At 34.6% G+C, this 72,089-nt stretch overlaps 3 protein-coding genes and 6 pseudogenes across 3 annotated transcripts; 5 read left to right on the top strand and 4 right to left on the bottom strand.

Annotated features, from left to right (window-relative positions):
• The first annotated feature begins 26,742 nt into the window (after positions 1 to 26,742).
• LOC124821686 (serine hydroxymethyltransferase, mitochondrial-like) lies at positions 26,743 to 35,468 on the top strand. The gene is made up of 15 exons (XM_047293610.2): positions 26,743 to 26,961; positions 27,047 to 27,091; positions 27,184 to 27,270; positions 27,385 to 27,506; positions 27,607 to 27,683; positions 29,256 to 29,380; positions 30,076 to 30,168; positions 32,131 to 32,223; positions 32,314 to 32,511; positions 33,354 to 33,458; positions 33,609 to 33,674; positions 33,823 to 33,900; positions 34,596 to 34,707; positions 34,787 to 34,897; positions 35,006 to 35,468. Exons 1-15 carry the CDS (start codon positions 26,887 to 26,889, stop codon positions 35,152 to 35,154), a joined length of 1,536 nt encoding a protein of 511 aa, XP_047149566.1. The 5' UTR covers positions 26,743 to 26,886; the 3' UTR covers positions 35,155 to 35,468.
• Positions 35,469 to 39,684: 4,216 nt separating this feature from the next.
• On the bottom strand, positions 39,685 to 40,836 carry LOC148195086 (uncharacterized; annotated as a pseudogene).
• A 233-nt stretch (positions 40,837 to 41,069) lies between these two features.
• On the bottom strand, positions 41,070 to 42,097 carry LOC148195085 (uncharacterized). Its single transcript, XM_088095083.1, has 3 exons — positions 42,090 to 42,097; positions 41,857 to 42,025; positions 41,070 to 41,774 (listed from the first exon to the last, which is right to left on the bottom strand). The coding sequence occupies exons 1-3, from the start codon at positions 42,095 to 42,097 to the stop codon at positions 41,070 to 41,072; spliced, it is 882 nt and encodes a 293-aa protein (XP_087951209.1).
• Positions 42,094 to 46,480, bottom strand: LOC148195084 (protein ANTAGONIST OF LIKE HETEROCHROMATIN PROTEIN 1-like; annotated as a pseudogene).
• A 6,695-nt stretch (positions 46,481 to 53,175) lies between these two features.
• On the top strand, positions 53,176 to 54,264 carry LOC148195083 (uncharacterized; annotated as a pseudogene).
• Positions 54,265 to 55,603: 1,339 nt separating this feature from the next.
• LOC148195082 (uncharacterized) lies at positions 55,604 to 57,268 on the top strand. The gene has a single exon (XM_088094369.1). It carries the CDS (start codon positions 55,604 to 55,606, stop codon positions 57,266 to 57,268), a length of 1,665 nt encoding a protein of 554 aa, XP_087950495.1.
• A 2,767-nt stretch (positions 57,269 to 60,035) lies between these two features.
• Positions 60,036 to 61,505, top strand: LOC148195081 (uncharacterized; annotated as a pseudogene).
• A 293-nt stretch (positions 61,506 to 61,798) lies between these two features.
• Positions 61,799 to 63,596, top strand: LOC148195080 (uncharacterized; annotated as a pseudogene).
• Positions 63,597 to 69,023: 5,427 nt separating this feature from the next.
• LOC124840056 (secreted RxLR effector protein 161 pseudogene) lies at positions 69,024 to 69,638 on the bottom strand (annotated as a pseudogene).
• Positions 69,639 to 72,089: the final 2,451 nt, after the last annotated feature.

Raw genomic sequence — 72,089 nt, 5'->3', positions numbered from 1 at the left:
GGAAAAAGTTTTAATCAAAATGATGAAGCTAAATTGATTTCAGTGAAAGTTCATCCAATGTTCCCTTTTTATTTTTGTTTAAGTTTTTACGGAGAAGTTTATCAAAAACATGTTTAAGTATAATATTGTGCAAGAGAGACATCATTGGTGCTATTTATTTCTCAAAATCAGTATAATGGGTACTGGATAAATGCTAATTAAGTTTGAAAAGTTTGATTAAGTGTAGCAAATATCATATATGTTTTGCTGCCTTCTGCAATTAATGGTCTCCAATGGAGTTTGTGTTGTTTTTATCCTTTACAAATTTGATACAACAGATGTTCACTAACATGTTAACATGGAAAAAAAAATTCTATAAGAAAATTAAGGGAGTGCTTGTTTTAACTGTTTTTGTTATGCTTTGTTGGATTATGTGAATTGCTGAATCTGGTGTGAATATTTATGCAGATTTGGGATTGATGAGAATTGGAAAACTTGTGCAACAAGTTACAATTGAGAGCAATAAGGAAGCAATTGAACAACAAGACCGAGAAAAGGAAGTTCTTATTGTCGTTTATCTTTTTGTGCAATCTATTTTAGCTATAAGGGAATATTGATCGAAGCTTTGTTCATATGTATTGTAGGATTGGACAAAAGATAGAAGCTTGAAGTTGTGAAGAAGCAATGGTGGAGGCACGTGAATACTTCAGCAGAAGTCGATTTGGACTATGGTTGTAACTGAACTAGTACCAGACTGTAGCATATGATTGATTGGGCTATTTTGTTTGTTTTTTTTGTGTAATTTTGATTTATAATAGGCTTGTATTAGCCTGCTGTAGTTTTAGCTTTGTTTTGGCAGCAAGTATCATATGTAAAAGACTACAAACATATTATGCAATATCATTTGATATCTCCTTTTCAACTATCATTCTCCAGTAGAAATATCAGTGGTTTGTTTGATTTGATGTCATGAAAAATTTCATAATCTAAACTAGTGGAATGAAACTAGAGCATCTGCCTTTGCCCTATTTTTGCCTTGATCATTACCAAAGGCCTTTGCCCTTTGGTAATTACCGACGGCCTTGGCCCTTCGGTAATTACCAGCAGCACTTCACCAGCTCCACAGACACGGGTTTCACAAGCCGAACAAGAACACACACTTCTTAAGAGTTTCTAAGTTCTAAAGCATAAGGGAAGAGTTGTTGTTGATGGAAAATGAGAGTCTATTTATAGACTCAAACAAATACTCTTCTGTTCTTCATTTCCAGCCATTTAACGCTTTTAATCGAGTAATATTATTATTAATCGATTAAAACGAGTACAACGACTAGTTTTAACGGCTAAAAAACTCCAACGGTCACCTCTAATCGATTAAAAGGTATTTTAATCGATTGAAAGGTATTTTAATCTATTAAATCGGAGAAAAATTGAGTTTTCAGCTTTTACTATGTTTAATCGATTAATACTAGTTTTAATTGATTAAAACAGTGCGATTTTGACTCTGGACATCAATTATATAATATGAAAGTACATGGAATCAAAACCACTAAAAATCTAAGTCCTAGACACTGAACTACAATTATTACAAAAGTTTTCCATTGCAATACAAGTCTTCATAACATCTTCTTGAATCTTGATTTCTCTTGACTTGATTTGAACATCATCGAAACTTCATCTTCATCATTTTCATAACAGGATTTTGTACAAAAAGTTGTAAAGCAGGAGCCAACTGTGGTAACCTTGGTGACCATGGTCAATACTTTTAACTTTTTGACAAATATCCAATGGTTTTCACTACCTTTTGGGCAACCGATCATGGAGGAAAGAAACAATGTATGGAAAAAAAGAATCTCAATCATTTAATTCAATTTGCAGTATGGTGAACAAGATCATTACAATTATAGCATAACATCACATTTTTAAATATTAAATTAAGTGAACCTTAACAACATCATGAAGTCTAGGATATTAATATTATAGTAATCCGACAAATGGTTTCAGTGGTGGTCATAAACTAATATTATAGTCATCCGTAGAAGTCATAATTTAACCTGCATTACGAAATACTTATCAAATAATTTCATAATAAAACTATTTCTTCTGTAGTTCTTTGGATGATGATGGTTCGTGAGATGGAGGAACGAATTTGCGGAGGATGACATCCACATTGTTTTCTTCCCAGAGAGGTAGTCGAATAACAGGTTTTAGGGTTTCCTTTACCAGGTCGTTTGTGGGAGGACAAATTTCAGTTGGAAAAACCTTGACTACGTTGCGATGCACGATATTTAGATAATGGATTCTTCCAACTGCCCTGAAGGAATGTACCTAAACGAACATACGTAATTAATATGAAATTCAAAATCAAAGGTAAATAAAACTTAATTTAATTTAAGTAGTCAATGGATGGTTTACAAGATTGAGTAAAAAACGGAGCCAACTCCAATATTTTGTCCAAATTGAGGATCTTCAAGAACTTTCTTGTGTAAGGAAGCCTTCATTGTTGTTGTTGGGTCCTAGTCACATGTAATCATCCATTAGTTTACATAAACAACAAATGTTGTAGTTTAGAACAAATGATACCTTGATAATCAATTGCATGTCTCCCAAACCATTGGGATTACACTCTTTGACAATGCAAGCAACAAATGGCAGGATCTGTAATGATTTTGCATCATTAAGGGGATTCACGTTCTCGAATTTTCCATCAGTGACGAGATCTGCAATTGTCAATGACATGTGAAGAAGAAATCATATTGTCTCACTTAACATTTACATTTTAATGATTGTAACAAATATCCTACCATGGTATTGAATGAACATTTTTGCCCATTTCCATGCATTTGAGTTGAAATCTCGTTCATGTGTTGCCTGAGCAACCTCACGAGCAAATTCTTGAGTCGATTTTAGTTCTTCTGGTTTTGTCCTATTGAGGAAAGCCGCTTGAACATTACCTGTCGAACCAGGTATAAGTGATGATGAAGCATCGCAGTTTTCAAAAATGATTCAAGGACGTCATCATCAAAAGCAAGATCTTCCCATGCATCCATAATTATCCTTTAAGAATTTGTAAGAATTTGAATTTCAGGTTAAGGTCACTACAACAATTTATGTGAAGATAAAACTACTTTAGAACAATTCAAAAAATTTGAAATGACTTACAAATATAGTGAAGAACTTGATTACAAAACGATGGGTGTGTGCGTTATATAAAGACTTCTAGACCAAGTAATTGGATTTTAATTTTAACGTAAACTAATATAATTTAATATTATTACTTTATCTATTTTATCTTTGAATTAATGAGCAAAGCTTGGTTGATTAACATTCGAGTTATTTTTTCCTACAATCTCATGAAAGAGAAGATCTTTTATCTTGCTTGAGTAAAGTTGCATTAAGTGTGGGGAATGAAAAGTGAGTTGCATTAAATGTAGGGAATGAAAGAGAAAAAAAAATTTGTTAGCAAATTTAATGCATGCTTCCTTATCCAATGCATTGTTTGATGCACATGCCCACCAAGGAAACCCTAACTTTTTCTGCCAAAAGTATGCACGTGATCGTTCTTTTTCTCCCCCACTTCCCCTAGTTTTGGTCCCCCTCATAACTACCCACTCTTGAAGTTCTTCGAGTAACCTTCCAACATTATTGTCCCTCAGAAAACCCTAACAAATCTGGATTGGCTGATCGTGCAACGAAGAAACAAAGGGCATCTTCTTCTACTGCTGGACGTCGTCGTCGCCGCAGTCCAACACCATCCCCACTACCATCCCCACCACCAACAAGCAATGAACTTTTCTTGTTAGAGGAGTAATATGGGAAGTTTGCTAACCATTTTTTCAATAGTGAAATCTTGGAAAGCAAATATCTCCAGGACGATTACTTTGAAGGAAGAAATTTTCAATTCTACGACATATTGGTCGACAGTGGGCTCACGGAATTTGTGTCTTTAAGAAGACATTTCTACCCATAATTAGTTAGAGTCTTCTATAGGAACATGACCATTTCAAATACCGGTGTTATTTGAAGCGAAGTCAAAAGGGTGAAAATCATAATAAGCACTTCTCTTTTTCATCTGCTTACTTCCCTCCCATCTGTTGGTGTTCGTTATGAAGGAGCTAACCATTACGATTTTGTAAGTGCTAGGCAACTCGTGTGTAAACCTGATACTGACATACAAAGCAGAATACTGGCAGGGCATATGAAGGTTCAACCTAGGATACTTCATTACGTTCTTACTTGAGTATTAATTCCTCGTGCAACCAATATTGGTCAAGCATCGAAAGAGGATATTATGTTGTTGTGGGCCATTTTAAATTCCATGGAGATTAACTAGGGACATCTAATCAGATATAGGATGAAAAGGGCATTAAGGCACAATGCCAAGCTTCCATATCCTCATTTGATTACCATGTTCATCGAGCACTTTCAGGTCCCTACTGAGAGTGATCCTTTTACACAAATTAAGTTGAAACAAAGGATGAGATTTGAGGTTATAGCTTCATTTGGTTATGTGCAAAATGACGAGGGAGTATGGGTTCCCAAAGACAACGCCCCCAATCAACAGCGTGAATGCGGACAAGACGAGGATAATCAACAAACCACTTCTTCTGCAACACTAAATGATGTCACCAACCGCATCGAACAACTACAAACCTTCGTGGGTACAAGATTTGACGCCTTCGAAACGCGATTTCGACACATGGAAATGGGGAAAAGATTTGATGCCCTAGAGTCAAGAGTTAGGAACATTCAGGAACAACTACATTACTTGCACAACCGCTTTGACGAATAACCTCGTAGTTAGAATTGGTTGTTTACTGCTTTTTAGTTTCATTAACAATATTTAACGATTACTGCGTTGCTTCTTAAATATTGTATTGTTTTTAATACTCAAGTGCTTTAAGGATATTTAAAATTCTTCTACATTAATGTTTACATCAAGCTTTTTCAAATTATTTATGATAAATAGTTAAATCAACCTACCATATTAGATAACCTCCTGTGTAATGGTATTCTTAACTTCAAACATCACATACATTTGTCATTCATTAAAGAAATATCAAAAAGAAATATAATGACTTCAAAATTGTTTCTTTCCTCCATGATGGAGTGCCCATACATGACCTCCCACCCTCTGCCGACCCTTCAACATCAAAATCTAGTCAAAACCATTGGATATTTGTCAAAAAGTTAAAAATATTGACCGTGGCAACCCAGGTTACCACAACTAGCTCCTGTAGTACAAGTTTTTGTACAAAACTCAATTTTCACTCGCGTAATCGTTTGCGAGATAACTGTAAACGATTACCAATTTGTTTTTGCCTCCACAAGTTTTAGGACTTAACCTAAGGTTGTCATCTGACAAAACTTTTTCTTTCCTCCATGATGGAGTGCCCATACATGACCTCCCACCCTGTAATGACACTTGAACATCGAAATCTACTAATAACCATAGGATATTGTCAAAAGGTAAAAAAAATTTGACCATAGTCGCCCAAGTTACCATAGTTGGCTACTACTTTACAACTTTCTATACAAAACCTAGATTTTTCTCCGTAATCGTTTACGAGCCTCTTGTAAACAATTACCAATGTATTTTTGCCTCCACAAGTTTCAGGACTTAACGTATGTTGGTCATCTCACCAACATTGTTTCTTTCCTCCATGATGGAGTGCCCAAACATTACATCTCACCCTTTGTATACCCTTGAACATCAAAATCTACTAAAAACTATTGGATATTTGTCAAAAAGTTAAAAGTATTGACCATGGTCACCTAGGTTGAAACAATTGGCTCCTACAGTACAACTTTCTGTACAAAACCCATTTTTTTCTCGCGTAATCGTTTATGAACCTCCTGTAAACGATTACCAATGTCTTTTTGCCTCCACAAGTTTCAGGACTTAACCTAAGTTGGTCATGTCACAAAACTTGTTTCTTTCCTCCATGATGGAGTGCCCAAACATGACTTTCCACCCTATACTGACACTTGAACATGAAAATCTACTAACAACCATTGGATATTTGTCAAAATGTTAAAAAGATTGACCATGGTCACCTAGGTTATCACAGCTGGCTCCTACTTTACAACTTTCTGCACAAAACCCAATTTTTTGTCACGTAATCGTTTACGAGCCTCTTGAAATGGATTACAATTGTGTTTTTGCCTGCACAAGTTTTAGGACTTCACCTAAGTTGGTTTCTAAATCCATTTTTTGCTCACGTAATCGATTATTGTACTATTGTAAACGATTACCGAAGTAAATATTACCTAAATTTTCCTTCAACACAACATAATTTATACCAAACAAATACAAAAACATCGTCAAATTATCAATGTAATAACTTAACACAATCATGTACTAAAAAAGTGACGTTGCACGTTACTTTGTCATCAAAACACACACAATGTCAATCAAATCACATTGCACAATAACTACTCATGATAGCTAACATCTTATTGCAATAACAATATGTACATAAATATCAATGTTTGTTACAAAGCCAAAAGTCCATATTTGTCTACATACAAACAAAATATGTACAAATGAAATCAATCCTATAACAATCCATATTCCGCTAGCACTTCTATTCTTCTAATGTTCTCGTTGTCGAGGATCCAGTCCCACACATATTTCTTTCTAATTCCAAGCAACTCCTCCTGAAACTAAAATTTTGCACTTTAGAAATTAACACAATCATCAACTATTTCTAACAATCGTAATTTCACTTACATTCGTATATTGAGGCATGCTTTTCCCCTTGTACTTCTCCTCACCATCCAAAATTTTCATTGCTTTCAACATTATAATACCACAATCATGTCTGAAAGAACGCAACCACAAGATATATCAGTTATGACAACATACATTATGGACAACATACAATGGTTATAACAACTTACAAATTTTGGTTTGGATGGGATATTTGCTTGTTCAACAGCCAGAGGTCCAATACTCCCTTTGGGTCTATTGTACAACATGCAAAAAATTCCTTCAACATTTTCAACCTACCAATCACCAAGTATAAAAACAACTTAATCAAATCCCACATTAAACGACAATAACAAGTTTATTTGGAATCATAAATTTTGAAAACATACAACAGCTTTTTCAATCCTTTTCCGGTCTTTGATACCCCTACCCAATGAGTCAATGACAAATATTTGTAATGTGCTAAGTTTCACTAAATAGCACCACCAATGATCATCATGTTCAAAGGGCATAAACAACTACAAACAAAGAAAACCAAATGTCAATATGTGTACAAAAAAAAAGGCAAACATTGTCCTTACAATTTAAACCTAACTCACAAAGTCAGTTGTGGCAATGTCTCCAAGTTCAAAAAAATCAGAACGCAAGTAGGAGTTGTAATTATGTAGTATAAACACGTGTCTATTATGGGGATGTCTCCTATAATCACCAAGAATGTGGTGTTGGGTACAGTTTAAAATTCATTAAATCACAATGCCTTACACATAATTTGTACCATCAAATATATGTTATCAAAATAAATATTACTTACCCCGTATAATGGACTAAATAGAATTCTCTTAACAACACCGTAGGACCTTTTCTCAAAGTGCATAAAAATAGTAGTAGCAAATAACACCACCTACATAATGAATGTTCATAAATTATCATTAACACAATGAAAATTGTACAATCAATAACATAACTATGAACATGTAACATAAACCCATGTCACATAATAGTTACCATGTTATCAATGTATTCCAATGGCGCTAAAGTGTAACATGAAGTTGTGTTCACGGTCTGGCCAATTATTTTACATACAACCCTGAAAAAACAACACTATTCAATCAAAAACTATCACCTTTCACCACTGTCAAATAAATTTCTCATCAATTAGCTATGTGGTTTGTCTCTTACGCTGGCTGCGTAGTACAACTTGTCCACATCCACAGTACTAGTTGGATCACCAACATAACTTCTCAAAGGGGGGATCGCCAGTGGTACCTCCCCTTCATCATCATCATCACCATTACCATTAATTTCAATACAAACACTTGGATGGTGAGATGCTGAAACTTTGTCATCTTCATGCACAGGTTCGCCATCCCCTGCTTGTTCATTAAATGCACCTGCAGGGTCTTCAACAGCTCCCTCAACAGCTTCTTCATCAAATCAACCATCAATTTCTTCATCACCTCCACCTACAGGTGTTTCATGAGCTCCACCACCACGTTCTTCATCATTACCACATGCAGCTTCTTCATTAAAGATGGGAGTTTGACAAATTTTAATTAACTCCCTCATAATAACTCCAATCTTGGCATTCAATCTTATGATTTTTTTATTGTTTTCCTCATTCTCTCCTCAGCACCTACTTCCCAAGTGTTGTCATTGGAGCTTTCAATGCCTTCTTCCTCAACCCTGGATGGTTTAGGCAACGATCCTTCAACCATCCCTTCGTCATCCATGTGGAAAGCAACACGTATGGCGAGCTATTGACGATCTTCCTTACTTACATACCAATGAATATTTACCTATACTAATCACACACAACAAAACTAGTCAAATAACACCATCAATAATTAAAAAAACATATAACAAAGGCACGCAGACTTACATCTCCGGTTTGAAACAAATATTAAATATTTTTGGTCTTTGAGTTAAACAGGAACCATCACAATATGCGTGGGAACCTCCTGTGAGAAGAATGACCATGCAAAGAAAGTCGATCAAACGCCCAAACCTACAATATCATAAAAAATATTGAGCCATATTTTACAATGTAGTCCATTCCATTAACATAAACAATTACAAATCATGTTACCTGCAACACGGGCACATTGCCACTGAGACTCAGTGACTGTGCGATAGCTCCTGACATTATTTTCTTCATACATTTATTTAAATTATGTTCAATATGTTTATGTACACCTGATAACAGTTGAAAAACTGTTATTTTCATGCTTAAAATTGACACAAAAAGCAACCTTTACACTTAGAAACTAGCTTGAAATCATGCTTTTCTTCATATTTTCATAAATAAGAGAGCTGGACAGGTTTATGCTTGATTTCAGTGTTTTTGTGCAGGTTTTAAGGTGAATTTGGTGAAAGAAGTGAAGAAGGAGAGAGATGGAATCAGAAAAGACATCAAAAAGTGCAAAAGGAGAAGCCGAAGTCACCGCTGAGCGGTAGTTTACCGCTGAGCGGCAATCAGGAGCTTACGGGAGGTCCGCTGAGGGGCAAAATGGCCGCTGAGGGGAAGAAACGACTCACGCACTTACCGCTGAGCGGCACTTTTATGGGCTTGGACGTAATTTTCTGTAATTTACGAATAATATATAAGCTTTAGGGTTTCCTAGGGTTAGGTATCTTTGGCTGGAACGAAGCAAACACTCTCTCTTCCACCCCTTTGAAGGAGGATCTTGGATGCTGAGGCTTCCTCTTCACCTTTTTAGGGTTTTATCTTTCATCCTTTCATTATTCATCTAGGTTCACCATGAATATGGTGAACTAAACTCTGTATGTTTGTTGGGGGAATCAATGTAATCTTTTGAAGCTCTCATATATGGAATTTGTTTTTACATCTTTTATTTAAGATCTATGCTTTCTTTCATCATTAGTTAGGGTTTTTCCTCTTTGTTTAACTCATTCGATGCATGATTATTGGTTTTGTCGATACGGGCGCGTACGGGGAAGTCTAGATCCGGGGAATTTCTCCCAATATTATATTGGTTGTCGTTAAGCTCCTACACTTATGAACTAATCATTAGGAATGCTAGGAATTGTATGAACTCGTGATTAGGAAGAAGCCTTCTTGAAAGGTACTTTAGAGAGTGACATTAACAATGATGATTTGAATGTTGAATTCCTAAAATATATGAGAGTGGATAAGATGAAATTGACCCCCAACAACATATTCATACATATATTTCATTGAAAGTGTTTATCTTTTGCTTTTTGCCATTGATCAAAACTTCATGCATACATATTTAATTTTCGTCTTTTGCATATAAAATCCAAATATTTCGTCTTTAAGTCTTAGCTAATCAATAAACCACACAACTAAACTAGGCCGTGAGTCCTTTGGGAAGAACGATACTTGGTCTTACCAAGTTTATTACTTGAACGATTCGGTCATACTTGCCGATTGAAAAACAAGTTTGTGACATCATATTTTGGTGTTCATAAATTTGTCCATCAACACCGTTGGCTCAATTGTATAGACACAAATTGTCTAAGTCATCTAACATTGCACAAGGCATGTTAGAAACATAGACAGACTTCCTAGGAAAATAAAATACAACCAAACACACTAATATATACAACCTACACACTACATCAACCTCAATGTTTTCATCCTGCACAATCACATTAAACATGTCCATCAACTCCTTCAAAGTAGTGGTTTTTGGATTAAACAATTCACCAACCTTACCAACTATTGATTGATCAAAAGGGATGTCTAAACCCCTTATTTCTAAACATAAGCTCTTCAAAACATCAAAATCAGTGAATGAGACCAATTGTTGACTCATTCTAAAACTAACATCGTGCCCAACCCAACGGCAGACCATCAAATGCACCTCCAAAGGGCTAAGGATATGCAAACACCACCTAAATGGAGTCATCCTAATGCACTCTACATGAGCTTTTCCTAGTAAGCGATTCATTTCAACAATGCTGGATGAATACATCGAGGTACAATGGCACCACTACACAACATTAACAAAACATGATCAATAACAAACATTCAAAAGATAAAACATCATCTATAAAAAAAATTACTTTGCATCTTACATTTCCTTTTTGGGCTGCCAGTTGACCTGCAGTTATAAGACATAAAATACTTATTAAATAAATAATACAAAACAACCAAAGTTACATAAACAAAACAATAAAATAAACATTAAAACAATGACTTAATCATTTATTTACGGGTTTCACAAGTTAATCAACATCAACAACCACAATACCACTAACAACAACAATACACCACCAACAATTAATGCTACCAACCTTGGGGTAAAATTTCAATCCTGGGTGGCTTGCGGTGGACACGAAAGTTAGGGTTCGCAAAAACGCCAATGCTAGAGAAGATGCTTACGGTTTGCGCAACACACGAAGACCACAAAAGAACACAATACCAATGGTGGACAGGGACATCCAAGACGGCTCCAATGCTACACAACAACGTGTTGGGTTGCTCCACAAACAAGGAGTATAACAGAGGTGGGAGACCGACCAAGACCAACAGTGGAGACGAAGGTGGGCCAAGGCTTTAGGGTTCCACACAGAGATTTTGAAGACGAGAGAGATGAAAGAACTAGAGAGATGAGAGAGCCAAACCGCGAATGAAAGAAGAATAGGGAAAGCGCGAAAACAAATTCCGTATTTTTCCCTTCCCAAAATACCCTCCCCTGATTAATTGAATATTGAAATTATTTTTTCAAATTTAACCAATGAACATCCGTCACGGGGCATTGTCAACAAGTTGGCAAACAAACGTTGTCAAAAGAAACATTTTTCTATACTAAAATTAACTTTATTTTTAATAAACTAAAAGAAATTCAACTACTTAATATTATATATAAATTGTATTATTTAAGGGTTCGGTTTAAAAAAACTGAACTTATACTAATTAACTAATAGCCAAATCTTTCCAAAACTATCAACTTGACATGTATACGTCAGATTTACAAGACTTTTTGCTTTTTTGTTCAAAATTTCGACGTAGTCTTTGCCATAGATATTTTATTTTAGGTTTGAAATATTGTTCTTTGTTTTTTCATATTTAACAGAAATCATTTATCAGTAATTTCAAGAATACTCTATCAAATAAATAAAATTAAATAAATTTATAATACTTTCTATAAACCAATAATTAAAATTAACATATAATTCTAATAAATTTTATTTACTTTTTGTTTTTTCTTTATGTTTTTATTCTTTTCCCTAATTTTCTTTCTTATTCCATAGCAAAAATATATTTAGTTTAATGATAAATTATTCTTACTAAATATAAAATATATTTAACCTTTTACTTTAAATTATATTTGTCTCACAACCTTTCATTTTCTTTTTACAAATTAGATATATAATTTAGTTTAACCATAAAACTAATTTTTTAAATAATTTGAAAGATTATATATATATATATATATATATATATATATATATATATATATGTTTCGGTGAAGATTTTTGTGGGACCGAGACACGTGACTTTACTGCTCCGACTTTGTCGCTCGCTCTCCTGCAATATAGACCCCACGCTCATCCTTTGATGGATCGCTCGCGCTTCTTCGATTTGCACCGTTCGTTCTCCTTCACCAGCAAAGGCACTCCGACGCTCAAGTTAGGCGTCTGTTGAAGGAGTTGTTGCTCACAAATGAATATTATGGTAATTGACTATTATGAACTCAGTAGAGTGTGAGTAGAATGTGAATGGAACGTTTTGGAGTGTGAATTGAGCATACCTGGCTGCTGGCCCTGACCTTGTATTTATAAGTTGTCTCATGGATCTAATATGATACAGGCCCAATAAAATAGAAACAAACTTACCTTAAAATTTGGTCGGTTTCTCATAAACAACATATCAAATATCTTTACCTAGATATTTTAGATTTGGTGTTGAACGAATGGTTAATAATTAGTAACCGTTTGGTAAACACTATATTCGATACATGCCCCCCAAGTCCGAGTTAATCTTTCAACTTTTAGCTATGATTAACTATAGGACTTATGAGCTTGAAAGAGGTCGGACGGTTTGTGCGTAGGATGTTGTCACCTGTATTGAGAAGTCGAAGGGCTGAATACATCTGAGTGAGCCTTCATCTGGGGACTGTCTTTACCGTTCGGTTTATAGTCCATGGGGACTGTATTTACCGCTTGGTTTATAGTCCATGGGGGACTGTATTTTCCGTTTGGCCATGGGGGACTGTTTTTACCGCTCGGTTTATAGTCCGTGGGGTACTGTCTTTCATTTATAGTCCGTGGGGGACTGTCTTTGATTTATAGTCCATGGAGGACTGTCTTTGATTTATAGTCCATGGGGGACTGTCTTTGATTTATAGTTAGAGTTGTCAAGTTGATCCATGACCCCGGGACTAGCCCTAACCCACTCTTGAAAAAGCCTCCTCTTAAGAAGCCCCTCAAATGGGGGCCAAAAAAAAGCCCCCTCTCAAGGGGGTTAGGGTCAGGGTTAAGGTGGGTTTAGCCCACTAAAAAATTTTTGGAAACTAAACTTCAACATTCTCATAGTAACTATTAAAAGTACTAAATTTTATATTCATGTAATTGATTTCTTATTTCAAATTATTAAATAAAATTAATTAATTATAGTATTAGAATATTTAATATTCAAAATAACCACTTTTTTAAATAATTAAAAACATTTGCAAACCACACACTTAAGTTTATATAACTAAATAGTATTACAAATTTATTTTACTAAAATATTATAAAAATGCTTTATTTTGTTGTCAATTTTAATACAATTATGTCTTATATTGCATACACCAATTATTAGAAAATTATATATAATTTGTAATATCAAAATAACCCCAAAGAGAGATAATAACATATTAAATTGATTTAATATTTGCATTGCTTTTACAGTTCTTAAAAAGAATCAATGTTTTGTTCCCTCGACTTCTAAAATATCACTTAACCTGTTTTTAATTATTTAAAATTAAAAATAATTCAAAAATTTATTATCTAAAATTTTTGGATCAAAAATAGTATTAATATTTTATGTGTAAATTAAACTTATGTTTTATTTTATTTTTTTCTCTAATCATCTTTTCTCAAAATCACCATAAGATATATTATAAAAAAGAAAGTTAATTTCTTAAAAATTTATAAAAAAAATGAAAATTTTAAATAAACCTGAAGTACTAAAGAATGACAAATGTTATAATGTTTCAATTCTTTAACTAACACATTAAATAATTTATTTTTAACTTTCAATTAGAACACATAACATAAATGTATGTTTATGACATTTAAAATGTAAACATTTTGAGTGAGTAGTCCGACGAGATTGAATCCTATGGACGAATACACAGCCTGCACAAAGTTTATGAGTTTTTTCTTTTTACTTATTATTTATGTTATGAGCATGATTTGTTGAGTATAAAATGAAAAAGAAAATCATTTATATTTAATTTCTTTTTCAATAGCTTTCTAAGAAAATAAAGAAGCCTCATTTTTTTTAAATTAAGAGCTTCAATTAGAGAAAATCTTCTCTTAAATTTCAATTAGGATAATTTTAGATAGAAAGTTAATTTCTGACTTATAACCTAAAAAAGAAGCAAAATTAAATATTTAAATTTCAAATTTATAAAATGATCCTTTAATTATATACTTAGAGAATTTAACTCAATAAATATTTTCATTTTGCTTTTGCTTCTTGATTCTAGAACTCTCCTCCTATACAAATTTTAATTTATTTTCTATAGTAACTATTTTTGTAACAAATTAGGAGTTAATTAGTATGCAAAATGAATATTTTTTCTAAAAAAGCCCATGGGTTGGCCCTGACCCACAGAGCTTTTGAATATATTTTGGCCCCGTGGGCTTTTTCTACGAGGAGCTTTTTGGCCCTGTGGATTTTTCTGGCCCCAACCCACGTGGTTTAGGGCCAAACCATGTAAAGGGGGCCAAATTGACGGGTCTATTTATAGTCCATGGGGGACTTTCTTTGATTTATAGTCCATGGGGGACTGTCTTTGATTTATAGTCCATGGGAGACTGTCTTTGATTTATAGTCCATGGGGGACTATCTTTGCCATTCGGTTTTGAACATAGGTGTTCGGTTTGGAACGTTCCCTGAGTTTTGTGGACGGTCCTGTAAGGCCGATCCGCCGAGTACCTGTGAGGTCGAATGGTGGAATACTAAGGCCAGATGGCTGAGTATCTGTGAGGTCGAATGACCTAATAATTGAGGCCGAAGGGCCAAATACCTATGAGGCAGAATGATCGAATTCCTGTGAGGCCGAACGACCAAATACCTGTTAGGTCGAATGACCTAATAGTTGAGGTCGAAGGCCCGAATACCTGTGAGGCCGAATGGCTGAATTCTTGTGAGGCCGAACGACCAAATACCTGTGAGGCCGAATGACATAATAGTTGAGGCTGAAGGGCCGAATACTTGTGAGGCCGAATGGCCGAATTCCTGTGAGGCCGAACGGTCGAATTTTAGTGAGGCCGAACAACCTAATACCTGCGAGGCCGAATGGCCTAATAGTTAAGGCCGAAGGGCCGAATACCTGTGAGGCCGAATGGCTGAATTCTTGTGAGGCCGAACGACCAAATACCTGTGAGGCCGAATGGGCTAATAGTTGAGGCCGAAGGGCCGAATACCTGTGAGGCCGAATGGCCAAATTCCTGTGAGGCCGAATGGCCGAATTCCTGTGAGGCCAAACGGTCGAATTTGAGTGAGGCCGAACGACCTAATACTTGCGAGGCCGAATGGCCGAATTCCTATGATATGGTTGAACACTTGATGCCAAATTTTGCTAAGTAGTGAGTACATCATTGCACCCTTAATAAATCTTGAATATTATAATATGGAATTAAGATATTTAAATTAAACCATGTAAATTAAATAATAAAATGAATCTATATCAAAATAATTATCTATAAAGTCGTAGAAGCTTGTTGACGTTGATGGTGAGACTGCGTCCTTGTTTGATTCCTTGCGGTTTCAATAGGATGCCCCACGGTGGGTGCCAAAATGTTTAGGTGAAGATTTTTGTGGACCGAGACACGTGACTTTACTGCTCCTAGATGACTTTGTCGCTCGCTCTCCTGCAATATAGATTGCACGCTCGTCCTTTGATGGATCGCTCGCGCTTCTTCGATTTGCACCGTTCGTTCTCCTTCACCAGCAGAGAGGGGAGGAGGTACTTGCAAAGGCACTCCGACGCTCAATTTAGGCGTCTGTTGAAGGAGTTGTTGCTCACAAATGAATATTATGGTAATTGAGTATTATGAACTTAGTAGAGTGTGAGTAGAATGTGAATGGAACGTTTTGGAGTGTGAATTTAGCATACCTGGCTGCTGGCCCTAACCTTGTATTTATAAGTTGTCTCATGGATCTAATATGATATAGGCCCAATAAAATAGAAACAGACTTATCTTAAAATTCGGTCGGTTTCTCATAAACAACATATCTAATATCTTTAACTAAATATTTTAGATTTGGTGTTGACCGAACAGTTAATATATTTAGTTTAATGATAAATTATTCTTACTAAATATAAAATATATTTAACCTTTTACTTTAAATTATATTTGTCTCACAACCTTTCATTTTCTTTTTACAAATTAGATATATAATTTAGTTTAACCATAAAACTAATTTTTTAAATAATTTGAAAGAATATATATATATATATATATATATATATATATATATAACTTTTTTATTTTTAATTATGATACCATATAATACAAGATATTCAAAATATTTATGGTCAAGTCAATTTTTATTTGTTAATAAAATAAAAATAATAATTATGAGATTAAATAATAAATAATGGATAATGATTAAATAATCAATATTGAACAATTCATATTGCCATGTTAAAAACCTAAATGATTTGGAACCAATGACTATTAAGAAAGTAAAACAGAAAAAATTGAAGACTAGATGAAAATTAGATCACCAGATAAGTAATAATTAAAAGAATATAATTATAGGGATTAAATAAAATATGCAAAATATGTGCAATAAAATGTTATATCTCTTTATATATTTATATACATAATACAATTTTTAATTTATATAGATGATAATAACCTTGAACACATACTTATAGATAATGGGAAAAAAGTATTAAGTGTTCATATTTTATAGTTAAAAAACTTAGAACGTTTATGTGGTTCACGTTTTAGGAATAACGAGGGACTGAACTTAAAAGTATGATAAGTTCAGTTTTCCAAAACTGAAGTAGAAAATAGTATATTTAGTTTTAGTAAAAATGGATTAGTTTCTTTTAAGTATAATATAGTATAATTAACTATAATTTAGTATAGATAGGTTATTTTTTCCCAGTCCTAGTACTACTGATACACAAAAACCTTTTTAATTTGAATCTAGATAACTCCTAGGTACTTAACCTTTTAGGGATATGATTAGAAGATATTCTTGTTTGTTCTTTCATGTTAAGTGTTAATTAGTTTATGGAAGACCTATCAAGTAATATACTTATGGGACGATATTAGTTTACGATAATCTCTCTCGTATTAAATTCATCATACATAAAACCCATCAAAACTTACCTATTTTTCACCGTCATAACAAGCTCCTGAATATTGTATAACCCTCTCCACACATTACACAGAAAACATTTTATATAGAGTGATATTTCGTTTAATGCTTTTGTTAAACTTCAAAAGTTGAGTTGTTAGATAGTCTAGTCTCTAGACGATCTTGTTTTAATAATGTCTTCCTTTTTTATGTTTAACAAATATACATGTTAAACGAAATAATTTTGAAAAGACTTTCAGAACATATATATTAGAGCATAAACATATTTTGTAAATGTATAAGAGCGTTTATAAATTTTTCAAAGATATCAAACTTTCTTTTAAGGTTTTTAGAGCATGTTTGTATATCTAATCTTGTATCAGAGCGGGATGTATAGTAAAGCGGAAATGTATAAAAGAAAATAAATATAAACAACCAAACATCAATTTTTCTTTCAAGTATGAGAGCAAATGAAATTTAAGTAACCAAAGATAACATTAATTTTTCTTTTTCAATATCACAGCAAATCATTTAACATTATCAGAGTAAATGTCATTTAGTATTAGAGCATGAACAAAAACCTATTTGTATTAGAGTAAGACAAAAATGTATCAGAGTATAATTTTTTCAATCATAAATATTCATATGTGTATTAGAGCAGAACTAATTTGTAAGATCAAGGAGATAGTTTATGTTTTAACAAATAGACATTTACTCTCCCTAAATGTAATAACCTATTTCTTCTCCCCCTAAATCTAATAATCTATTAGTGTTTACATCATAACATTCAACCATTCACCATTCAACCATTCAATCAATAACATATCAAAGCAATCAATAATGTATCAAAATTAGAGTAATATGATATGTTATGGCATCAAAGCATTAATGCTTATCAAACACGTATGCTATGAATGATTTATGACTTCCATAAGTTAATATCATTATGTTTAGATGAATGCAAATGAATTGTCAAAGCAAATATAGCAAATATATGATATATATATATATATATATATATATATATATATATATATAAACCATTGAATGAATTAAGAGTAGTTTTCAAAAGAATTAATTATAAAAGAATTGGAGAGAATAAGTTCCTAATGTAAAGTGCATGCAGAGTCCTCTTAAAGTCATCGTTTACCACATATTCTGTAGGGAGGGACAACAAACACACATACACATAGATCTCCACACTGGTAAGATATTGTCCGCTTTGGGCCAAGTCCTCACGAATTTGCTTTTGGTACCACTCCAAAAGGCCTCTTACCAATGGATGTATCTTATGTGTATATAAACTCATGTCAAGTTCTTATTTTATCCGATGTGGGACTTTGTTTGTATCCAACATCCTCCCCTCAAACAAAGGATTATGGTTCTCTACCTCCACCTCCCCTATAGTGGAAGTCTTTTATTATCCTCGAGTACACCACGGTTGCCACTTCTCTTTGCTCTCTTTCACGATCCATGGTCAAACACTGAGCATCTCTTGCTCTCCACCTCTCATGATACATGTGGCTATCTACCGGTCACCTGCCAGGGCTTCACTTGAACATGGAGGGACGTACTCGATTAAGCCCGGTCACCAGACCTTAACCATGGACTTTGATACCATTTGTAAGGAGGTTCAACATACACACATAAATCTCCACACTGGTAAGATATTGTCCGTTTTGGGCCAAGCCCTTACGGATTTGCTTTTGGCATCACTCCAAAAGGCCTCTTACAAATGGAGGTATCTTATTATGTGTATATAAACTCATGTCCAGCTCTTATTTTATCCGATGTGGGATTTTGTTTGTACCCAACATATTCTTCTACCCCTTATATGATAAACGTAAGGGAGTGGGAGGAGAGACATTTATAGCCTGGAGGGTGGTTGGTGGTGGTGGTTGGTCTGGTTTGAGAAAGATTTGGACGATGACATTGTTGAGGGTGTTTACAAAGGTTTGGAAGTTGGCTTGCTATTCTTATTTATTTGCTTGGAACATTGTAACAATCCTAGCTTCTTAACGCGCATTGTTGTTAGCAATCAAGTGATGAACATGGTTTAAGATGACATTAAATTGTGGGTTGTTGGTAAAGGAAATAGGTTTAGGGAGCTGGTGGCTGGAATGGTGGCTAAAGGTTGTGGTTGAGAGATGATTCGGTGAGGGTTTAGATCAGGTTGGAAGATTGTGGTTTTATGTAGAGGGCTAGGAGTGTACATGACTAGGTCAACATCTTTAATGGTTGGGCTAGGTGTACGTGGAGGTGGGGAGGAAGAAGCTTCCTCTACAAAGGGTTCTCTAGGAATGGTAGGAAGTTAAGGAGGTTGAAGATAAGAATCTTGGGAAAGTTCTTCGTCTAGAGCGGTCATCACAGAAGTTGTAAACAAGTGCTTAGCAAAGCGGCACATAACTTCATCATGAGAAACATAGTTGTTGAATACGATTGGTTGAGGCACAAGTATCCCTTAAGGTAACTCCTGAACAAGGTGTCGTCTAATGACATTTTCATCTACCAAGAAGGAAGCATTAATCATCAAAATGATGAGTTCTACATGGTTCAACTATGCATATGCTAAGATAGGTGATGCCTTCACTACATTTATCATACAAGCTCTGCCTAGACGATACATGATGTTGGTTAGATGCGTCTGTACTAGCGAAAATTGCTTGTTTCCAATATAGGTAAGCATATGACTCGTTGAAACTTGTTGCAACGTCAAGATTCCAAGTCTTTCTAGGATTAGCCATGACTGGGCGTGTAGGAGCAGGACAAATATCCTTAATCAACTCAATCCTTTCCATCTTCAGTTATCTCTTGTCAACAGCAGGCAAGCAAGGAGCTATGGCATCAGGTTTCACTAACACTTTTTCAATCCTCTTAAAACGATGCATATGATTCATGACCACTAGAAAAAACTGCTTGAAAAATTATGGAGGTAGGTTCAATCCTAGGTGAGTAGTTGGCACAAGTGAGACAATGAATTACGGTAATAACTTCCAATGTACAATGTCACTTCACATACATAATGTATTACCTATTATTTACACTACATTTTTTACCCTTTAGGATTGTTTAGTGGCAATAAATGCAACTCAAGTATGTGTTAAGGTTCCACAAGCATAAGCCCTTATAACTTTTGCTGAAGAAAATATTGGCCAACAACGTATTTTTAGTTTGCGTTTTTAATATGAAATGTACACATGTTTTAACTGGGTGGGAAGGAACAACATCTGATTCATGAATTTTAGAGGACACCCTTATTAGAGAGGATCCATTGAATATTTTAGAAGGAGAGTTGCATGGAATTTGGTGCAATTCATGTATGCTAACTTAGTAATTATTGAATATAATTTTAAGTACAATTATTGTAGGACAATACTACTTGAGAGATGTTGGATTTATGTTAAAGTCAAATATAATAACATTGTATTGACATTATATATCACCTAAAAATGTACACTGGAAGAGGCCCCGAAAACCTAAGAGAGTTGTTTAGTTTTCATCATGCATCACTTAGGAATGTAATCGAAAGGATGTTTGGTGTTTTAAAGAAATGATTTTCTATCATAGCTAGTGAAACTACACCATGTTAGTCCTTGGAGTCAATGAAAAACATTGTGTTAGCTTGCTATATTCTTCACTACTATCTTCGTGGAATGGATAATGATAAGGCATTGGTAGCTGAAGTTTATTGAGAGTTAATGGAACAAGAGATTCAACCTTCGCCACTAAAGATTGGGATGATGATTAAATATTGGGCTTAGAGATGTTATTCCAAACAATATGTGGAGATACTACGAAAATATTTAGGATGTTGTATTGCTTAGTTTAATGCATACAAATGTTATTATGGATTTTATTAACTCATTATATTATTTGTTGGATGTTTACGTATCATTGTGTTTGTTTTTTGAAACGTTGTGCTTGCAATAGGTAAGACATGAATAGAGGCATGAGTGTTTTACCAAAGTCATCTGTTGGAATCAAAGAGTTTATTAATTGGACAACAAAAATAGACTTTAGGCTACTCACGACCATGGTTGATGAGGCAATCGAGTTGATTGTAGCTGGACGACATAAGCTTATAATAACATTGTGGACTTCCTTTGATAGTTTGGATTGGTTGGAATAAATAAAAACATTGTTAAAAATCGGCAAAAGACCCTAAAGGATAAGGTGCAAGAGGTTCATGACCTATTCGCTGGTTTGAATGGGTTTGTATATATAATGATAACTTTATGGCAAAAAAAAAATTTCCTCGTAAAAGTAATGCATTTTCCTTACTCATGATTCCTTAGTGTTCTAAAGTCTGCAATAGTTTCTCATGCTATATACTCGGTTCTACTATGATGAACTCATTCAAGCTTTTTGCAAAAACCTCAAAGTGATTGAGCAAGGGTACATGTTCAATGGGTTAATAGGACAATGCTCAAAAGATCCCACTTATGAAATTGTTAACTATTAGCAATCTTAACTATCAAGGTCAAAAATTTTCGTTTCTTCATATCTTTGAAGACATAGACTATGTCTACCAAACAACATTGAGCTCCATGGTTAGACCAAAAATTTTCAAGGTCGCAATATTATAAATGCAGGAAGTTTGAATATCAATGATAAACTCCTACATAATGTCTTTGTTCATATATCAGCTCCTCGAGGTCCAAATTTTAAAAAATTATCCCAAGAAGACATGTTTATGTTGTGGGTCTTGGAAAATAATGTTCTGATTAATTGGTTGCACCGCATAATACAATGCATAATCAAATATAGGGACAAAAATATGCATCTTCCATACCCCAACTTGATAACATTTGGGGTGGATTTTACCTGAGGCATGCATCTTCCTAGATTGGTCACATTACTTTGGTCATAAAATGTTGAGCAAATTGAATGTTGTAAATGTGAACAACATATGAACATGGAAGGATTGACCACTAGGAAGAAGGTGATGATGATGAAGACCATACAATTCTTGTCCACGATAAGGTTAACATTACACCGAAAGGCCCTTTGTACCATCAGTCAATCTAGCCTGATGGAATGTGATATGATGCTTAAACATTATCATACATTTTGTGGGGTATTTAAAACATACAAGAACGTATGTGTTAACACTCGGCAAGTGTACCGAATCGTATCAAGTAATAATAAAATGGTAAGACCAAGTATCATTTCCCAAAGGACTCACGGCCTAAACAGTTATGTGATTTGTTGATTAAATTGGACTTGTAAACGAAATCTTATAGGTTTGGATGCAAATACTGAAAAATAAATATGAATGCATGTGTTGATCAATTGGATTGAAAGAAGAAAAAGTGATTGATGTAAAATATGGAATGATGATGTTGTTGGGGTTTCCGATTCATCCTATCCACTCTCATGTATTCAAGAATTCATCTTTCTTCATTAATGTTAATGCCACTTTCTAATTTACCTTAAACCCGATGTCTCGGTGAAGAAAGCCTACTCCTAATCACTAATTTACAATGTCTCGTCTCCCTAGCAATTATTCATGGATTACATTCGCACAGAAGCTTAAAGGCAACCAATCCTCATATCCCTATGTCTGGGTAATATTGCTCTTGGGAGAACTCAGGTCTAGATGTATCTATATGTGTCCATATAAATAACATCAATGATCATGCAATTGAATGAGTTAAACAAAGCATGCATAAAGTATAGAAGAAAAACCCTAACAATTAATGAAGAAAGCATATAAAATATAGAACCAATTCAATACATGAAAGTTTCAAAGGATTACATTGGTTCCCCAACAACAATGGAGGTTTAGTTCTCCATAAACATGGTGAAACTAGATGAAAAACAATGAAAGAATGAAATATAGAACCCTAGAATTGGAAGAAAGGAGCTTCCGCATCCAAAATCCTCCTCCAAGGGGTGAAGAAAGTGTGATTTCGCCTCTTTCTGTCCAAAGATACTAACCCTAGATCGACTAAACCCTTATATAGTTTATTAAGAATTACAGAAAATAGGCCCAAGCCCAATTAAATGGCACTCAGCGGCACTTTTGCCGCTCAGCGGTAAGTGCGGCTCTTCACAATGACGCTCAGCGGTAAGTGCGGCTCTTCACAATGACGCTCAGCTGTAGTTTTAGCCCTCAGCGGTGACTGTGGTGCTTCAGAACGTCGCTCAGCGGTAAAAGTTGCGCTGAGCGGTGAATGCGACTCTTCTTTTGTGCGCTTTTACTTCCTTTCCTGAGTCCAGCTCCTTACTACTTCAAATTATTTCATCTAATTCATCTTAATTCCTGCCAAAACAAGGAAAACCAAGCATAAAACCCATCCAACTCTCTTATTTCTAAAACTTAAGTAAAAACACGATTCCAAGCTAGTTTCTAAGTCATAAAGGTTGTTTTTAATATCAAAATTAAGTATAAAAATAACAGTTTTTCAACTGTTATCAGTATGCAAAAGGGTAGAAGATGGTTTGGTTAATTTGACCTTAATTGTCAATAGAGGTTTCAAAAGGTCTAATGAATATAGACACCATTTAAAAGAATGAGTTTATGAATTTCATGACTCTATTGAATAAGTAATAATCATTGTTCTATTTACTTTATTTTATCTTAATTATATTATTCAAGTATGTTTTTAATATTATTTGAATTAAACGTTTTTTTCTTATTTTTGTTTAAGTTTTCAATTACTTCTAATTTCCCTTTGTTTACTTTTACAACTATTATAATTTAGATTACAAATCCATTATTAACATTTTCACTACTTAAATTTACCTCATATGGATTGCAACAACTCACCCTTAACTCTCATTGTGCCATCACCACCATATGCAAAATCCTTATCACATACTCATCACGAGGTTAAAAAAGAAAGCCCTTGTCATTAATGACATTGATTTCCACTTTGATAACCTAACAATTGAGTTGTATGGTGTCATTGACGTAACGGGGCGAAAAATGTTCATTTGAAGAAAATATCTACTACGAAAAGTTCTTTCAATTGAAAGAAGAAATGTCCCCCTTTATCAGAAAGTCGACCTAGTACATCAAAACTCATAACTTGAATATACGAAAAGTGACATTTCAAAGATATTAGGAGCAATGAACATTCAACATGAAAACATAATGGAACAATGCTACGACTTACTTTTCTCACACCTATCATATACAAAATCTCTTATGGGAATGTCTCCACAATATTGTTGGAATAAGTCAATTGCTTATATGAATTAAAACAATTGACTTCAATCTTTGTTACAATTTTTTTTTTGTGCTTTCTTGATAATATATTGTAATATTTTGAGGACATTTGACAATTAAATATATCTAACATAGAATGAACTCAATTTCACTTAATGTAATGCTTTTATAATTATCTATTATATTTATTATAATGTTTTGTTAGTTGAGTATCATTGTTAACAATTTCTATAGTGAACAATTTCATTTAAATTATTTTCACCAAATAATACAATTCTTTTAACAAATTACTTCCATTTTAAATTATATTAACTTCAAACAACCACATTTCAATTTAAAATAATTTTGACAATTCAAAATATTACTTAATTTTATTTAAACTAATCATTTCAACTTAAATTCTATTAATCTCATTTTACTTATATATAATTTTACCATTTTTGTATTTTAAATAATAACTCACATGTCATTTTAACATAATTTACACTAACTTTAGATTCAATTTTATCAGTTAAAACAATTTTTTTCTGATCTATTAAATCTATCACGTCACTCACTGACTTTCATCAATTTTATTCTTAATTCCCTTTATTTGTCCTTATCTTTCCTGTAATCAAAACATGTTGTTCTTCCTACGCCTCCCTCTTTTCTTCCTACACCACCATATCATTAACAAAATGACAAATTTAACGACGATTCGGTGCCTAACTATCGTTGTTTCATTTTCAGTTTTTCATTTTTAACAAGATTATCTATCCAAGTGTTGTTGTTTTTTTTTTTTAATTTTTAACTTTTAACAATAGTCCCCGTCCAACCATCGTTGGTTTTCACTTTAAGAATGTTCAACGGTGTTGAGTAGAGAATCGTCTTTATTTCCCTTGATTTTTTTTCTTTTAACGATGATTCTCACAAAATTGTCGTTAAAACCTTTTTCTTGTTTACAAATTTGTCAATCCATCTTTTTACATTAATGACTTCTTACTCGTCATTGATATATATTGTTAATAGATCTTTTAACACTATTGCCATTGATGTTCATGCGTTTATAGATCCAACAATAGTATTTTATTTTTTTATCTCACCCTCACAGATGTAAATCTCCACTCACCTGAAAAATGAAACATAGGATGGAGTTTTTATTTTGAAAATATGAATCATGGTAGAAGAAGAAGAAAATGAAAGGAAAAGAAGCAATCAAAATGAAGTGTGCAATTTTGATTTAGAGAGTATGAAAAAGTATGGGAGAATAAGAAGCAAACGTAACCATGTGTAGGATTTTGATTTTGAAAATGTGAAGAAGTATAGGAGAGGAAGAAGAGAAGAAGCGTGCAGGTGGACATCCAATCCTGAATAAGAAATAATTAATTCAAAAATACCTTATGAAACACCAAATCTAGAAGGATTATTTTTAATACATTCCAAATTATATAATGAAAAATATATTCAAATTAACATGAAAACACTCTAACACCATCGGAGGCCACCACCAATCACGTAATTGGAGACCGCCACTAATCACACAACCAGAAATCACCAACAATCACCACGAATACCCATAGGATTAATAGCGGTATTTTAAATATTAAGGGGGCACAGGAAGAAAAACGGGAGGTGGTGAAGGAAGAAAAACGGGAGGTGGTGAAGGAAGAAAAAACCATCAAAAACTTCTCATTTTCACTTTTCTTTCCATCTAGATACATAATAGTCGGACCAATCTCTTAATGAAAAATTAAACCATAAAAATGTAATAAAAAATATAAAATTTTTAAATACTTATTAGAAAAAAATAAAAATTTAAATAAAAATAAGCAAGTCTGTAAAGAACATGAAGACTTAATTAAATTTAAGCGGTTTTATCGCAAACAGAATTCTAGCACCAAAAGAAAGACACTACCTAATTATTTAACAAGTAGGTCAAATTCATTGCATTTTAAATTACAAAAAGTTTTGGTAATCTTATAATGCCTACTTCTCACAAAGAATATATAGTGACTTTGTTATTAACAATATTTTCCTTTTGAGATAATATTGATTGAGCCACAGTCAAACAAATAATATTTCTTTAATTGGAAATCTGAATTTTGATTCACCATAAATCCCTATATTTTTAAATTTAAGAGTCAAATTCATTAATACATATAACGACTTTCACCGTACTTAACTGAAAATATGAAAATACATTTTTTGTTATAAAATCACACAAAATAACTGACAAGAATTTATGGTATAACTGAGTGAGTGCAAAGAAAGAAGGAGGAATTAAAAAAAATGTGGTGTGAAGGCGCCCCTCGGTCATTATGATGCGGTGTTAATGTGAAATCCAATCACGTTTGCAAGTGCTGAATGTCCCTATCAGGACCCACATAGTGCAAAAGAACACACCACCAACCTCACTCACCCGCTCTCACTCTCACTCACCCACCCTCAACACTTATATACCAACCTCTATAATACATACAATCCCGGTTGCGAGAGAGAAAACAAAGTGTCGAATCGTATCGTGTCTCAATGGCCATGGCACTTCGCAGACTTTCCTCCACCATCAACAAACCGTTCTCCAACGCCACTTCCATTTATCGCACGGTACTATCTCTCTCGCTTTCTGTATATATTTTCTTTCATTCTCTGTTTTTGTTTTGGAATCGCAATATTCTGTACTTTGTTGCAGTCGTCTTCGCTCTCCGCTCACGAAAAAGAGAAATCTCGCGCAGATGTAAGCCAATTCAGATTTTAATTGAAAATTTTCGTTCGCATCTAATTGAAATATTTTGTTCGTACCTGATTGAAGACTTCTATCAATCGCAGTGGACGAAGCAGCTCAATGATCCTCTCGAGGTTGTGGATCCCGAGATCGCTGACATAATCGAACTCGAGAAAGCGCGCCAATGGAAGGTGAATCCAAGTTTTGTTCTAGCGTGCTTTGCTTTGGATTGATGAAAAACGTTTCTGATTTTTCGTTGGATTGTTGTTTGAATTTGTTTGACGTTTGTTTGTATGGAATGCCAGGGATTCGAACTTATTCCTTCCGAAAATTTCACGTCGCTGTCGGTGATGCAAGCCGTTGGATCGGTGATGACAAATAAATACAGCGAAGGATATCCAGGAGCTAGATACTATGGAGGAAATGAGTATGTTGATCTGGTTATGAACGTTTTTGTTTCGGATTCTGAAATTTATCGTATGTTCGGTGTGCTGATTTTGGAGTTACGTGCATGATTCGGCGTTTAGGTACATTGACATGGCCGAGACATTATGTCAGAAGCGTGCGGTTGAAGCTTTTCGGTTGGATCCAGCAAAATGGGGAGGTACGTAAGCACGCCAGTCTAATGTTAAGCAATTTGAGCTTCCTTATTATTCGGATCTAGAGTGGTCTCGTGCATGTTGAGGTATTGTGAAGAAGAAATTGGGAACATTGTGGTTTTTGTTTTGCTTAGTTGTTAGTTTTCTTCTTCTTTTTTGTGACGGTTAGGATTTTTTGGGAGCGTTGCTAATATATCGTTGTTGGAGATCACTTAGATTAAAAGAGCTGTTATCTTCCTCTGTTGTTAATCATTCAAGGAACTAGTATACGTGTTTGTGCTTTATAGATGTTTTAGAACAGGAGATCTTTCTCTGTTGTTAATCATTCAAAGAACTAGTATACGTGTTTGTGCTTTATAGATGTCTTAGAACAGGAGACAGGGTTTTGTTTTATGTTCCGTGCATTTAAAAGTAAAACATGGCATGAGATTACAAGATGGTATATCCTATTAGTTCTGTTAAAAAGAGAGGAAACAAGGAAACTAAATATGGAACCTTATTGTTTTTGTGCCAAATTCTCCCTGGGTGTACATCCTGATATATTAATCCTTTGCTGTGTGCAAATGGATATTTTAAGTGATTTTTTTTGTAAACAAAACAACCATCTATTATTGAAGTAAAATATTCAACAGAATTGATTGACATTTAATTCCTTTTTTTTATTTTTTTTTATTTCCTAGCTTGTTGATTATTTATCTATATAGAGAGAAAACATCAAATTACTTCTAAAATGAACATTAGAGAGTCATTTCCCACATCCAACTTTCATTTTTGCTTAATCTGATAGTTCTATCATTGACAGTTAGAAAAAATAGTGAGAATCAGGAAGAACTTTAGGTCTCCTTATGTATATATTGGGGTTCAGCACTCAAGTTTCTGGAAGTAATTATTTTGCTACTATAAGCTACTGTTCTTTTCCTTTCTTCTACCCACGAAAGAAAGTGACTTATGGTTTGAGTTCTTCATTCTCTAGAGAAACATTTATTTTTAGGTTTAAGATTTATCTTCTTCCGTCTTATAGTGATTGAGGAGAGTCTTATCTTTTAAGACCTACCTACTGAATGCTTGTTTTGAATAACTATGACCATGCCACAATGGTTTCAGTTATACTGGTTCCCTTAATGTAGTCGTCACTCTTTCCACTTTTCAATTTTATACCTGATTGAAGAAATTTGTATATTAAGTGATAATCCTTGAGAAGTTTTTAATATACACTGAAGGATTATTGATTATCCTCGAGAATTTTTTAATATAGTGAAGGATTATTTCAATTCATTTTATATTGGACAGTTCATGTACTTAACACATTGATTATAAACACTGGTTTTGGAGTAAAACAACATGTGATAGAAATTCATTAATATGAATGGATAATGTGTAAAGCTCTTCTGCTTTTTAAATTTGATGCATATTATTTTAGCTTGCTTGTTGCCTTGTTGGATAAATGTTTGAACCTGTGTTATTCTTTCTTTGGATCATTCATTTGTTTTTTCTAGTATTTTCCTCCATAATTTGGGGGATCACAATTTTGATAATGTGCTTTCTTCGAGAATCTAATGTTCTCTGCTTTTTGACAGTCAATGTGCAATCATTATCCGGATCCCCTTCTAACTTTCAAGTTTACACTGCTTTATTGAAACCTCATGAGAGAATTATGGCCCTGGATCTTCCCCATGGTGGGCATCTATCGCATGGTTATCAGGTTAAGTTCTGATTATCAGTTGTGCTCATTGTACCTGCCACCTTGAGTTGATAATGTTATCAAGTTTGCAATAAAGACGTGATGAATGAATGCCATGGAAATAGCTCATATTAGGTCATTCGCCCCTTTTTTCTCAAATAAATAGGTACTGAGTGATCAATAGGCTTTATTTTTGTTTCATTTTGTAGATAAGAGAAATTTTCGTTGAGAAGGAGAATTTAAAAAAGGACTCCTTCCGATGCTATGAAATTGCTCTCCAGTAAAGAAAGGAAGACTAAACAAATTAATTCGAAAGATAAACCCAATCATTTTAAATTTCACACCTAGAAACACCCTTAAGATATCCATGAACAGAAACCCCCAAGGAAGCTAAGAAAAAAATCTTTCCACATAAAAAGGTGAGGGAGGTAGAAATTTATAGATAAAAATTTAAAAATCATCTTCCAGTCTCAAACTTTTGTGATTAAAATCAATTCTCACTGAACTACTTTTTTAGATGATTGCAAAGATTGTGAGTAATGTAAAATATTTCAATAGGACTGGAACGTTTTGAGAAATATCAGCACCTTATGAAATCAAAAGAACAGTGTTGTCTGAAATCTAACCTCTCACAATCTTTCGTTTGCTATTCCTCCTTACAACCCTATTTTATTTATTCCTTGTACACAAGTTTTTGATATGTTTGTTTCATGCAGACTGACACCAAGAAGATATCAGCTGTATCAATATTCTTTGAAACCATGCCATACAGATTGAATGAGAGCACTGGTTATATCGATTATGACCAGGTAGGTAGGTACCATTGTATTCTGTGTATAGTGAATATTTCTTTTTTATTGAGAAACTTTTAAGTACTCCAACTGCTTCTATTTCAGTTGGTACTCACTGTTATCTTTTTTCCAATGAGTTGAATATTTTTCTTTTACTTGATGCTAATTACAGAATGTGCTGGTAAAGATTTTCTTGATAAAATCATTATCCTATGAAATATTGCAGTGACTGAATTTTAGATATATATTAATTGATCCCCGCTGCCAATAAAAAAATCTAAGGTGTATGTTAGGGACAAAGAATGTAGTAGGAGAAGATTTGGTGGACAGATGCTGAATTGGCTAATGGGAAAGGACTAGGACCATAGAGGAGAGAATATATTTGTTCAAATCTTTCAATAGTTAATCATTTCACGATCAAGATTGAAATATTATGCCCTCTTAGTAGCAGATTGCCGTGATATTCATTGTTCTACCATCTATTCTTGTTTATTGCATAAAGTATTTGTTAAAGAGCCTACATCAGCTAGACACTTTATAGTATATAAGAACGTGTAAACTTCACCTTACAAACCAGTTTTTGTGAAGTTGAATTTGGCCTAACTTTGACTATCTTACAATGGTATGAGAGCCATACAAAGCTTATTATAGTCAAGTTTGTTAAACCTATTGTATCACATACTATCGAGTTCTCCAAGCCCCTACTTGAGATGTTTAGTCCTCGACATTAGAAGTGTGTTTTAAAGTACAACATTGATTAAAAATAAGGCTAAGTTATACTATATCAGTGTATGAAGTTGAGTTAAGCTTGAATTCTACCTACTTAAGAGTATTTGTTGCAAAGGGGGAAAAAACATTTGTCTGGATTTGTGAAGGGTTAGATTCACACTTATCTGCAAAGATCTTGTTTCATGCATATCGTTGGTGGAAATTCACATTTATCTGCAAAGATCTTGTTTCATGCATATTGTTGGTGGCAGTGTAGTCAAAATTGTGCTTTAAAATGTGTAGTCAAAATTGTGCTTTAAAATGTGTAATAAAAAATTGTGCTTTAAAATGTGTAACTACATGATTCCACTCACCATGTATGATTTAGAGCCAATGCAAGATCGTGTTAGAGTGGGATCTTGCATGGTTTCACTTTTTTCTCCTTCACTTGCAACTGTGACATTTTTTTTAATTATATATATATATATATATATATATATATATATATATATTAGTGTAGAAAACTCTTTCTCTCAATCTTGGCTGTCTTCTTTGGCTTTTCCCAAAATTCCTAATGGAACTGAATAAAGTAGACTATTCACTTAAGGACCTGTTTATGAAACCATTTTATTATGAATGGCTAGGAGGGATTTTGGAAACATAGAAATGAGGTAAGTAGGTTGCTTGCTGGTTCTTACTTGGGGCTTTGGACATCTACCATCGTCCAACAAAATTCTGTGATTCACCAAGAACATGCAAATAGGATCATTCTCAATTAACACTTGTGGTTTTAACTACCTGAGTAAGGTAAGACGCCTTCCTAACAGGCGGAGGAGCACGCAGTTGAAAAACTTTAATATTGGTCTTACCTACATACCCATCATCACAACACACCCTTCTTGTGCTTTGTGCAAATAAAGTTGTTGTTGTGCGATCTGGGCCGGACACGTCAAATCAAATTTGACACAGATGCCATTTTACTTCATTGTCATGATTGAGATAACTGAATCCCTAAGCGCCACTATGTTGCATTCACTAGAACAGTTCTACCCAATGATAGGACCTTGGGAAATTCACTTCTTAATGAAAAGAGCTTTGGTCACTTCGGTTCAAGTTCAACTATCCCATATAGTATTATATATATATATATATATATATATATATTCACGAATTAAAATTTTAGGAGTCCTTCACGATCCAACCATGATCTTGATTTTTGCTTACCTTGGTTGGTTGAAATTTGTATATAATTTCTTTTTTTAATATTTGCAGTTGGAGAAAAGTGCAGCACTCTTTAGGCCAAAATTAATAGTTGCTGGTGCTAGTGCTTATGCTCGCCTTTATGATTATGCACGTGTTCGCAAGGTATATTATATCTGCTACAGACACTTGGGTATTTAATATTTTGAACAATTTAGTGATGATACTGAATCTTTTATGCTTGAATTCTTTTAGGTATGTGATAAGCAGAAGGCAGTTCTGTTGGCTGATATGGCACATATCAGTGGATTGGTTGCTGCAGGTGTTATTCCTTCTCCTTTTGATTATGCAGATATTGTAACAACCACAACACACAAGTCACTTCGTGGACCACGTGGGGCTATGATTTTTTTCAGGAAGGGTGTTAAAGAAATAAACAAGCAAGGGAAGGAAGTGAGTTTTAAACTATAAATTTAATGTTTTACTAGAGAAAAGGAATTGAAAAGTAGAGTAAAACAAACTTACTCCACTGAAGTTTTTTTGTTATCATATAACCCTTGTGTTGTTTAATTTCATGAATGTTAACGTTACTACACTTGAAGCCAAACTCCGGGGGTTGAACATACTCTATGGGGTGGGTGTTTAAGTGAAAAATAAACCAACGTCAGGGGGTTTAAGTAACAAAATCAAATTTTTGTTTTTGTATTGGTAAGGTTATATGATTGTGTTTGTGCCTTGTGATCCTTCAATTTAAAAAGTTAACATTTTCACTTACAATCAACCACCTTTGTAAAGTACTTTTTATCCTAATATAAGTTCCTCAATTTGTAGTAGTTGTAGGATGTGTTCATAAACGCTCATTGATATGTTTAATACTTTCTTTCAACATTTTCTCAGTATTTTGGAGGGATGTGTTAAGATCCACATCGGCAGAGTAGAGGGTAATAGATGTGGCTTGATCAATCCTCCTAGATATCCTAGCTTTGAGTTATTCCCTGTCTTTTATCAATCCTGACATTTTATCAAATCCTATGTCAAACTTTATGTTGGATGATTTTGAGATTTCCAATCTAGCAAACGTTATGCTCTTGATGTCTTGGCTTGGGTATGAGAATTTGTGTTAAGATTTACATTGTTTGGGAATATACGCAAAGCACCCCTTATAATGACTTGATCAATACTTTTTGCACTTGAGCTTGCTTTGAGGGCTGAATTAGGATCATTTTGTTTTCATTGCTAACCATTTCAAATCTGAGTAACCTGAATGGTTCTGTGTTTGCTGAATGCTTCTTCAGGTGTTGTATGACTATGAAGACAAAATAAATCAGGCTGTTTTTCCTGGACTTCAAGGTGGTCCACACAATCACACTATTACAGGCTTAGCTGTTGCACTGAAGCAGGTTCTTTTATTGACTAGTCCAAGAAACTGTAGTGATTATAGTTTTCCTGGCAAAGTGTATTTGTCCATAAAAGCATTATAATCATTCTTCTACATCTTTTGTTGTCACACTGATGTAAGTTCAGTTCTTTCTTCATTTTTGTAAATGTAGGCTATGACACCAGAATTCAAGAATTACCAAGAGCAAGTACTTAGCAACTGCGCAACATTTGCACAGGTAAAATGAAGGCCATATGCCATTTGTATGATGCACTACGTTGCCTAAACTCATTACAAACTTGTTATTAGTTATATCTTCTACTAGATGTTTAGCCTGACCATTTATTCAATTATAGCTGACCCTGCTTTGTTGTTTCAACTTACAGAGTTTGTTAGAGAAAGGCTATGACCTTGTATCTGGTGGAACTGATAACCATTTAGTGTTAGTGAACTTGAGAAACAAGGTAAATGTTGTGATCAATTGCTCTGAAAAACTATTGGTTATGTAATTGTCTCAAAATTAAACCCAGATAGTGTCAAATTGTTTTTAAATGTCAAATAGACCTGTTCAGACCAGCCTTTCATGCGTGGTTTAAATCATATGTTGGGCACTTGGGGAGAATGGAAAATCAGCTATTATTATGGACAAATTGGCTTCAGAAGATAGTTAATTTGTTATGCCTTCATTCTTTCTATTTTGTATGGAACGTGGAATACTTTGACATACATACTTGACTGAGACTTTTTTATATTTTTTTAAGTAAAGAAAATTTTATTGAGATTGCACTGGAAGATATTTTTCTCTTTAGAGACTTTAAACCCAGTAGACATTGATACTCTTAATGTGATAGTTATGCTAACTTTGTATCTTATTCCTAAATATTTAGAAATTGGCATATAACATGTCTCATTATAGTTATTCTACCAACCCAAACTACTAGAAACATTCCAAACCTTTTGAGAGCATTTTATTGTCGGATGTTTGTGAAGTGACCCAGTTATTTTATAAAAATTTTCCAGTGATGAGATTTGGTGGTTAAGATTTGGTAAACCGAGATAGTAAAAATTGTTATATTTTTATTTGATCCAATTTCATGTGTAATATTTTAAATTTTACAGCACCAAGGGAACAAAGTTTTCAATGTGTGCTATTTGGCAGGGCATTGATGGTTCCAGGGTTGAGAAGGTACTAGAAGCAGTTCATATAGCTGCCAATAAAAATACCGTTCCAGGGGATGTATCTGCTATGGTTCCTGGTGGCATTCGGATGGGTACAGTCTGTTTCTCGTTCATTTTATGGATACTAGTGCATCTATATTACTTGTTAATGAATATTATCTTGTGATTCAGGAACCCCTGCTCTCACATCTAGGGGATTTGTTGAGGAAGATTTTAAAAAAGTAGCTGAATACTTTGATGCAGCTGTCAAGTTAGCCTTACAGATTAAGGAAAATACCAATGGTTGAGCCTACCTTACCTTATGACTTTTGTCTGTTATATTTTCAGTTTAAAAAACATAGCATTTGTTTTATGTCTTGTAAACCATTCTTGTTGGTTTATCAATTTCAGGTACAAAGTTGAAGGATTTTGTGACAGCCATGCAATCAGATGAACAAATTCAATCCAAGATTGCTAATCTCCGTCTTGAAGTAGAGGATTATGCTAAGCAATTTCCTACAATTGGTTTTGAGAAAGAGACAATGAAGTATGGTAAGTGAAGATGACAAGGAACTTCTTCTGGAGTATTATTTAAAATTAATAACGCGGAGTTAGATGTATCGCTCCATGGATTGTCCGGGAGTATTAGATGAAAATGTGAATTATATTATCAATGGTTTAAAATGAAAGGAAAAAGCAGAAATTTCTTTTCAGCCTGAGAAAATATATTACTGATTTCATGATGAAAATTTCCTTTGATCTCCAATGTACTACTGATAGAAAAAGGATTGTCGAGCACCCGTGGATTTTTTTATTTCATGAATTTGTACTAGTATTTGAAATAAGTTACCTCAAAACCTCCTTTATTTACAAATTCCATCCTCTCTACCGTCTATCGCAGAAGGTCAGATACTTGCACAATAATATTCTGTACTATGTACTATCTCAGAGAACAAGGTTATTTATACTGCTCTGATAATCAGAACCAATTATAGGAAGAAGTCTTAAACTAGCCATAGAAGACAAAAGAGAGAGACCCCAAGGAGTTCAAAAAAAGAGAAACGATTACAACCATCACACTTCTTGATCTCTCTCTAGTTGGTTAATTCCTTGCTTTCCTTTCCCAAAAAGAATGACCGGTCTGTCAAAAACAGCTAAAGAGTAAATTGACTTCCAAAAAATTGGCGGCTTTATTAATACATATCATTCTTAACATACATTTAAATAACAACATAAATTAGCTCTTATTTCTTATAAAATAGTCAAATAAAATTACATATTTGCATTTATTATCATTACTCTGAATTTTCAACAGAAGTAACTAAATTCGGAAATAATACATGAATTCCAAAATAATATAACAACCGTAAGAAGAAAAAAATGAAATAAAAGTTATCTATCAATCATAAAATATGTTTTTAGTCTCTCAAATATCATTCGATTTTAGATTTAGTTCCTCTTTCAAACTTTAGTATACTTTGATCATCATCCTTAAAAAAACTGTAATTTTTCGTCCTTCAAAATTAATATGTTAAATTTTCAATGAGCTGACTGACGGTGTGTTATTTTATGCCACGTTAGAAATTGAAAATCTGAAATTTAAAAAAAATGCTTTGGTCATTTTCTCTTCTTCGTTACCATGGATCCTTGTCCCTTTGTGCGTCCCATACAGCCTTCTTCCCTCTCTCCACCTCGGCCTCCACTCCCGACACCACCACCTCCGACCCGGCCTTCCACCTCGACTTCAATGTCCTTCGTCGTCTCTCTAGAAAACCTCTTATCCTCGTTCTCTCCGTCTACAACAACCCATTGGACCATTCCTGCTGGGTGCACAACGCCAAGCTATTGGATTGGATTCATGTCTTTCGAGGATTCTGTTAACTTTCTGGACTTTGTATTTTTTAGGATTTAGGTTGTAACCCGGAATTGCATTCAATGCATATGATGTTTGTCTCTGATTGATTAAATTAGTAAAGTATTGTAGTGGGCACTTTCATCTGAAGTGAAGAGTAAAATTGATGATTTATGCAATAATCGAGAAAACTAAATTGGTAATGTAATAAAATTGAACAAAGAAAACTAAAATGGTAATGTAATAAAATTATAAAAATCTTGAATCTGTGCTGTTGTGTCTAACTCAACTCTAAAAGCAAATTCGTGAGATAAAAATTTCATATGCCTTGAAAGCCTCTACATTGTTGATGAACATTATAGAATTGATTTCGTTCTAATATTGCATTGGGTAAGCTGTGTGAGCAGAACAGTTGACGTGACCCAATGGTAGTTTGACGATAGACTCTGAAAACATGTTGAATTTTGACAAGTTCTAACTCAAATCCAAAGTCTAAATTATGACGTGGGGTTTGCTTGTCTATTATAAGCTCTACTTTTACTATATCTATAATTGATGTGAGATTTCTGCACCAAGAAATTCAGCAGGCCCTTTGTGTAGGCTTTTTCCTTTTCCCCCATTGCTCAAAGTTGTTGTAAACATCTGATGTATTTGTAAGCATATGAATAGGAAAAGGGGAAGAACAATATTATGCTGTTTTGACTGGAATTTTAAGTAAGAATAAGAGTCTTCAAACATGTTTCAATCTAAGTGTTTATCATATGACAATTAACTTCCATATTTTTTTATGGAGCAAAATTATGCAGAGATCTATTAGGTATACATTATAGTATGTGAAACAAATTTATATACAAGGGACAGTTATCTATGTTAAGGCCCCTATATGGAGAACTTAAGGTAGCTGAATGCATTTGTTACTGTTACTTGAAAATCTGCTTTATTAGTTTTAAGCTGCAGTACGGGTTTCTATTTTACATGATAGGTTTTATTGTATTTAAAATTGGATTTCTGACTCTAAACTTGCATTGGTGTAAACTAATAAATATATGGCAATGATCTGGAAATTGTTTTTTTGACTTTATCCCATTCTATGTTCCATATTTTCTCTTGACCAATTTGTATATCTTTTTTTCAAAGTCATGAAAGTTGTCATTTCCCCTTTTTTATCTCTCTTTCACTTTATTCTAAAACTTTTTGGACTGTTTTCTTACGTTTATAATAATTTTTGGAATCATGGGTTTTACAATAAATTTACAGCCTGCTGTAATTTGCATCAAGGGTTGAGAAAAAAAATTGGAAGAAAGTATTAAATCTTATTACAGAAAATATTTTCTGAATTAGTTGGATAACCTCTTTGAATTCTTTTAATTTGCCAGTGTAGTTAACTTCCCACTCATGTTTTATTCATTATGTCCTCAAAAGTTTAGCTCTTTTGTTTGGCTTCATTGTCTTAAAGCGTGCTAATGTCACTAAAATTCTTGCAGCATGTTCCTGTCCTTGTAGCAGATTTTGCTCAAGGTGAATTGCAAACTAACGTGATTGGTGGGAAAGATTTTTTCCTTTCAGAACTATATAAGGAAGATAGTGCCACTGTGGTTCCTGTAAATTATGCTGTTTCCCCTCATGAACTAACACTGCGCTTACACCAACTTATCCAATCCAGACTTGAGGGACGTGTAAACACATATGCTCTGTTGCTCAACCTCTTGATACAGGAATCTTGCAATCTCAAAAATTTGGAATTTCGGCGTTTGACAAATAAAGTTATTTAAGCTAGCTTTAGAATCATAAGACAAACTCAAATATCGCAAATTAAGAAAAGTCCGCAGGGATTCAACTTTCTTGAAAGCATGCATCAATTCAAAATTTCCTATTTCTCAATGGAAACTCATATTAGGGTTGGTTTCATCTGCATAATTGAAAGATGAACTAGGGATCTAGTTCGGACCGAACGATACGATGAAGCTGGATCGATGGTTTGGTTGTACTGGGCCCAGCTAGCTTGAGCCAGCCGCTGCGGAAGGTATTGGAGTGAGAAAGGGCAGTGGAGAGATTAACGGTGAGATGAACCGACCCAATAGCTTGGCGCTGCGTACCCAGCAGGAACGGCTCAATGGGCCTCTTTGTAGACGGAGAGAACGAGGAAGAGACGCTTTCTGGACAGGCGACAGAGGGCGGGGAGATCGAGGTGAGAGGCTGGGGCGGAGGTGGTGGTGTCAGGGAGGCCGAGGCGGAGAGAAGGAGGAGGGCCGTATGGAACACACGTAGAGTGTGTTCTTATAGGGTATTTGGGGGGAGATGATTTAGGGGAGATGATTTGAATGGATTTGAGGGTAATTTTTTTATTATTTTTTTGAATGGATTTGTGGTTAATTGAGAGTGGATTTGGAAGTAAAGTTTGTCAGAATTAGTCTATGATTTGATTGATGTGATATATTTTAAAAATTAGTTTAATTGGTAGAAAATAAAGATTACCAAATTGCTCCTAGTTATAAAAGTATTATAAAATGTTATTTTGTAATGTTATATTTAATTGTAATAATGTTTATAAAGAAAAAAAATTATGAATAATTGTTAAAATTAATGTTTAAAAATTATAAAAGTTATAATGTAGTAAAATGAATGTATTTTAAAATGTAAAATTAAATTGTAATATAATTTAGTACGAAGTGATATCAATTTATTTGTTACGCATGTGAGAATGATTAACATTAATCAAACAACCACAATTAAGTAGCAAGTTATAATATCAAACGACCTATAAAAAGTTGCAAGAATTCAACATACAAATATTGTTTTAATACATTGAAACAATATTGTATTGGCATCCCTATTAGACGTCTTGTATGAGATGGATGCGAAGATAAAAAATCGAAGCACTGTCTGATTAAATCATGGTCTTCAATGTTCGTAGTCCGTAACAAGTTTTCAATTTCTTCTGTAGTTGGATTAGATGATTGAATGGTAACATTTACCAGGTTGATTCGACGCTCCATGGCCTGTGTATGTCGTTCAAGAACAACAGATAGTCTTCTTGATAGATTAATTTGTTTTTGCACTTCATCAATGATTCGAGAGTCCATCTAATTTGCAGATCAGAAAGTACAGAATAAAAAAAACTACCAAAGCTAATGTTAAGGACAATAACATTAATATATAATGTAATATTTCAAAGTCACATACAAAGAAATTTAAGACTATTGAAGTCATGTAATACATTATCGGAAATATAATGAACTTAATCATCTAAATGGTGAAGAATCGAGTTCACATTTTGATTGAGGTGAGCAAATTGGCGGCTGATGTCTAGGGAAAGGTTTGCCAAGTTATCTTCAATACGTTGAACCCGCACCTGCATTTGTTCCATACCCTGCATTATGTGTCTCAAGTCTTGTACTCTTTCCCACATTTGAGTGATCATGTTAGCATTTGATAGAGGTGGAGGAGGCTGCACAGGGTTTTGATGAGGGTCTGGTTGGTCTTCTTCTTCATCATCATCCAGATCGTGTTGTCAAACACCGTTGACATAAACAATTTTCATCCTCTTCAAAGAATTGATAGAAAAGTGATGTCGGGACCCTATTTGAGTGTTGGCATCGGCTGAGACGTCAACTCCACAATATTGCATGATCTGTGTGATAAGGACAACGTATGGGAGGGGTGTGTCACTGGCCTTGCATTTAAGCATATGTTGCATGATGTAATGAGGCCAATTGATTGCTATATTATTTTTAAGCACCCATATCATAAAAATATCTTCGTGCAATAACCTAGCAAAATTCCATGGTCGTGGAGTCAACATATGCACAATAATATAATGGAGAAGCCTATCATTGATATTCAAACAACCAACCGTTAAAACACCTTGACCACCCTGCAAATCTGGTATAACCATAGTAGCTAATGCCATGTCGCGGTCATATGGAAAGTCGTCTGGGATATTTGAATAACACAATTTCTGACCGTCGTACTTCAAGTTAGCTACATTCAACCAATCAGTAGGTTTAAATCTAATTTTTCTCTTGTTTACCTCACTAAGCAAATATCCATTTCCAGATATCTTTAGATTTGAATAAAATACTTTGATTAAATCCGGATAGTAGGGTCCTTGTAATGTCAAAAATTGGCTCAACCCTTGAAATAGAAGATGCTGTTGGAAAAATAACCCTGAACCGGTGAATGAATAAAAATTCATTATCTTGGGAGCAACTACACTCCTTGTATAGAAATCAGCTGCATAGTTTTCCATTTAATGACTGTGAGTGAAAAAACGACGCTGATCTAATTGTTCCTCTACAGATGGTCTTACATGGGGTGCATCTTCTGCCTCAGTGACAGTTTCTTTTCCCTTACGGCTTTTTCTTGGCCTTTTTGTTGATGATGAGGCCATCTGACAATTTCTTCAACAAATCATTTCATTAAAACAACAACAAAGTATATCATAAGATATTACTTATATTTAATAATAACAACAAATAAGAACACATAAGAACAAATAATTACATCGTAACCATTAACATAACTTAAAAATGACATATGGATAGGATTATAATAATTCATGATTAAATCACTGATACAAAATTTCATATAATACTAATACAAGTAAGTCAGATACGAAGATTCCTAACAGTCACCGCCCGATATCATTTTACATAATTTATTCCACCGCTTATGTGGTGGTAGTCCCATCAACCTCTTCGTACATGTGGGGTTTCCACATAAGAAATCATAACATTGCTCTAGCAAATTTTCATTAGCAATGTTCATAGCCCTCAACATTTCATAAATGTCTGCCTCTGTATATGTATAATTCGGGGTGCGTCGAAGGATCTCGGTTTGGGAAAGTAGTATTTCATTTATGTCCTCCATTGCTGACACTTGACGCACGGCTGCATCAGAAATTACACCAAAATGTACATTTGATGAGCTTAGGACATTTGCGAATCCATCCAGGCTAGTCGTCAACTTATCAAATTGAGAATCAATGACATCAACCATAGGTGCCTTCCTTTTTGAGCCTCGTGAGGATGAAGTTCCACCGGATGGGACGGAAGGCACAGATTGAGTCTGTCCTGGACTATATTCATCGACAGATGGTGGAGGTGATGGTGGAGTTGGGTCTCTATACCTTATCCAATCAGGCTGTTCTGGAATGTACTCGAAATTTTCATTCAAATCAACACTGACACGAGGCCCAACACGTTGTCGACGTGCTTGACGAGCAGTCCGAACATCACTCCCAGTTGCTCGATCAGCTGCCCATAGCTCGACCATCAAATCGTAGTGTTTTATACTATTAACTCTCCACTTTGCCGCCGTTGGCCTCGACTGAAACAACAAATATAACAAACACTTTGTTTCATATCATGTATAATAAGGATGGACAATATGTGAGTCTTTAGATAAATACCTGAATCAAGTCCATCCAGACTTCGTCTTCAGCATGAAATGTCATACTAACCGGGTTCCACGCAAATCCACTCAATCTAGAAAACAGGTCATGCACCTCGCGCCATTTATCTTTCAAGACTTTCTGACGATTTTTTACATTATTTTTGGTAATTGCGACATACCCACAACTATGAAGATGATCAAATATATTACTATAAGCTTGGGATGTCCAACTACCGTCAACCCTATTACCGATTCATGATTCGTCAATCATACAGTGTAGAAGTCGTGCGTCCATGTCCTCTGTCCACTTCATAAACTCTCTAGTAGGAGCAGAGGACTCAATGGCGGTTGTCTTACCTCTGTTCATTTTATACCTAATTCATAAACAAAGTGGTCAAAAATAGACTCGCAAACATCGTTAATATAATGTTCTTCTCATACCTATAACATGAAATAGTCAAACAACACAATAAAATACAATAACTACGACTTTTGATAATCTCGCCACATATGATCTGCTATAGAATCCCTAATACTACTACCAATCCTATCATCCTCTTCTGTAACTTGATGTGATGAAACATTATGGTCTTCCCTTTCATTCAACTCATGATCAACTTCATCAAGCAATGCTTCATCGTTGTCCACGCCACGAAGGAAGTTGTAAGATACAACAAGCTAATATAATGTCTGTCATTGTCTCCAATCCATTCAGTGCCACTTGCAATGATAGGGAATCGTTTTTTCAAAACACCAAAGGTTCTTTCGATAACATTTCGCAATGATGAGTGTCTATGATTAAACAACTCCCTTGAATTTTGTGGTCCTCTACGTGTATATTCTTTAAGGTGATATCTTACGCCTCTATATGGAGTCAAAATTGTGCTTTTCAACATAAATCCAGCATCACCGAGGTAGTATTTTCCTACAATTTTACCCACAAACAAGTAATTAGTCACTACTAAATAAAATCTTCAACATCGCAATGTACACACTAACCTTGGGGAATAACCAACGAATCATCTCGATCAAGATCATTTTTTAAAATTCTTGAATCAGATGCAGTCCCTTCCCACCCAGCAAGAACATATGTGAATTTCATGTCAAAATCACACGCAGCAAACACATTTTGAGTTGGCCAATCTTTTCTTCCTCGAAATCTCGCAGCTTCACGTCTTGGCACCTTTACGCGAACATGAGTGCCGTCTATGGCCCCTAAACAATCCTAATAATAAAAATAAAAAGTCATCATAAACCAAAAATTATTGTTATCATACTTTCATCAAATAACGTCTACAAATATGTTCATATGAGTACCTTAAAGTACGGGTAAAATCGATTGTTGTTCAAGACATATGGATGAACCTCATTTCTTGAGGGTTGAATTAGAAATTCCGATTCCAAAGTTAAGATAGCATCCAAAACATTGTGAAAGTGTCTGCTAACCATCGAACCAGATCGATGGAAAAAAAATGCCACACTTCGATTCTTAACATTATGGCCAATTATATGAAGAAATTGAGCAACTTGTTACTCCACTATTGAACGAATGATGTCCTTAACTAACCCCATTGATCTTAGTCTCTCGCAAAGATTAATAAATGCCTCTGGACCCATCCTAATGATGTCACGACACCGAACCGTATGCACAAGATATGACATTAATTACTCCCTACGACGGTCTTTGTCTGGTAGGTAATTGCTTATACTATTGGAATCACTGGAGTACATATTCAAGATACTCAACGCGTGTGCAACAATGCATAACATTGTTACTGGAGCCAATGAAGTCGTTATTTGTAATTGTTGACGTATCAATGCGATAATTTTGAAGTCTACACCGACCACATCATCATTTGTATCTTCACGTTCCAAATATGAGAAATCTAATTCTCCTTCCATCTATATTAACTTAACAAAATACATAATCATTAACAACTTCATATATACATACAACTAAAATCAACAGCATAATTACATTCACATACTCATGTAATCATATCCAGTTTAATAATAATCATACATTCATAGCATATTTAAACAAAATACATTATATTTATTAACTAAACCAACCACATTCAACCATATTAATTAAATACAGTGACTTCAAACATACCTCTTGAATAAACTTGTTAAGCTTTCAACCCAGTTTTTCAGCAAGAATTAAGACTTCACCCAAGATTCAATTTGCACTCACAGTAAGATCAGAATAAGATACTAGCTTCAATTCTCAATCTTCAGATAAAATGAATGACAATTCCAAAACAAACCTGTTCAAATAAGAACATCAATATCTTATATCATTGGTAAAAACAAACTGACAACTTTGTTAAATATGTACCTTCAGCTTACTCTACCCAGTGAATGAACACAACAACTTAGGAAGCTTAACCAGGTACCGGTCAAAAATTATTTTAATACACCCGCCAACTTTTTCCATGTCAAAAATGCTATAATCATAGTATCACAAGCTTCATTAGTAAGGTACATATAAAATGGGAAGAATAACATTGTGTTTAATAATACAATTTAATACCAAATGGACACAATACACAGGTTTTTGGCCCTCACTTGGTTTCCTTAGCTCCTCAAAGATGGTTCACCTCTCAGCATAGATCTAAAATCTTCAAATTAAGCTATTTTTCGAATATTTGACTACGGTCAAATGGTTTATCAATAACCAGTCTTCCTTTTCTCTGGATCGAATTTCATCAACAAGATCAATCTACATTCAAAACAATTTGCTCTAGAGATTGATAATTACAGTGGGCAACGCAATTGCAAGATGAACTGGTCAATTTCTGAAGGCCATCTACACCCGTGCTTACAGGACACATCAATATACAACCATCAAAATCTTAAAACACTGTGCATTCAAACTGGACACATAAATAACCTTGTTTCTTCTCGATACCTGACCAATGCTATGGACCTCCCTAGCTTACCACCAGCTTACGAATGCACCTCTCAGTCCACAACTTCTTACTCTTTGCAAGAACTTCAGCACACACACTCGCGAAAATCTCCTCTTCAAACTTCGATGTCTCAGCAAGGTAAAGTAATCCACCATCCACGATCTTATTAATGGTGTGAATGGTTATTCTTTTCAAATTCAAACATCTTTGCCAGAAGTCAATGGCAGTGATTCTCTCCTTTGCAGTTAATGGTAGTGAATGGTTTAGTCAAACAGCCACTCAAACAGGGAATCTAGACACTGTATTGGGCTGCAAAAGCATTTATGAAATTAAACAAGTGCATGGCAAGAGGACAGTCAAAACTGGTCATCACAGGGGCACCCAGTCCACTTTACTCTTCAAACCACAGTACATTGCTTCTTTCTCGTGAAACCATAGTGCATCTGTTTTAACTTATTTCATAGGGTTGGAATCGGTTATTAATGTGCAGAATCGAATAACTTCAACTAATTATTTTTGGCTGATGTATGGAAGCAAAGATGGGTAATTATAATATGTCGTACAGGGTATATCAGTCTTTCCCTCGTAAATCATCGCAAATCCTCCCGTATTTGCGAGATGAGTTGAACAGTGCAATCCCGCAAATCAGCGGATATCTGTCTTACCAAATCGGCGCAAATCCACCAAAACGAACAACGTTGCTTTCCGTAATCCATCGTCGCTAATTTACGTGAATAGTGTTTTCCCTCCAAAGGAACACAGCGGTAGGGACAAGGATCATGGTAACGATGAAGAGAAAATGATCAAAGCATTTTCACTTAAATTTGAGATTTTCAATATCTAACGTGACATGAAACATGATACAGTTTCCTCAAAATTTAACTCCTTAATTTTGAAGGACCGGTTAATGTTTCGGTAGGTCCTATTTTCGTTCAGAATTTTAAATAGGTCATTTTCTTTTTATCATCTCAATTGGATCCTTGTTTTTTAAAGTTGAAACAATTAGAGATTTATTGTCAAATTGGACAAACGGTCGCTTAAGTTTGGGTTACGGTGAGTATATTGATTAATCACACGTGGCATTAAAAACAAGTATGAATTGATTTTTAAATTGCACAGAGGTTAAATCAGATGTACTTAAGGGCAAACTGGGCAAAATAAAAAAAATTAAGTGCAACCTGCAATTGAGAAATCCAAATTAGATTGGAGAAAAAAATTGGGGCTCTGAATTAGGGTTCGTGGGAGAGAAAGAGAAACCTCGATAATTCCTCAATTCAAACCTTTCAAAGAAATTCCCAAATCCAATCTCAGAACCTAACCCTAAAATCACAACAGTTGAACTCACAATCTGTAGAAAGGGAATAAAAAACCACCATTCCCAACAGAGAACTCAAAAACCCCAAATGAAAACCCTTGCCACGAAACATAGAAACCCTCGTCACCGTAGAGGCATTGCCGCCGCGAATGATGAACGTTGCGTCTGAACCGCCGATTTCGCATCCTCCTCCCTGCAACCAAAACTAAACCAAAAAGAGAAAAGGAAAGAAACTCCCTCCCTTGCGAAGCGAATCAGCGCAAGAAAAGAGGGAAAGGGGAAAAGAAGAAGAATGTCCAACACGCCGCCACAACAAACCACCACGAAGGCCGCTTGGTCGGGCCATCTCCATACCATTGCCGCGCCATCTCCGCCGGAGTCGTCTCTGAGTTCCTGCGATACCCAACCATACCCCGAAGAAAGAGAAAGGAAGAAATCTCTCTACGTTGCGGCTAAAGCAAAGGAATAGAAAAAGAAAGTGCTTCCAACGCTGAAATTCTTTATTCAAGCAAAAGAAACAAACGTCTAGAACCCTGAAACTCACGTTGTCCAATTTGATTTCGATTTGGCAATTGCACAGGATAACAAGGCTTTCAACACTTAATTTAATTTGATTTTCTAACTTTGCCCTTACTTAAATTATATTTCCACTTTGTACACTTAATTTTTTAATTCAAAAATTAAAAAATACAATTGACACACGTTTTTAATGCCACGTAAATTAAAACTACATTATCATCATACCACGTAACACCCTCTTTAACGACAGTTGATCAATTTGACGGCAAACCATTATTTGAGACGCCGAACAAGTCGGAGACCTATTTGAGATTCTAAACGAAAATAGGAACTTACCGAGACATTAAACCTATTATAATTTCTTTAAAAACAAGGATCAAAGTGTACCAAAGTTTTAAAAATAAACTAAATCTAAAACTTAAGAAACTTAAAAACATATTTAACCCTATCTACAATATTAATAATATTATGTATTAACTTTGTATTATAAAAATATAAATAACAAACTAATTAAATGAGTTGATGGAATCATCCCACCCTTAGCTTGCTTTGAACAAGTCCCCTTCATAGTCAGGGAGGTTAAAAATGTTCAATTAAATTAAATTGGTGATTATTTAAACTAAATTAAACTATCAAAAATTAAACTAAAAAGGTAAACTGCTTTTTAGTTCAATTAAAAAGAACGGTTAGTGCACGACGTATATGACAAGAGATGAAAAAAAAATATTATTAACGCTGTTTATTTTTAAAACCATAGGTTTCTTTAAATGAGTTTTCAACTGGGAGTTTTTATTCGCAAATTAAATATGAGTTGTAAAACCGTATTTTTAATTTTTTTAATATTAGAAATTCAAATCCCAATAATTTGTAACCGAATAAAAAATGGCAGCATATTGTATGTTACCATGCTAAAAGGTTAACTTTTCAAAAGTGATTTGATTCTTTCTATACTCAGATTTCAATATTCATATTATTTTATTAGATACACTAATAAATTAATTAACATTTCCGTTTAACTTAAAATAAATAGAATTGTAATTTTTTGATCTTCTTATTCAGTATAATAAGAATATTATTTTGATAATAAAATCAATTTAACTTCTGGAAAAGAGTAGAATTCAATTTAAATATATAGAATGTGGTTCATTGAACTAAAAAGGTAATTTAGTTGATATTGTTCGAACATTTTGTTTTAGTTTAATTTGTAAAATCTATTAAGCTCAGTTTTAAACTAATCTTTAATGCAATACATTCTGTATTTTCTTGATCCATTTTTCATACTCATTTTTACTCCATTTATTTTGCAAACTTGAATTTTGTTTGTGAAGGTTTAGATTAAATGATAAATAGAGAAAATAAATATAAGAATGATAAATAAAAGATAAATATAATAATAATGTGTTGTTTGAAGTAATAGAACATCAAAATTAATACAATATATAATCACCATATATTATATTCAATAAAAAACTTTGCAGGAATGATAAAATAAAATAATTTAATTTTCAAGTATTTTTCTTATAAATGACTTTACATTATCAATTAATAAAAATTGTCATAAATATAACTTCAGAAATGTTCACAAAAATGAATAAAATATACGTGGGACAATTTCATAAACAATATTATTCTTGTGGGCAAAATGAAATAAAATTTTAATTTTGAAGCACGGTTATTGTGAATATTTTCTCATTAACAATCAGTAAAAAACCATCCCAATTTTAATTTTAAAACATTTATTACAAAAGCTGTTGAAATAAGTAATAACTAGTGCATTGAACTTTTTTCTAGTGTACTTATAATTAGTAAATAGTCTTGTAAGTGGAGTTTAGTGTTGCTAAAATGGATTAAAATTCACGAGTCAATTTGTTCAATCGGATTAAAAAATTACAAATTTTGGTAGGGACAAAAAATGAATCTGGTCCACTAAGAACTCAGTTTATGTGAATTGAATCTTTGATCAACCAGATTAACTCACCAATCCACCCATAAATTTTAAATATTAAATTATATTAAAAAAATGAAAACCCTAAATGTTTTCATATATCAAATATATTTGGATTGTATTGTATTTTTGTGATTTTGGATTATATTTGGAGTTTAACATAATTTTCGATTGTATTTGGATTAAACTTTATTTAGATTTTAATTAAAAAAAACTGTAATTTTTTTGGGATTAAATAAAAGAAAATTTGTAATTAAGTGAGTGAACTCGTTTAACTTACCAAGTCATGGTGGCGCGATGGTTTCTGCCATTTGTGTTTTGTTGTTACTACTTATGGATTTGTGTTTTTCTAGTTCATTTTTAGGTTGTGCAATTTACGGTGGCTAATTCTCGATTTGTGGCTACGCGAGAAACGTTGGTGATGGAAGATTTGGGCTTGCGGTAAGTGCGTGTGTTGATTCTTCCCCTCAGCGGAGCCAACGAGAGTTCATTAGTGCCGCTTAGCGGTAAACTGGCGTTGAGCGGTACTTGCGGCTTCTCTTCTTTTGCACTTTTTGAGTTCTTTTCTGATTCCATCTCTATCCTTCTTCACTTCTTTCATCAAATTCACCTTAAAACGTGCATAAAACACTTAAATGAAGCATAAACCTGTCCAACTCTCTTATTTCCAAAAATATAAACAAAAGCATCATTCCAAGCTAGTTTCTAAGTGTTAAAGGTTGCTTTTAGTATCAATTTTAAGCATGAAAATAATAGTTTTTCAACTGTTATCACAACCCCAAACTTAGAACTTTGCTTGTCCTCAAGCAAACAAGATGTAACTCAATCTTCTATCAATCAATACAATGGTTCACCCCATTCAAAAATCCTCTTTTCAAGATAAGTAAGTACTCAATTAAGCTCATGACAAAGACTTTAATCAAGACATGCACATGCTTTAGTGTTCACACAATCACCTAATATCCAAAAAATGCTACTTTTCATGAATGATCAATCAACTAAGCATGGATGTTCATGTGCTCATGGAATCTTTCCTCACTAGATAAAGTGTTTCACTCAAACACACAAGTGTATAAGAGGTAATCACTCACTCACTCTACTATTACAATGTCACATGAATTGACTTTGTCTTTCATTTAACCATAATCAAATACATTCGCAAGCATGCATCCTTACAAGGACTTTTCAATGGCTTATAATGTGGCTGGGCTAACAAGAAAATTGGTTTTTCTAGATCACAAAACCCTTGACTTAAGAGAATCATATATTCACAATCATTCTTACTTATTATTGTGACCTTCATCAATCCTTCATCAAGCACTATGGTTGGGGCTCATTGTTGGGTGCGGTGTCGTAGTTCGGCGTTGAGTAGCTTAATCGGGTAAGTAAATCAAACCCTAATGCTTAGTAAATTTGGTTCTTCTCTGGCCATTCTTGTCATCAAGCGATTGTCATCAATCATAGGCTTAATCTCGCACTCTTCCAGTTGCAGAGGAACCCTAGGACTGTTGTTCTCGCACTCCGATTTTGGGTCGCCGTCATTCAGTCTCACTGACTCTGTGGTAAGTCCAGAATGTTGTTCCTTTAATATATATCTTTATTTCTTTGGTGTGTAGTGGTTTAATGTTGCGGTTATTCACAGAGAAGAAGAAGTTCGAATGTCTAAGCATCTTTTAGTGTTCGATGTTGTAGATATGCTGAATTGTTGATTGTTGTGGTAAGTAAATTTTGTTCATTCCTAAGTGATTTCATTTGTAAAATGAGAAAATCCTAAACCCTTTGTTCTTTGGTTTTTCGGGCACAAAATGGGGTTTGGTTTGGTTGGTGTGCTGTGGAATACTTTGGTGCATTGTTAGGACATTGAGTGAACATTAAGAGGCGTGTTAAGGTATGTTTACGCAATCTTTAAGGACTATAACATATAATTTATATTATTAATTATATATATGTTTTATATGGTTTTCTGTGGTTGAATTTGTGTGATATAGGACTGCAAAGGATTCGAAGGGTAAGATAAGTGGAGGAAGCTTTTGGGATTCAAAAAGGAAAGTACCACAAAAGGGTAAGTAGTTATTACGTTTTGTTTAATGAGTAAATAGCTATTGTATTCAGTTTAATGGTTTTGATGTGATTACCATATACATTGTTAATTGAGAAGCCATAAGTTAAAATACTCTAGCTTTACATACCTAATCTACATCAGGTGACTGCTACACAAAAAATTGTCCTCTGCTAATTTTATAAACAAATAAAAACCAAGGAAGGAAAGAAAAATTAAAATTAAAAGCCATTGGCAATTCTCACTACTTCAATGCCCCTTTGCAAGAAATCAAATACAATTTGAAGGGTCAAAGAATATATGTTTAGAACCATTTACATTTCACAACTCCCTTTGCTTCAATCTCTGTCTGAGGTGTATTAGTTTTCCTTGGACCTGTTTAGGTAAATCATCATCAGATAAGCCAATTTCAATCCCTTCTACTTGTTTTCTCTGTATAATATCATGGTACATTGGAAGAAACCGACTTTGGAAAGACCTATAGGAGAAATAGGGTAGCAACACACACACAACAACCAAAAGGGTTACTAGCCAATAGAGACCACTGGGAGCACATGCTTCTACAAAAACCCTGTAAGATGTTGTGGATATTGCTGGAGATAAGTAACCATAGACCAACACAAATACATACCAGAAAGCGATGCTGCCCCATATAAAAAAATGTTGTATCCAAGTAAAGTAATTTATGGATATTGCCATTTGGCAATTCACAGTCCACACCACACATGTATACATTGTCACCCCAAGTATTTCAAAATCAACCACTTTACCATCTCTTCTGAAGGCTTGATTGAACACAGAATTAGTGGTTAAGAAGAATATCAGTAAAGAACTAAGGACTCCATTCAACATCCACCCTAGAATCCGAGGCCAGCTGAACAGGGTGTCTTGTACTCCCTCTAGATATAGAAAGGGATATTGTAAGACATACCATTTGATTATTGATTAGCACAGAATCTTGGCTTTCAACCAATCTTTATTTAAAATCAAGAGCCAAAAAAGAAATTCAATAGACATGTCAGCCACACAATAACATTAGAACTTTACAGAGTAATGTGTTAGCTAGATTTCATCCTAAAATCAATGTTGCTATACAACCATTATAGTTCCACCATAATGCTTAAAATCACTGCTGCAAACCCCTTACGGCAGAACCAAGACTTTTACAAAAAGAAGTAATAAATATAAACTTTAGTGTGAACATAATTAATCAAAAAAGGTCAAAGATAAACTGGTAATATAAACAGCCTAGAGAAAAAATGCAGAGTTCTTGTCTTCTAAGAAGAAGAATCGTATATGTCTATGTGCTGCTTCTTAAAGAACCTTTAAAAGAAAAATTTAAAGAAAAAAAGGCAATATATATAGTACCTTTAGGCAAAGTTTGGCAGAAAAATCCTGATCAAAAACACGTAGAGCGATAACTGGAAGTGAAGTGAAGAAGACATTGTAAAGTGACATGTACCAATAAGCAGCTTGTCCAGAGAAAGAAGCATACGCCTCAAACCAGAAAAAGGTAAATCCAAATGCAATGTTTTTATAGAAAAAATCATTAATATAAACTATATTATATATTCCTATATTTTTATAGAAAAAATCATTGGTAAATCCAAAATCATAAAAATTATATATTCCTATATTTTAATGAAACATTTTACTCTTTGACACCATTCACCATTGTTCAAGAATTTTTAGCAGTTTTCTCATAATAAAATAGAATAGATGGGATGCTATTTGGATCATAGGAGTATTCTTTACATCAGCCATTTCTCACAAAAATAGTTTAAAAACTCATGTTACTTGAACAAAATAAATTTTATTTATGGCAATATATTATTAAGTTAAGATAGTTTGTAAATAGTAAATAACATTAAATATATTTTTAATCCTGAACTATAACATAAAATTATGTTTTTTAAAGTTTAAAAATAAATGGATATATATATTTATTTTAACTTAAGTATTGTAATTTTTTTGATGTATAAAATATGTTTCTTAACAAATATTGAAATGAGAAATAAGTATAAAGTAAGGAAATATACATCCCTGTAAGCATGAATCTTGGGTGGTGTGATTAGGTAGTTGTAATTAATTTTGATAGTATCGGAGGAAATGTGAAAGGTTAGTGAGTTGTCAAGATTTGAAGGTCCACTGACACCTACATTGTACTGCCATTCTTGTCCTCTTTAGCCACACTATATACACTTCAGTGAGAAAATTAAGTTCTTGAGAAGCTCAGAAAACAAAGACTTAGCTCAATAAAAGTTTAATAATACATAAATCTTAAATTGAATAAAATACACAATAATAATAGTGTTGGGTAAGAGATTTATCATCATTGCTCATAAATAACTTACTAAATTTCTCATATATCATAAACATTCATATTCCAATAGAAAGGTTGGTTTTTATTAATCATTAGGAGGTTCACTCCACTAGAAATCACTCACAGGTCACACATTTGTTAAGGACCTAAATTAATTTAGGTTATTGTTTAGGAAGCCATTTGATAGGGCACGTGTCCTAATATGGAGACGTGTATTAACCATTAGCTAATTGTTTTGTAATCGATTTATGTACAGAACATGGATGATGCTCAACCAAATCGTTCATGGATGTACGATAGGTGTCATAGAGGAAGAGGTGCTTTGAAAGAGTCTTTTGTATTGGGTGTTGAAGAGTTTATAAGTAAAGCTTGTGAACAAGAACATTATCGTAGAGATGGAGGTCTTCGATGTCCATGTTTAAAGTGCGATTGTACAAAGATTCTGCACGAAAGAGTTGTGAAGGTTCACCTTTACAAGAACGGTTTCAAGCCTAATTATTTCATTTGGGAGGATCATGGGGAAAGAATGCTAGAAGATGATGTACAAAATCATGAAAGTTGGATGGCTGTAGAGACGGAACGTGGTCAAATTAACCAATTTCAAACAATGGAAGACATGGTGCATGATGCTCTTAGGCAAAATGAGTCGTGTCAAGCATCTACTTCTAATAACATTGAAGAGGCTCCGAATGAAGAAACACAAAGGTTTTTTAATTTTTTGTTGGATGCAAACCAACCGTTGTATGAAGGAGCATCAGATTCGAAATTATCAATGTGTGTCAGACTATTAGCTTGAAAGTCAAATTGGAATATTCCTAACCAATGCATAGATTTTATTGCAAAAATGGTTATGGATGCAACACCCATCAAATCAGGTTTGTCTAAAACATACTACGATGCAAAAAAGTGTGTATCAAAGTTGGGATTACAATCGTAGAGGATTGATTGTTGCGTGGATGGTTGCATGCTCTTCTATGATAATGAATATGGTAAGAATGATGGCGCGTTGCTTGACTGCAAATTTTGTGGAAAGCCAAGATATCAACCACGTAACATGGGAGCAACTACTATAAAGCAAGTTCCTATGAAATCAATGTTCTATTTGCCATTAATTCCTAGACTACAAAGAATGTATGCCTCAACACAAACTTCAGGACAAATGACTTGGCATTATCAAAACATGTCGACGAATGGTGTTTTGCGTCATCCATGCGATGGAGAGGCTTGGAAGCACTTTGATATAGTATATCCTGACTTTGGTACCGAGCCACGCAATGTACGACTCGGTTTATGCTCTGACGGTTTTAACCCATATGTACAGGCATCAAATATACCATATTCATGTTAGCCAGTTATTGTCACCCCTTATAATCTTCCTCCAGAAATCTGCATGTCTAAACCTTACATGTTCTTGACATGTCCCATTCCCAGGCCATTCAATCCAAAGATTGGCATAGATGTGTACTTAGAGCCCTTGATAGACGAATTGAAAAAGCTGTGGACGGGTGTCATAACATATGATATTTCAAGGAAACATAACTTTATTTTGAGGGCCATGCTTGTTAGCAAAATGATGAAGATGAAGTTTTGATGATGTCCAAATCAAGTCAAGAGAAATCAAGACTCAAAATGTTATGAAGACTTGTATTGCTATGGAAAGCTTTTGTAATAATTATAGTTTAGTATCTAGGACTTAGATTATGAGTGGATTTATGTTTGCATTCAAAAGAGATGTAAAAATAAGCCAAACAGCAAAATCTGTGCAGTGTTAATCGATTAACACAGGGTGTAAATCGATTGTTCCAGAGACAAATGAAGAAGCACTGCATTGAGCTGTTAATCGATTAACAAGGGGTGTTAATCGATTAACGTTAATCGATTAACAAGGGCTGTTAATCGATTAACACAGGAGCCGTTTGAAAAACTAGCCGTTTTTAAGAGCCGTTGAACTATCCGTTGGGGTGCTAATCGATTAACCACTGTAGCTAATCGATTAACACAGTGTGAAAGGCTGAAAACGAAAAATGGAAGAGCCTTTGGATGAGTCTATAAATAGACTCTCATTTCCTCTCAAGTAAACAATACAGAGACACAGAAACTCTTCCCTTGTGCTCAAATACTCTGAAACTCTTGAGAATTGTGTGCTCTTGCTCAGCTAAGGAAACTTTGTCTGTAGAGCTGGTAAAGTGCTGCTACGGTGACAGAGGAAATAGCCGGTTCATCCTTAGTGCGTCTGAGGAGGTGTTCGGAAGAGGAAGTTCATCCTTCGTGAAGTATTCGAAGGAAGTGTTTCATCCTTTGTGAAGATTCAAAGGAGGTGTTGTTTCATCTCTTGTGGCTTCAAGAGAGGTGTCTTCTAAACTTTTACAAATTGTATCTGTGTGATTGTAGTTTGTAATAGTTTTGTGATTAGTGAAGTGTTTATCTTGTTTTTGAGATAAGCGACTGGACGTAGGATTGGTAAGATCCGAACCAGGATAAAATCAACTGTGCAAATTTCTCTCAACCTTACTCTATTTTATTATCTTTATTATTTGCTAAGTAAGTTTAATTGAGTAGAAATTTTTAAGGCACACGATTTTAGTAAGAACCAATTCACCCCCCTCTTGGTTTGTTATCCCACGCTAACCATTCCGCTGCAGCCGCTCTGACAATTGGTATCAGAGCTTGCTTTGATAGTCATTCAAATGGCAGGATCACATCAAACCTTTGCAGAGGGTGCTTCTATCAATAGACCACCACTATTCACAGGTGAAAACTACGCATTTTGGAAGGTAAGAATGCAAATATTTATGGAATCTATTGATATAGATATTTGGGATGCTGTTGCATTTGGTCCTTTTATTCCAACTAACAATATGCAGGAACCAAAGCCCCGTGACCAATGGACTGCTCAAGATAAGAAAAAATTTGGTAATGATGTAAAAGCTCGTAATATTATTTCATCTGCTTTAACTGTTGATGAGTTTTACAGGATTTCTGTTTGTAAAACTGCACAAGAAATGTGGGAAGTACTGAAAGTAACCCATGAAGGTACAGATGATGTTAAGAGAGCTAGAAAGAATACCTTAATCCAGGAATACGAAATGTTCAGGATGAAGCAAGGGGAAACAATAGTAGATGTTCAAAAACGCTTCACCAACATTGTCAATCATCTCATTGGACTAGGTAAATCTTTCGATACTGATGAGCTTAATATAAAAATTCTGAAATCTTTAGACAGGACTTGGCAACCAAAAGTGACTGCAATTTCTGAGTCACAAAATCTCAACACCATGACTATGGCGGAACTTTTTGGAAAGTTGAGGGAACATGAACTTGACCTCGGAAGACTAGATGAAGAAGAAGCAAAAGCAAAAACTAAGAAAAAGAGTCTAGCCTTGAAATCTGAGGTTGAAAGAAGCAAAGGTAAATCGGAAGATGAAGACTCAGACGAAGAAGAAGAATTGAGACTCATGATAAAAAGGCTCAACAGGTTCATGAAGTCTAAAGGTAAAGGAAAATTTAGATACGAAAAGAAAGATAATCCAGTATCTTCCTCAAATTACCGATGCTATGGTTGCGGAGAAAGGGGGCATCTCAAAGCAAACTGCCCAGATCAAAAGAAGGGTGAAGACAAAAAGGAGAAAAGATTCTTCAAGAAAAAGAAGGCATACATTGCATGGGAAGACGACAATGAGACCATTTCAGATTCAAGCTACTCAGATGAAGAAGCAAACATCTGTTTAGTGGTGAACGACGACGCTGGAAGCCAAGTAAGTACATCTAGCGATTCTGATAATTCTAGTCAAATTAGTGAAGATGAATTGCATGAAATTTATGCTGCTTTAATAGTAGAATCTGAAAAATTAGATAAAGCCCATCAGAAATTGAAAAAGGATTTCAAAAATTTAAAGTTAAATTTTGAAAATATTTCTGAAGAAAATAAAAATTTGAAATCAGATTTTGAAAATATTCTTGAAGAAAATAAGAATTTAAAATTAAATTTTGAAAATACTTTTGAAGAAAATAAAATTTTGAAAAATAAAGTTTTAATTTATGAAAAAGGTAAATTTACTAGTAGTGATAAATGTGCTTCTTGTGTTAATCATAAGAAAGTACTAGATGAAACAACCTCAGGAGAATGTAGTAAAAATAATGAAAATAAGGTTGTTAAAAATAAGTATGTTCCTAAAATTAAAAATAAAAACAATCATAGAACCCGTAGAACTTGGGTAGAAAAAGGAACAACTTATAGGAACACAAATGTTGTATCATGCTTTTATTGTATGAAAAAGGGTCATACTTCAAATAAATGTAAAATTAAGCATTATGGTGTTCCAAGTGGTAGATATATTTGGGTTGTAAAATGATTTCAAATTTTCAAATTAACCCAAAAGACCCAAACAAAATTGTTGGGTACCAATTTTTAAATTTCTTTAAAACAATTTTGTTTTAAATATTTGAAAAGAAAAATTAAGAAATTTTTATTTCAAAGAATATGGAACAATTTTTTTTATATATACAAAGCATATATAGTTTTCAAACGGAAAATATTTGAAATAGAAGAATGTGTGCATGTTGTCTTTAATGAAATTGTAGACCTTGAGGCAAAACCTCTTGAGTCATTTTGAATTACATGCAGGCAATGATGAAGAAGACAACAAATGAAGTGAAGAATGATGACAATCCTCAAGATGAAAATCTAAACAAAATGTGGAAACAACCTAGAGGATTCTCATTACAAAATTGGAAGGATATCTAAAGGGGTACTTTATATTTCTATGTTTTTATTAGTGTATGCCCTTTATATTTCCTTGTATGCTTGCCTCTTTAAATTCAAGAAAATGTTTGCTGCTTTTCTTATTATTTCTATGCATACATGCTTTTATTAAGGGGGAGTATATTTTCTAATAAATTTAGGGGGAGCAATTATACATCTCTTTTTAATAATGATCAAAAAGGGGGAGAAATATTTAATGTCTTAAACTTATTTCTAAGTTTACTAACAATTGTTTCTTCCTTAAGTTGTATTTTAAATACAGATTATTATCAAAAGCTTTAAATCAAGAAGGTTTTGATCATCATCAAAAAGGGGGAGATTGTTAGCAAAATGATGAAGATGAAGTTTTGATGATGTCCAAATCAAGTCAAGAGAAATCAAGACTCAAAATGTTATGAAGACTTGTATTGCTATGGAAAGCTTTTGTAATAATTATAGTTTAGTATCTAGGACTTAGATTATGAGTGGATTTATGTTTGCATTCAAAAGAGATGTAAAAATAAGCCAAACAGCAAAATCTGTGCAGTGTTAATCGATTAACACAGGGTGTAAATCGATTGTTCCAGAGACAAATGAAGAAGCACTGCATTGAGCTGTTAATCGATTAACAAGGGGTGTTAATCGATTAACGTTAATCGATTAACAAGGGCTGTTAATCGATTAACACAGGAGCCGTTTGAAAAACTAGCCGTTTTTAAGAGCCGTTGAACTATCCGTTGGGGTGCTAATCGATTAACCACTGTAGCTAATCGATTAACCACTGTAGCTAATCAATTAACACAGTGTGAAAGGCTGAAAACGAAAAATGGAAGAGCCTTTGGATGAGTCTATAAATAGACTCTCATTTCCTCTCAAGTAAACAATACAGAGACACAGAAACTCTTCCCTTGTGCTCAAATACTCTGAAACTCTTGAGAATTGTGTGCTCTTGCTCAGCTAAGGAAACTTTGTCTGTAGAGCTGGTAAAGTGCTGCTACGGTGACAGAGGAAATAGCCGGTTCATCCTTAGTGCGTCTGAGGAGGTGTTCGGAAGAGGAAGTTCATCCTTCGTGAAGTATTCGAAGGAAGTGTTTCATCCTTTGTGAAGATTCAAAGGAGGTGTTGTTTCATCTCTTGTGGCTTCAAGAGAGGTGTCTTCTAAACTTTTACAAATTGTATCTGTGTGATTGTAGTTTGTAATAGTTTTGTGATTAGTGAAGTGTTTATCTTGTTTTTGAGATAAGCGACTGGACGTAGGATTGGTAAGATCCGAACCAGGATAAAATCAACTGTGCAAATTTCTCTCAACCTTACTCTATTTTATTATCTTTATTATTTGCTAAGTAAGTTTAATTGAGTAGAAATTTTTAAGGCACACGATTTTAGTAAGAACCAATTCACCCCCCTCTTGGTTTGTTATCCCACGCTAACCATTCCGCTGCAGCCGCTCTGACAATGCTGATGTGGACAATTAATGATTTTCCTGCTTATGGTATGTTGTCCGGCTGGAGCACTCATGGTAAACTGGCATGCCCACATTGCATGGAGCATACAAAGGCTTTTAGATTATACGATGGGGCAAAAAATTCGTGGTTTGACTCCCATCGGAGGATTTTACCGAATGACCATGCCTTTAGGAGGAATAGGAATGCTTTCAAGAAGGGGGAAGTGGAGATGGATGACGCACCACCATATCTTACGGGAGCAGAAGTTTGGAATAGAATCAATGGTTATCCTAAAATAACTGAAAATGGTGTACCAAGAATTGATGGATACGGTGAGTGGCATAATTGGATAAAAAAAGCATCTTTTAGGATCTACCCTATTGGAAGGATAATTTGTTAAGGCATAATCTTGATTTCATGCACATTGAAAAAAATTTCTTTGACAACATCTTTAATATTGTGATGAATGTTGTGGGGAAGACAAAAGACAATGACAAGGCCCGAATGGATATAGCTTTGTACTGTAGACGAAAAGATTTGGAGCTAAAAAGTCATACCAATGGAAACATGTATAAGCCAAAAGTAAATTATACACTTTCAGCAGATCAAACAAAAGAAGTCTGTCATTGGGTAAAAGCTCTTAGGATGCCTGATGGATATTCTTCTAACTTGTCAAGGTGTGTTGATGTGAACAGGGGAAAGCTCATTGGGATGAATTGCCATGACTGCCATGTGTTTATGGAATGCTTACTTCCTATAGCGTTTAGTTCTTTACCGTCTCATGTTCTCAATCCCATTACAGAGATAAGTCATTTCTTTAGAGATTTGTGTTCTACTACATTGAACAAGGATGACCTAGCGAAGATGGAAGAAAACATTCCTCTCATTCTGTGCAAGATGGAGAGAATATTTCCTCCCTCATTCTTTGATTCTATGGAACATCTCCCTATCCATCTTCCATTTGAGGCACGACTCGGTGGACCAGTCCACTATAGGTGGATGTACCCATTTGAAAGGTGACAATATGACATCTTATCGTTCAATTTACTAGGCATAATTAAAAAATCCTAACATATCAGTTTCTAATTTGTAGGTTCATGGGATATGCTAAACGTTCAGTAAAGAATAAAGCTAGGGTTGAAGGATCTATTTGCGCATCATACTTGCACAGAGAAACAACTCATTTTTGTTCCCACTATTTCAAAAACTTCATGTTAACACCACAAAGCAGTAGAAATGAAGTAGACATTCAAATAGAAAGCCTAACGACAACATTATCAGTGTTTGACCAACCTAGCCGTCATTCTGGGAGGGAATCAACATATTGGTTAAGTGATGAAGAATTGAGATCAGCTCATGTTCATGTATTGATTAATTGCAATGAAGTTGAACCTTACCTTGAGTAAGCCTCCAAAATCAATTATATTTCCCAATTTTTTCATTTGATATAATTAATTGTCTTTGATCTAATCTCGTCATACATGTCAACAGCTCATTCTTACATACCTATCAACTATCTGAGTCAAACAGTTCGACATACATATATGCTAATTTCCCATTGTGGTTCAGGCAAAAAGTACGACTTCCTATCATTCTAACACATTCATTTCTTCCTTAATTCTTTAATCATTACATTGTTGAATAGGTTCATATCCTGAATGGTTGTAGGTTCATAACGATCCTTTAAGTGTGAGGAACCAACATCTTAGAGATTTATCACTTGGTCCTTTAAGGTGTGTAAAGGAATGACACACATTCTTTGCTAATGGATACAAATTTCATACCCATTCATGGAGTTAGGGCAAGAAGACAATAAATAGTGGGGTTCATGTTAAAGGGCTAACAGAAGGAGGTCAAGATGATTTCTATGGTGTCATTAAACACATTTATGAGTTGGAATACAATTCAACAACCACAGAAAAGAAAATTGTATTATTTTATTGTGATTGGTTTGATCCATCGAGAGTAGGTACAAGGGTGGATTCAAAGTATGGCATTGTGGATATTCGAATGGATAAATGATATGTGTTGTTTGATCCTTTTATAATTGCACATAATGTACAACAAGTGTATTATGTACCATATCCTACATCACGCACGGACAAACGAGGTTGGTGTGTTGCGATAAAAACGAAGCCTAGAGGTCGCATTGATTCGAATGACGTAGAAGCCAATGTGCCATACCAAGTGGAGGAAATGTCACATGTTAATGACGTCATTGAAGTTGAAGAAGTAGTCCGATTACAAGATGTAGAAGTTGGTCTTGAAGAAGTGAACCCTAACAATATTTCATCATTTCAAGGGCAGATAGATGAAGATACAATGGAATCAGAAGAATACAATGCAGAGGGACAGGGTGAAGATGACAATGAAGATGAATTTCATAGTTCTAGCACTGAATAGAGTTAGGGGGTGTTCCTCCTTATTTTTGTTGCATTTATAATGTTGTCCACAATCTTAAGTTCTTATCAATGTAAGTCTTAAGATTAAACATTTACTAATAGAGTTTTATTGCAAAGGCAGAAACAATGTGATTTCATCTGTTGTTGATGTGTTTGTTTGTACTCGTTTTTTTGTTTGTTTTTGGAGTATAATATTGTTTTTGGTTTACTTGTTACACATTTTTATCTCTGATTGTACTATTTCTAAATTTTCTTTTCTTCTATTGTATAAAAATATATATTATGTTCAAGAATATGGCATCTGTTCCTTCTGGCCCTCCTATTCCACCTTCAGGAAATTCTGATAAGGGGAAGGGGAAGAAATCTTATGCAGTGAAGTTGATGACACGTTTCAATAATGAAATTGGTTCAACCCGTCAACCAACTACACCTACCTCTACCTCCACTGGTAGATGTGTTCCACCTCCATTAGTTGTTCATGCCTTCACTCCCACTCCACATCAAGTTCCTACATCTACACCTACCTCTATTGGTACATCTCTTCCACCTCCGATACAAGTGCCTGGCTTGACACCCACTCCATACCAAGTGCCTCCTCATCGAATGGCTTCACTCTCTCCCAATGTTGGTTCTAACCCATCAACTCCCAGAAATATTGCACCATCACCTGGTATAGAGGATGCATATCCACATTCTAGTTCAGCCGCCAATTACGTGGAAGAATGTTCCAATAGTCGTCCAATGATTACACCCGTTGGAGGAGGGTAAGAAAAAAAATAACTCAATTAATATATAGACAATTCATTGTTGTATTATTGTAATGTTTGAGTTTAATTTTGTTTTAGGTTTTATCCTACAAAAACTGCATCGAAGGCAATCACAGCCACCATCAAGGAACAGTTTGATGAGCCATGGCTAACATGGGGCTCAATCCCTAAGTCAACCAGAGACGTCTTCTTCGAACGTTTTAAGGTAAACACTTTTCATTCCCAATCCTGTTACAAAGTCAATAGTTGGTGTCCTGCATTTAATTTATACTTTGAACTTGTTTACTTATTCAAACCTATTATTTCTAATATAACAGAGAAGGGTTTCATGGAAGCCTGAAGATGAGGAAAAGGTAAAAAAAAATTATCACACCAAGGCATCTCATAGACTCTTAGAGATGTATAAAAAAGCTAGAACTCTAGGAAAAAGACCTGATTGGCTGGGGGACGATACTTGGAATGCTCTTTTGGAAAAGTGGAACATGCCACTTTATAGACAAAAGTGTGAAACGGCAAAGAAGAATCGGACATCTGAAAAGGGTGGTTGTTTGCACACTGGAGGATCTATAAGCGTGCATGAGCATGCTATTCGTTTGGTATATAACTTGTACATTTTTTTTCTTATATTTGTAATCATAAACTTTACAAATATTTATTAACAACTCCTTTTGTTTGCAGTCATAAGAGCTTGGTCGGTCTGTGCATGTTGATGAAATATTTCAGCAGACACATATTCGTCAATCAACAGGGGAATTTGTGGACGAAAGGTCTAGGCGGACCCATGTAAGTTTGTACTAACTCTATCACATTATAAATTTTCGGTTTTTAAACCTCATGTGTAATGATAATATTTATTCATTTAACAGGAACAATTTGTTGCAAAATTTTCTCAAATAAGATCTGAGACTGCATCTGTTGGTGTCTCAACATCTTCTCCTCTAGACCCTACGGAGGAGGAAAGATTGAGAAACCGATGTTGGTTAGAGGCTGCTGGTGGAAAATACAAGGGACGCGTATACGGCATTGGAAATGTCACTTCCCAAGATGACTGTGTTGATAGTTACATCCAATAGACACAGGCATCTTCTACTGCTCAACCACAAAATTCAGAAGAAATTGTTAACCTGAAATCGCAGTTACAACAATATGGTCAGCAGCTTCAAAAGTTTGAAGGCTTTATTGGCGTCCTCCTGCCATTCCTTCCGCCTTCAGCAGTCGTAGCTGCACAAGACTTTTTAAACCTTCAAAATCCTCAAGTTCAAAATGAAGTACCCAATAATGTCCAACCAGAACAACAACCTCCAGAACAACAACCACCACACTAGCAACCACCAGATGAACAACCACAAGATGGAAATGATTACATGCATTATTAGGCATTTTATAGAACTTATTTCCATTACTGTTGAACTTATTTAGAACCACAACTACAATCTGTTAATGAACTTACCTAATGTTTATTCTTGCAGTTATATTGATGTAAACAATATTTATGTATTCATATACAATGTTTCCTTTGTGGATTAAGTGTATCTGAAAACCTTATTGAATTTATATGTCAATGTGCAATGTATAATGTCCAGGTTTGCTTATAACAATGGTGAATGTTCACTATAATGTCCAGGTCTGCTTGTATATTGTGCATGGGGAACTACTATATACAGGGTATTTATTTAGCTCTTCTTAAACCATTATATACGGATTTATCCGTATATAAGTTATATACGGATATATCCGTATATAATTTCCGTATATAATTTCCGTATATAAGTTATATACGGACAAATCCGTATATAAACCTAGCTACGACGGTATTATATACGGATTTTTGCCCGTATGTAATCCGTATATAAACACGTATTATATACGGATTTTGGGTCTTATATACGGAGTTTTGCTGTATGTAATACACTTTTTTCTTGTAGTGAACATTTATCAATACCACCAGATATTTTCTTCTTAACTCAAGGTAAAGCTTCTCACAAGGGGTTTTCAAATCATGTTCAAGGCTAAGGGTTCAAAGGATAGAACACATAGTGCTCTCTTTTGTGGGGCTAAAATCATGCATTTGGCTAATAAAAGGGTTACCAACAAATGGCCTTGATCATATGATGCAAACAAGCAATTGATTCAATCATAGAAAACCTGGGCAAAGTTATTCATACTTTCAAAGTAATAACATTCAATCATAAAAACTCTGGAGCTCAAAGCCTCACATATAAGCTCATTCACATTCCACATATACACATCCTGCTTAGTATCATAATCACAATCACAACATCATATATTTGTTCACAAAGCTTGTGAACCATCTGTATAAGCATATAATGTGCACAATCTCAACATCACTCAATATCAAAGCATCAAGCATTACTTATCAAACAACAATCATAAGCAAACCATCATAACAGACAAAGTTTCCAATTGAGTACATCAAACCCTATTCTACTAACAGAAGCAACTAAGTTTAGAATAAAACAGAAGATAAAACAAATCCTGCTCTAGTGCTGATAGCATCCATCAGTGAATGCTATCTCAGTTCCTCATCAACTCACGCTATCGTCAGAGTCTTCTTCCTCTCCTTCTTCTTGGATCCTATAGTCTTGATTCTTTTTGCCCGATGAGGAGGCCATCCCTACATCAAACATAATTCACAAAACCACAAGATACATTGTTAAGCATTAGTAAACCACAATGAAGAAATCAGCCCGTAACAGCAATGCTCTCACCAAACGCCAAACTTGAATGGAAACTTGATGCAAAAATGAATAGAAGAGAGGTTTTATGAAGGGGGAAGAAAAATAAAAATGAAGGGAACTCTTGGGAGATTGCTCGAGAGTGTGTGGGAGGAGTGAGATATGAAAATAGAGGCCAAAGTGTGACTTAGGGTATAAAAATATCCTAATGGGCTTGGGTTCCGCTAAGGGGCAACCTAAGTCCAATCTGCGATACCACCGCTCAGCAGCAGTTTGCCGCTCAGCGGCACTTTCATGTTGTGCTTTTCTTCTTCCTAGCTTAACCTAGGTGCCTTCTACTCATACCCCTCACTTGCTCCCTATAATTAAATTCTCAGATCACTCATGCATCCAATTCCCTATCATGCAACTAGAACAAAATCAACAATTAAAATAATGTCAATCAATTGGGTTTCGTCCTAGGTAGCGCTTGTTTAACGTCACGAGCCTGACCCAAAATCCTCCTGCATCTTCAGTAGATGCAAATCTTTCTTACCAACACCCATCAGTAGGTGTATACAAACATAGTATCCTTTAGTAGATACCTAACCACCTAACATCCTTCAGTAGATGCTATACCCAAAAATTTACAGAAGTAATGTCCAAGTTTATAAAAATTTACAAAACCAAAATAAAATCAAAAGAAAAATTGTCCTCAAATCACTGGAATGCCTTCCAGCAAGCGCTCTTTTAACGTCACTAGCTTGACCTAATAAAGCTCATGTTCCATCTTCATGGTTGATGTTCATATCACACCAACTCATCAACTGCTTCTGGTCCACTTTTCTGACTCTTCTGGAATGTGGAGACTCTATCTCTATCACCTCATTTTCTTTGTAGTCTTTCACAACCCACAACTTGTTTTTGAATTTCACAGGTTTACCAAGTTGGAGTCGTTCTTGCATCCAACCATCATAGACCTTTCTTCCTTTCCCAATCTTTTCTTCTTCTTGTACCTGAAACAAAAAACAATGTTTACCTTTGACATTTGGCTTTTCATCTTCAGGGCTAGTCATGAGTACATCTTGATATGTAGCTTTATGACTAGCTTCTTCCTCCTGCATCTGCCTTTCTTCTTTGAAGATGTCTACAACAACTCTTTCTTCTCGATCTTGGAACACCACTATGCCTTCATCCACATCAATGATGGCTTTGGCCATTTTCATAAACGGTCTTCCGAGAATAATGGGTATCCTGTCATCCTCCATCTCCATCACCACAAAGTCCACCAAGAACTGTAGTTTGCCTACACAAACTATAACATCCTCTGCTATACCATAGGGATTCTTTGAGGATCCATCTGCCATTAATAAATTCATCTGTATAGGCTTCACATCAAGATCACCAATCTGCTCAAGTAAGGAATAAGGCATCAAGTTAACACTTGATCCTAAATCAAGTAAAGCCTTCTTTATCCTTTTCTTCCCTATTGTGCATGGAATGGAGAAACCTCCTGGATCTTTTGCTTTTGGAGGGAATGACTTCTTTTTAACAACTTTATACTCCTTTGTCTCATCATCTCTACATCTTTTCTTTGTAGAGACTTCTTCCTCAGGCTTTGTATAAACTGCAATGTGCTGTAATATCTCCTTCCAAGGTACATCATTATCCAACATCTTGAATATTTCTGTAAAATCAAATTGTTTCACATGATCTATTAGAAAAGGAAGAATTTCTTCACTCTTTATCTCTCTTATCTCTTCTTTCTCTTTTCTCTCTTCTCTTTCTTTTTCTCTCTTTTTTCTCTCTTCTTTTTCTTTCTCTCTTTCTAACTCAACCATTTCAACATTTAAACTCACCAACACCTTACATTCTTCCCTGGGATTAACCTCAGTATTAGCCCCAAAGTTTTTGTCAGGCCTTTCTTCCAACTGCTTAGTAATTTGACTCATTTGCATCTCCAAGTTCTTAATAGCAGCTTCAGTGCTCTTTTGAGTGGATGCAGTCGCTTGTATGAATCCCCTCCCTTGCAAAGCGAATCAGCGTAAGAAAAGAGGGAAAGGGGAAAAGAAGAAGAATGTCCAACATGCCGCCGCAAACCACCACAAAGGCCGCTTGGTCGCGCCATCTCCACACCGTCGCCGCACCATCACCGCCGGAGTCGTCTCTGAGTTCCTGCGATACCCAGCCATACCCCGAAGAAAGAGAAAGGAAGAAATCTCTCTACGTTGCGGCTAAAGCAAAGGAATAGAAAAAGAAAGTGCTTCCAACGCTGAAATTCTTAATTCAACCAAAAGAAACAAACGTCGAGAACCCTGAGACTCACGTTGTCCAATTTGATTTCGATTTGGCAATTGCACAGGATAACAAGGCTTTCAACACTTAATTTAATTTGATTTTCTAACTTTGCCCTTACTTAAATAATATTTCCACTTTGTACACATAATTTTTTAATTCAAAAATTAAAAAAATACAATTGACACACGATTTTAATGCCACGTAAATTTAAACTACACTGTCATCATGCCACGTAACACCCTCTTTAACGATAGTTGATCAATTTGACGGCAAACCATTATTTGAGACGCCGAACAAGTCGGAGACCTATTTGAGATTCTAAACGAAAATAGGGACTTACCGAGACATTAAACCTATTATAATTTCTTTTAAAACAAGGATTAAAGTGTACCAAAGTTTTAAAAATAAACTAAATCTAAAACTTAATAAATGTTCACAAAAATGAATGAAAATTAATAAAAATTGTCATAAATATAACATCAGAAATGTTCACAAAAATAATAAAATATACGTTGGACAATTTCATAAACAATATTATTCTTGTGGGTAAAATGAAATAAAATTTTAATTTTGAAGCACGGTTATTGTGAATATTTTCTCATTAACAATCAGTAAAAAACCATCCTAATTTTCATTTTAAAACATTTATTACAAAAGCTGTTGAAATAAGTAATAACTAGTGCATTGAACTTTTTTCTAGTGTACTTATAATTAGTAAATAGTCTTGTAAGTGGAGTTTAGTGTTGCTAAAGTGGATTATAATCACGAGTCAATTTGTTCAATTGGATATAAAAATTACAAATTTTGGTAGGGATAAAAAATGAATTTGGTCCACTAAGAACTCAGTTCATCTGAGTTGAATCTTTGATCAACCAGATTAACTCACCAACCCACCCATAAATTTTAAATATTAAATTATATTAAAAAAATGAAAATCCTAAATGTTTTCATATATCAAATATATTTGGGTTGTATTGCATTTTTGTGATTTTGGATTATATTTGGAGTTTAACATAATTTTGGATTGTATTTGGATTAAACTTTAGTTAGATTTTAATTAGAAAAAAACTGTAATTTTTTTGGGATTAAATAAAAGAAAATTTGTAATTAAGTGAGTCAACTCGTTTAACTCACCAAGTCATGGTGGCGCGATGGTTTCTGCCATTTGTGTTTTGTTGTTACTACTTATGGATTTGTGTTTTTCTAGTTCATTTTTAGGTTGTGCAATTTACAGTGGCTAATTCTCGATTTGTGGCTACGTGAGAAACGTTGGTGATGGAAGATTTGGGCTTGCGGTGATTACTCGAGTTTGATGATGGGTTTTCGATTTTGAACTCACAATTAGGGATCTCTTCACGATTCATGGTCTCAGATGGGAAGATGGTTGTCAGTGGTAGTCTAAATGTTGGTGATTATGGAAGGAGAAGGATAATGGAAGAATTTTCTTAAATTTTTTATTAAATGTTTTATTTAAGAAAAATGTATTGGAGAATTGAAAGAGAAATGAAATAGTATGAAGTGTCTGTATTACTACTGACACTGCATTGATGTAGTTTTTATATACAGAACGTATACAAGGATTATCATAAAAGAAAAGAAAATATATTATAGAATAACAAAAATAACTGCCTTGACTTGTTACAACTAATACACCTCCTCAAGTCAAGCACTCATAAGATTCAACTCCAATCTTCTTCCTCAACCATTCAAACCTTTCAATCTTTATTGCTTTTGTGAAAACATCCGCTAGTTGTGCTTTAGTGTTGTAGTAAACCAATGCTATTCTTCCTTGTTTACCATGTCCCTAAGGAAGTGGTACTTTACCTCTATGTGCTTGCTCTTCCCATGGCTCACTGGATTTTTAGATAGATTTATGGCAGAAACATTATCTATCTTCAGCTCTAATGGAGCCTTCATAGGAATCATCAACTCCTTTAGTACTTCCTCAAGCCAAACCCCTTGACATGCTGCATAACTTCCTGCTATATATTCAACTTCACAACTGGATAATGCTACCATTGGCTGCTTCTTCGAACACCATGAAATAAGAGATCCATTTAGCATGAATATGTAGCTTGACATGTTCTTTCTTTCAACGCAATCACCACCATGATCAGAGTCCGTGAAACCAACAAGTTCCAAGCCTTCCACATCTGCCTTTTGCCTCCTAGGTTGAAACAATATTCCAAAATCTACAATGCCTTTGACATACCTTAACAACCTCTTGGTAGCAAGCATGTGTGACTTCTTTGGGTTGTTCATAAATCTACTTACCAAGCTCGCACTAAATGACAAGTCTGGTCTGCTATTGCACAGGAAACACAATGAGCCTACAATCTGTTTGAACATTGTCTCTTCAACATCCTCTTTAGTTTCATCTTTAATCAGCTTCATATTGACTTCAATTGGACTCCTTGCTAGATGTCGCAACCGGAATCGCGACAGGATGACGATCCAAAAAAGGAAAACGGGTTTTGGAAAAGAGATTTTGGAGTCGCCACCATAGTTTATTATGGGAAACTACGGAAAAACCATAAAACGATAAAGCACGGTCCACGAAAACCAGATTCTGGGTTCGGGAGTCGGTTACGCGTGGGGAAGGTGTTAGCACCCCACAACGCCTGCCTTAAGGCAGTACCTTTAACTAAATGCACGAATATGATGTGATTTTCAAAATGTTTAACTATCCCCTAAAATAAAATTCTAAAATAAACAAAACATATTTTTTTAGTTTTTTGGGCCCGACAAGGATTGACCTTGCTCCTACGTATTCTCATTCAAAATGAGAAATCAGGGTTACGTAGTTCTTTTTGAAAATGTTTGAGAGATTTGTTTGAGAAATTGATTGAAAGATTTGTTTGAGAAAATGATTACGGATAAATTTGGATTTTTGGGAAAGTGAACCTGACAAGGGCTAGCCTTGCTCCTACGTATCTCCACTTTCGATGGAGAATCAAGGATCACGTAGTTCTGGCTAGCCATTTGTTTGTTGTTTGAAATTGTAGATATTTTTAGTTTTTTTGTAGATTTCTTGTTTTTTTGTATTTTTATAAAATAAAGAGAAAAAGTTTTTTTAGCACAAGGACGATGTGTGCGATCACACATGCGCCTAAACCTTTAAAATATATTTTTGTAATTTTAATTAAGAAAGGGAAAAGGTTTTTAGCACAAGGACGATGCGTGCGATCACACATGTGCCTAAACCTTTAAAATATATTTTTTGTAATTTTATTTAAGAAAGGGAAAAGGTTTTTAGCACAAGGACGATGCGTGCGATCACACATGTGCCTAAACCTTTAAAATATATTTTTTGTAATTTTATTTAAGAAAGGGAAAAGGTTTTTAGCACAAGGACGATGTGTGCGATCACACATGTGCCTAAACCTTTAAAATATTTTTGTTATTATTTGAGAAGAAGAAAAGGTTTTAGCACAAGGACGATGCGTGCGATCACACATGTGCTTAACCTTTTATAACATATTTTTGTAAATTTTATTTTTTATGTGTATATAAGTAAAATTATTATATATATGTTTTGAAATAAGTGGATATTTAAAAGAAATAAATAAAATAAAGTAATAAAATAAAATAAAATAAAATGAAATAAGATAAATAAAAAGGCAAATAAATAAATAAATAATAAAAAAAAACAACAAAATGGGGGTGCCAAAATAAAAATAAAATAAAATAAAAAAGGGTGTCGGACGGTCAGTCGAAAAGCTTAGTTAACGAGCGGTCCATGGAAGAGAGCGGAGGCTATCGTGCGGACGTTGGGGAGAAGGCTGAGGCTGCCGAACAGTCGGTCGAAAAGTTTGGATAACGAGCGCTCGTTAGGGAGAAGGCTGAGCGAACGGTCGAAAAGGCTTAAGGTTATCGAGCGATCGTTCGTTTGGATCACGAGCGTTCGTTGGTGAGAAGGTTGAATGGTCAGTCGAGAAAGGCTTAAGGTGAACGAGCGCTCATTCGTTTGGATAACGAGCGTTCGTTGGTGAGAAGGTTGAATGGTCAGTCGAGGAAGGCTTAAGGTTAATGAGCGCTCGTTCGTTTGGATAACGAGCGCTCGTTGGTGATAAGATTGAACGGTCAGTCGAGAAAGGCTTAAGGTTAACGAGCGCTCGTTCGTTTGGATAACGAGCGCTCGTTGGTGAGAAGGTTGAACGGTCAGTCGAGGAAGGCTTAAGATTAATGAGCGCTCGTTCGTTTGGATAACGAGCGCTCGTTGGTGAGAAGATTGAACGGTCAGTCGAGAAAGGCTTAAGGTTAACGAGCGCTCGTTCGTTTGGATAACGAGCGCTCGCTCGTGAGAAGGTTGAATGGTCAGTCGAGAAAGGCTTAAGGTTAACGAGTGCTCGTTCGTTTGGATAACGAGCGCTCGTTGGTGAGAAGGTTGAACGGTCAGTCGAGAAAGGCTTAAGGTTAACGAGCGCTCGTTCGTTTGGACAACGAGCGCTCGTTGGTGAGAAGGTGGAACGGTCAGTCGAGAAAGGCTTAAGGTTAACGAGCGCTCGTTCGTTTGGATAACGAGCGCTCGTTGGTGAGAAGGTTGAACGGTCAGTCGAGAAAGGCTTAAGGTTGACGAGCGCTCGTTCGTTTGGATAACGAGCGTTCGTTCGTTTACTTCTAGGCTTGGCCCACCGGGGTAGCTCTTAACCTAGAATTCCCTTAGGGGTTCTGCCTTCCCATTCTCATTCACTCATTCACGCCGTTCCTCTCAAATGAGACCAATGTCTCCTTCTCTCTGACCAAAAGGAGTTGCTCCTCCGCACACTGCAACGTCGACGCCGCTGCCTCCACCGAAGTTGGCCGCCGCAAGCCACGAGCCAGGGCGTCGTCGTCAAGGTCGTT

Source organism: Vigna umbellata, chromosome 7 (assembly GCF_029865625.1).
Source record: "Vigna umbellata cultivar VRB3 chromosome 7, Vumbellata_1.0, whole genome shotgun sequence".
In the NCBI taxonomy this organism is placed as follows: Eukaryota; Viridiplantae; Streptophyta; class Magnoliopsida; order Fabales; family Fabaceae; genus Vigna; species Vigna umbellata.
The sequence above is the reverse complement of the archived record's forward strand: the minus strand, read 5'-3'. Positions and strand labels throughout refer to the sequence as shown.

Coding starts and splice junctions, on each gene's coding strand:
- LOC124821686 (XM_047293610.2), top strand. CDS start 26,887: ATGGCCATGGCACTTCGCAGACTTTCCTCCACCATCAACAAACCGTTC. Junction 27,271..27,384: donor AGAAAGCGCGCCAATGGAAG/GTGAATCCAAGT, acceptor ATGGAATGCCAG/GGATTCGAACTTATTCCTTC. Junction 34,708..34,786: donor TCCTGGTGGCATTCGGATGG/GTACAGTCTGTT, acceptor CTTGTGATTCAG/GAACCCCTGCTCTCACATCT.
- LOC148195085 (XM_088095083.1), bottom strand. Junction 41,775..41,856: donor TCTGGATGGACTTGATTCAG/GTATTTATCTAA, acceptor TTGTTGTTTCAG/TCGAGGCCAACGGCGGCAAA.
- LOC148195082 (XM_088094369.1), top strand. CDS start 55,604: ATGGCAGGATCACATCAAACCTTTGCAGAGGGTGCTTCTATCAATAGA.